The 72,089-nt window shown below is 40.4% G+C and overlaps 2 protein-coding genes and 1 long non-coding RNA gene across 3 annotated transcripts; 1 reads left to right on the top strand and 2 right to left on the bottom strand.

The window, feature by feature from the left end:
• Positions 1 to 27,613: 27,613 nt before the first annotated feature.
• On the bottom strand, positions 27,614 to 28,246 carry LOC140831514 (uncharacterized). Its single transcript, XM_073195268.1, has one exon. The coding sequence runs from the start codon at positions 28,244 to 28,246 to the stop codon at positions 27,614 to 27,616; it is 633 nt and encodes a 210-aa protein (XP_073051369.1).
• A 2,360-nt stretch (positions 28,247 to 30,606) lies between these two features.
• On the bottom strand, positions 30,607 to 31,894 carry LOC140831513 (uncharacterized). The gene is made up of 2 exons (XM_073195267.1): positions 31,558 to 31,894; positions 30,607 to 31,319 (listed from the first exon to the last, which is right to left on the bottom strand). Exons 1-2 carry the CDS (start codon positions 31,892 to 31,894, stop codon positions 30,607 to 30,609), a joined length of 1,050 nt encoding a protein of 349 aa, XP_073051368.1.
• Positions 31,895 to 48,632: 16,738 nt separating this feature from the next.
• Positions 48,633 to 63,063, top strand: LOC140831825 (uncharacterized). The gene is made up of 3 exons (XR_012117962.1): positions 48,633 to 48,921; positions 62,413 to 62,482; positions 62,863 to 63,063. It is a non-coding gene; the product is annotated as an uncharacterized lncRNA (long non-coding RNA).
• The last annotated feature ends 9,026 nt before the right edge of the window (positions 63,064 to 72,089 follow it).

Raw genomic sequence — 72,089 nt, 5'->3', positions numbered from 1 at the left:
TGGGAAGAGGCTTGATCAAGCCTGCTGGTCTCTGATTCTCTACCTTCACTAACTGACAAGTCAGACACTCAGATACAAAACGTCTGATGTCCTTCTTCATCCCAGGCCACCAATACAACAACAGCAGATCTTTGTACATCTTCGTACTCCCAGGGTGAATGGAGTACGGCGACATATGGGCCTCTGATAGAATATCTGCTCGGATAGTATCACTGCTAGGAACCCATATCCTGTCTCGGTATCTCACAATACCGTCGCTTACTGAATACAAGACACTGCCCTTGGCTTCATCTCTCTTCTTCCACTGTGCCAACTGCTCATCTGCTGCCTGACCACTGCGAATACGGCCCATAAGAGAGGATTGGATAGTCAAGGTAGATAAATGAGTAACTTTACTTCGAGGGTAAGTTTCAAGATCAAACCTCTGCATCTCAATCTGAAGAGGTTTCTGCATCGTCAAATGAGCCATCACTGCGAATTTTCTGCTCAAAGCATCCGCAACTACATTAGCTTTACCCGGGTGGTAGCTAATGTCACAATCGTAGTCTTTCACAAGCTCCAACCAACGCCTCTGACGCATGTTCAGCTCTTTCTGCGTAAAGAAATACTTGAGGCTCTTATGGTCGGTAAAGATTTGGCATTTCTCTCCATACAGATAGTGCCTCCAAATCTTCAAGGCAAAAACTACGGCTGCTAACTCCAGATCATGGGTAGGGTAGTTCTTCTCATGTACCTTCAGCTGTCGAGAAGCATACGCTATCACTCTCCCATGCTGCATCAATACTGCGCCAAGACCGAGCTTCGAAGCATCGGTATAAAGGACAAACTCACCAGATCCTGACGGTACGGCCAAAACGGGTGCTGAGATAAGAGCTTGCTTCAAAGTATCAAAGCTCTTCTGACACTCCTCGCTCCATACAAATTTCACATTCTTCTTGGTCAATGATGTGAGTGGAACGGCAATAGAGGAGAATCCCTTAATGAATTTCCGGTAATATCCTGCTAGGCCGAGAAAACTGCGGATTTCAGATGCATTCTGAGGCAAAACCCAATCTCTGACTGCTGTAACCTTTGCTGGGTCTACCTCAATACCACTGCTTGAAACGATGTGGCCTAAGAACGCCACCTTCTCCAACCAGAATTCGCATTTACTGAACTTCGCGAACAACTTATGCTTCTGCAAGGTCTGCAACACTGTGGTCAAATGTCGGCTGTGATCCTCTTGACTTTTGGAGTAGACGAGAATGTCGTCTATGAACACTATCACAAACTGGTCAAGATACGGCTGAAATACGCGATTCATGAGATCCATGAAGATTGCTGGTTCATTCGTCAGACCGAACGGCATCACAAGGAACTCATAGTAACCATAACGAGTCCTGAAAGCAGTCTTGGAAACATCAGCATCCTTCACCCTCAACTGGTGATAACCGGAACGCAGATCAATCTTGGAGAAAATCGAAGCTCCCTGCAACTGGTCAAACAAATCCTCGATCCTCGGAAGTGGGTATTTGTTCTTCACTGTAACCCTGTTCAATTCTCGGTAGTCAATGCAAAGTCTCATAGAGCCATCCTTCTTCTTAACAAACAAGACTGGCGCGCCCCAAGGTGAGAAACTAGGGCGAATGAACTCCTTGTCAAGAAGTTCCTGAATCTGCTTCTTAAGCTCTGCCATCTCTGTTGGTGCAAGTCGGTACGGCGCCTTTGAGATAGGAACCGTACCTGACATAAGCTCGATGGAAAACTCCACCTCTCTCTCGGGTGGCATACCAGAGACGTCTTCGGGAAAAACGTCTAAGAAATCTCTGACAATCGGAACATCTGAGGCTGACTGGATAGGTTCCTCGGGGACTGATAAAAAGGTTGCTAGAAACGCCCGACACCCTCTATGCATGAGCTTCCTAGCCTGAACATAAGGAATAATGCGCGGTAAGGGAAAGTACCTGTCCGGCTCAAATAAGAACTGCTCCATTCCTGGCGGTCGGACAAGAACAGATCTCCGCTGGAAGTCTATCAACACTCTATTCCTCAATATCCAGTCCATCCCTAGGATGATGTCAAATTCTGGCATCGGTAGCACGATCAGATCCGCATAAACAAGATTACCGTGCAGCTCAAGATCTATATCTCGGATAACATTGGTAGCTGCCATCTCCTCGCCTGACGGCAACACTACTGAAAAGGATGTGTCTAGCCCAATGGTCTTGATCTTGAGAAAGTTTGCAAAGACCTCCGAAATAAACGAGTGAGTGGCCCCTGAATCTATCAGGGCCTTGGTAGCGGAACCAGATATAAAAATTCTCCCTGAAAGATCGGAACTCTAATTTGAACCCAATAGCTACAAGAGTTAAACTTATAGGCATGCAAAGGTCAAAGTTCTTCTAACTTAAATCCCCAAACTAATATTGAGCAGAGCATGCAATCCTATCGCAGTTCTAAGTTCAAATCTAAATCCAGATTCCCAAAACACGGAAATTCAAATAATAACTTAAAGCTTAAAAGTACCTGTCAACAACATAGTCTCCGGGTTTGTTTCCGCGGCATGGAGAGCAAAAACTCTGCCTTGGGTAGGCAGATTCCTCTGAGGGCACTGCAGCAACATGTGGTCTGGACTGCCACATTTAAAACACTTTCCTGAGCCAGACATACATGCTCCAGGATGGCGGCGTGAGCACCTGGGACAGACTGGGTGCTCCTGAGTCCTCGGGGCTGGGCGTCCCCGCTGCTGCTGCTGCTGCTGCTGGCCTCGGTTCCTGGGCGGTCTATGAAAAGGCCTCTTATTCTGCTGCTGATGCTGATGAGGAGGAGGGCGGTGCGTTGCCTGGACTGGGCGCTTGCCCTGGAGATCCCTCTCAATATCCCGCAGGTCCTGCTCTGCGGCTAGAGCTTTGGAGACGGCAATCTCATAGTTAGCAGGGTCAGACACCCTAACATCCTGGCGCAAGATCGGCCTTAAACCCACCAGGAAATGCATCAACTTAGCTTTGGCATCATTCGCGATCAGGGGCACAAAGTGACAGCCCCTCTCAAACTTACGGATGAACTCCGTAACCGACAGATCCCCCTGTCTCAGACTCATGAACTCGGTGGTCAGCCTGGTGCGAACCTCCTCAGCAAAATACTTGGAGTAGAAAACCTCCGTAAAGTGTGCCCAAGAAAGTGTAGCCAAAGTCAAGGCTACCGACGCTCCTTCCCACCATAAGCGGACGTCTCCAGTGAACAGATAGGTGGCACATCGGACTCGGTCTGCGTCTCCCAGCTCCATAAACTCGAAGATGACCTCGAGGGATTTGATCCATCCCTCGGCAATCATGGGGTCAGACGTCCCCGAAAACTCCTTCGGACGCATCTTCATAAACCTCTCATAGACAGCCTCGGGCCCTGTCGGCCTTGCTGCGGCAGTGGCAACGACATTTTTCCCCGCAAACTGTGCGAAGAACTGTGTCATCCCAGCTAGCATCCGGGCATTCATATCAGGCGGAGGTGGTGGAGGTAAGTCTTCCTCCCGCCTACGATCCTCACCGTACTCATGACAGCGCTCCTCGCCACCTCTCGGGCGTCCAACCTGGCGTCTAGGGGGCATACTGTTCCATACATAACCCGTACGTAACTAACATGCATAATTCCATAATTTATTTTAAATGAATACTGAAATACTGAAAAGATCTGATTGTAAACTATTTCATGGAAGCATGCTGTCACAATAATTCGTGCTTTAAATAAAATGCTGAAATGTAAAACTTACAGACCGAAGACGTGGCTTCGTGAGTTTCTCGGAGTCAGTAGTAGTGTAACCCTTTACAAGAACATAGGCTCTGATACCAACTGTGAAGCCCTGAAAATCCTTACTTTGAAAATTTTCGGAAAATTAAAAATTTTCTTTTTAAAAGAACTTAAACGGCCTCATTCATAAAATCGCTGGTGAATCAAGTTCAATGTTTCCAATTATTGCAACGGAAGAAAAATAAAGTTGCCAACAATAACAATTTAAAATTTGTCCAATGACTGATAAAATTGTTAGCGGAAAAATAACAACTGCTGCGCTGAGGTCCTCGGGTGCCACTACTGCCGACCCAATATGGCTCACTGGTCCCCGTACTCGGCCCTGGCCTCATCAGTACCTACAACAATCAAGTCTAGTGAGCCTAAAGACTCAGCATGTGTAATGCCCTATATTTTATATCATGTTAAGCAAAGATTATAGAATTTGAATCGATATAATTATGGACGGGCTATTACGAGACCAGATTGGCCAAACAATTAAATTAGACAACCTTGGGACAGAATTTGTAGAACCCGATTTCAGTACACGTATAACCCATGCATTTATTTAAATTATTAAAGCATTTAAATAATTTTAAAGAAGTTTAGTCATGCATATTATTTAAATGCATTATTTTTAATTTAATTACGTTTATGCAATGCACGTTAAAATATATTTTTCGAGTTTCATGTTTCAGGCGATTATTCGAGGCGGGATTGAGGAAAAGACCCGGGGACGATTTTTGGCAATTTTAAAAGTGGTATTTTATTTTTAGTTGAGTTTGGGGGTATTTTAAATAATTTAGTGAGTTTTAGTATTTTGAGCCTAAACATTTAATTAGTGATTTTTTTAAACTTTTAAAGTCTAGTATGGTGTGTGAAATTTTAACTAAAGAGCTTTATTTAAAAGTTAAGTGTGAGTTAGTGTTTTGGATTAGTAGACTATTATTTTAATTAAACAAAAGTTAGTCTCCTAATATTTTAAAACACACGCTACACACACAAATTACACACTTTTACACACACCTGTAGCGCACAAAACACACACACAAGTCTCAATTCAAGTTTCATTATTTGAGAGAAAGAAAACCTAGGGTTCTTAGCCTAGAGCAGCCGCCCCCTTCCCCCTCAAATTCCAGCAGATTTCGGTCAATATTATTGCAAGAAAACGGTGCCACGTTCGTCCCGGATCAAGCCCCTCTCTATCTCCGCTTCGGTGACGCCGTTTCGGTAACGTTTGATATCATAAGGCACGTATATTCTGTTCTTGCTGTATCGATCAAGTCATATTATGTGTTGCGTTGATTTTTATGCGTAAAAGTTATGTATCATGTTAGTAGTTTGAGCGGATTATAGATCGGATCAATTTCGAGGGTAAAATTTTAGATCTAAAACTCGTTTTTGCTGTCTTTTCAAATACTGCGAATTTTCTGTTCATATTTTGGGAAAACTTTCAACGGCAAAAACGTAGAACTTTTTGATACCTTCGATTTGATATAAAGTACGAGATTTTTGGACGAAAAATGAGAGAGTTATGATATTTTTCGTGTGACTGCTCAAACTGTAATTTTAAGAAAAGTTTGGTATCATTGTATTTTTGAAGTTTTATGTTGCAGGCTTCGTTGGAAATCGACGGGCGATCGTTGCTGCATATAAGTATGTTAGTATTGAGGTTTGTTGTATTTTTCATGGTTTTCGTTGGACGTCGTTAGGCGTTTGAATCGGTTTAAAGTCGTAGGAAATCGATTGATGTCAATTGCATAATTGGTGTTGCATTGTGTTGTATAGTGGGCGTCGTATTTTTGAGGTGTTTGTATAAGTTTGATGCAATGTTATAGTGTCCTAAGAAGGGTCTTAAAGTGTTGAACCATTATATTCAAGTGTCAACTTGGGTGTGTAGACAGTGTATAAGATTTCTCGCAGGTTTCGACGTACAGTGGCCACACGGACCCGGACACGGACCTGAGCACGGGGTCCGTGCCGTTACTTTTCACTTAGTGCGTCTAGGCAGTACGTACACGGACCCCCACCCGGACCCTCTCACGGGGTCCGTGTCTTCATGTTTCAGTCGATGCCTTCTTCCAGAGCCTACACGGACCCCCATCCGGACCCAAGCACGGGGTCCGTGCCCCTTCTTGTTCACGGCACGTATGATACAGTAGGTAGACGGACCAGTACACGGACCCGGGCTAGGGGTCCGTGTACACACTGTTTGGGGAGAATATTATTTTTGGTTCCAAGGTTTGATGTCATGGGTTAGTGCAAGGATTGTTAAGGTCATGTCATGGGAGATTATAGAAGGTCCTAAGATATGATGGAGCTCGAGAGTAAGCATCATTTCTCTACGTTTAAGTTATGCAAGTTAAGATTGAAATTCATGTTAGTATGTCGCAGCGACGGCCCCAGTCGAAGTCCAACGAATCCCACAGCGCCAAGTAAGTATGTATGACGTGCAAGAAAGTATTTTAAGCTTTGAGGTATGCTAATTGTCTTGTGACCAACGAAAGTTAAGGATTGGAAAGCGTTAAATCATGAACGGGGACCAATCCGCCCGTTAAATTATGAACGGGTTAGATCGTGGTTGTGAAGCGTTAAATTATGAACGTGGATCAACTGGCCTGTTAAATCATGAACAGGGATCTTATGTATGCGACAGTGGATACGTCCCTGTCAGCCCAGTACTGTGGTGAGTCTGATCAGGCGTTTATCATGTTAAGGGTCACTTGCTTTGAAACATCCTCCACGTAAAATTATGCAGTTAAGTATGTTGAAGTATGAAAGCATGTTTAAGAAAAGTTTATGTTCATGGCACGTCGTAGTATGTATGTTCAAGTTCAAGCTTATTTCAAGTTGAAGTTTATGCAAGTCCAATTTAAAGTTATGTATGTCCTATTTTAAAGAAGCATGCGATTTTTATTATGTAGTACTCGTTACTTCCAGTTTATACGTGTTGAGTCTTTAGACTCGCTAGACTTGATCGATGCAGGTGAGTACGATGCGCAGGAGACAGGAGGTGGCGACCAAGGGGCAGGCTTGGGCTGAGTGGCAGGCTAAACCCGAGGACCGCGAGCTTATGTTTATGCAAACTTTTAAACTACTCTGATGTTTTGTTTTTTTTATGTGAGACGTTTTGAGACAGCATTCTTTTAGCAAACGTTTATTGGATGATGGAATATTTTAACGATATTTATGTGAATGTTGGGTGACGTCCGTACAAACGTTTTATTTGAATAAAATTTTTAATTTTTCCGCAAATTCCAAGTAGTTAAGTACGGTTCGTTACAGTTGGTATCAGAGCGGTGTTCTTGTAAAGGGTTACGCCTACTGCCAGTCGCAAGAAGCTCTCGAAGTCACACCTCAAGTCTGTAAGTTTTAAAAGTTTTGAGTTATGCTATGTACTATGCATTAAGTCATGATTTCAGCATGTATATGTTTTAAGTTCAAATTACGTGCATCTTTTGTCATTGGTATTATAATCATGCATGTTGGGTTTACGTGTTGGGTAAATTATGTTAAACAGTATGCCTCCTAGACGTGAGATTAACCGGGAAGATAGGGAGGAGGACAGAGAGCCTCGAGGCGAGGAGAGAGCCAATCCTCCACCACCTCCACCACCCGACATGCAGGCCCAGATGATGGCCGGAATGACTCAGTTCTTTGCCCAGTTTATGGGTAACCAGACAGTGGCTGATGCAGGGGCGAGACCCAGAGCTGAGGCTGTCTATGAGAGATTCAGCAGGATGCACCCAGACAAATTCTCAGGGACGACGGACCCATTGATAGCAGAGGGATGGGTTAAATCCATCGAAGTAATCTCCGATTTCATGGAGTTGCAGGATATTGATCGAGTGAGGTGCGCTATCTTTCTACTTCATGGGAGTGCAAGAGTTTGGTGGGAGAGCGCATCCGTGATAGTTAACCTACAGACTCTCACGTGGAATGGGTTCAAGGAGGTGTTCTACTCCAAGTACTTCACTGAGGAAGTGCGTACAAAACTGATTGGAGAGTTCATGACACTACGACAGGGAGATAGCAGCGTAGCTGATTATGTGCAGAAGTTTGAGAAGGGTTGCCAATTTATGCCCTTGATCGCCAATGATGCTCAGGCCAAGGTGAGACACTTTCTCCTTGGGATGCGGCCGATCTTGCGCCGTGACGTGAAGGTGGTAGGGCCTATGACCTATGAGGTCTCAGTAGCGAGGGCGTTGGAGGCAGAGCAGGACATGAGGGAGATTGAGAAGGACCGCCTGGGCAAGAGGCCCTTTCAGGCACCGCAACAGCAGCAACAGTATCAGCAGCGGCCACCATTTAAGAAACCTTACCAGGGGCAGCCTGGAAAGAAACCTCACCATGGCCCACAGAAGGGCAAGGGTCCGATGCAACAGCAGGGGGCGCCTCAGAAGCCCGCCGCTTACCCAGTGTGTCCTAAATGCAACCGCCAACATCCAGGACCATGCTTGTATGGATCAGGCAAGTGCTTCAAGTGTGGTGCAACCGACCACATGCTTAAGGAGTGTCCGCAGTGGAAGCAACCAACCCAAGGGAGGGTTTTTGCCATGCATGCTCAGGAGGCAGATCCAGACACGACTTTACTGACTGGTAAACTTTTCTACCTAAGCTCAGTAGTATTTTGCCTTGCATGTGGAATTTTACTTGGGATTATTAGGATGCTAGTGTTGTTAGGATATATTTGGGTCATTATCTTGTTAGCATTTTGGGAATGACATAGGACATTGAATTTTATTATGCGTAAGGTTAACGTTAGTATTTTGGATATAAGTCGTGTTGTGCTAACGTATCTCAGGGAACATTTTTATAAAGAGATTAGCTACCACTGCACTGATAGATTCAGGAGCCACTCACTCCTTTATATCAGAGACCTTTGCTAATCACCTGGACATCAAGTCCATCGGTCTAGACTTGAACTTCTCAGTGACAGTCCCATCAGGGGAAGAGTTGTTAGCTACCAGTGTGATCAGGGATATCGATCTAGAACTACAGGGCCACCTAGTGTATGCAGATTTGATCGTTTTGCCGATGCCAGAGTTCGATATCATTTTGGGTATGGACTGGCTGACTAAGAACAGAGTTCTAATCGATTTTCAGAAGAGGTCAGTGTTGGTCAGACCGCTCGGTATGGAGCAGTTTTTATTCGAGCCGGTTAGATGGAGAAGTTTTCCTCGTATGATTTCGTGCATGCAGGCGAGGAAATTACTTTCAAAGGGATGTCAGGCTTTCTTGGCCAGTGTTATAGCAGCGCCTGACGTGCCCACTCCTTCTATTTCGGAAGTGCCAGTAGTCAGTGAATTTCCAGGCGTCTTCTCAGACGACGTCGCAGGCCTTCCACCAGATCGAGAGGTGGAGTTTTCCATTGACCTCATGCCAGGTACAGTGCCCATCTCTAAGGCACCGTACAGATTAGCTCCAGCAGAGATGCTAGAACTCAAAAAGCAGGTTCAAGAACTCTTAGACAAGGAGTTTATCCGCCCGAGCTTCTCACCGTGGGGCGCACCAGTACTCTTTGTGAAAAATAAGGATGGGAGCATGAGACTGTGCATCGATTACCGTGAGTTGAACAAGGTAACGATCAAGAATAAGTACCCGTTGCCTAGGATCGAAGATTTGTTCGATCAGTTGCAGGGAGCTGTCGTGTTCTCCAAAATCGATCTTCGATCAGGGTATCACCAACTGAGAGTAAAGGATGCAGATGTGCATAAGACAGCTTTCAGGACCAGATACGGGCATTACGAGTTCTTAGTGATGCCGTTTGGATTGACCAATGCTCCAGCTATTTTCATGGATCTCATGAACCGAGTATTCCAGCCGTTCCTCGATCAGTTCGTCATAGTGTTCATTGACGATATCCTCATATACTCGAAGAGCCATGAGGAGCACGACCAGCACTTGAGGACAGTTTTGCAGACTTTGCAGAGCCGTAAGTTGTATGCAAAATTCAGTAAGTGCGAGTTCTGGTTGCAGAAAGTCGCGTTTTTGGGGCATATAGTGTCTAGTAGAGGGATTGAAGTGGATCCAGCCAAAGTGGCAGCTGTCAAGGAATGGGTAGAGCCAAAGAATGCATCAGAGATCCGCAGCTTTTTGGGTTTAGCGGGTTACTACCGTAAGTTTATTCGGGGATTTTCGTCTATAGCAGTGCCACTCACTTCACTAACCAAGAAAAATGCTAAATTTGTGTGGAGTGATGAATGTCAGAAGAGCTTCGACACCTTGAAGCAAGCTCTCATTTCAGCACCGGTGTTAGCCATGCCATCAGGGCAAGGGGACTATGTGTTATACACCGATGCATCTAAACTCGGTTTAGGAGCAGTGTTGATGCAGCAGGGTAGAGTTATAGCTTATGCTTCCAGACAGTTAAAGGTGCATGAGAAGAACTACCCGACTCACGATTTGGAATTAGCCGCAGTTGTCTTAGCATTGAAGATTTGGAGACATTACTTATACGGCGAGAAGTGTCAGATTTTCACCGATCACAAAAGTCTCAAATATTTCTTCACGCAGAAAGAGCTGAATATGAGACAGAGACGGTGGTTAGAACTTGTGAAAGACTATGATTGCGAGATTAGCTACCATCCGGGAAAAGCTAACGTCGTAGCAGACGCTTTGAGCAGAAAAGTGGCAGTCATAGCACAATTGTCAGTTCAGAGACCTCTTCAGTCTGAGATTCAGCGGTTTGGTCTAGAGGTTTATCATAAGGGCAGAGCTCCTAGACTGTCTAATCTGACAGTCAAATCTGACTTACTAGACCGCATCCGAGCAGGACAGTCTTCAGATGAGCAACTACAGAAATGGAGACTGAAGGACGAAGCTAAGGGCAGTGTTTTGTACACAGTGTCAGATGGCATCGTGAGATACAGAGGCAGGATGTGGGTGCCTAGTGTTGATTCGATCAGACATGATATTCTGACAGAGGCGCACGCATCTCCGTATTCTATTCACCCAGGAGGTACCAAGATGTACAAAGACCTGCAGATTCTGTATTGGTGGCCAGGGATGAAGAGAGACATCCGCAGATTTGTATCTGAGTGCCTCACATGTCAGCAGGTAAAGGCAGAGCATCAGAGGCCAGCAGGTTTGCTTAAGCCCCTCCCTATCCCAGAGTGGAAATGGGAGAACATCACTATGGATTTCGTCGTTGGGTTACCTAAGTCAGTCAGAGGTTTTAATTCTATTTGGGTTATAGTGGACCGACTCACTAAGTCAGCGCACTTTCTGCCAGTGAAGACGACTTTCTCCATAACGCAGTATGCGGAGCTTTATATTAAGGAGATAGTCCGTTTGCATGGTTTCCCAGTTTCGATTGTGTCCGACAGGGACCCAAGGTTTACATCGTCCTTCTGGAAGAGCTTGCATGCTGCCATGGGGACGAAGCTACGGTTTAGTACGGCTTTTCACCCGCAGACAGACGGTCAGTCTGAGCGAGTGATCCAGATTCTGGAGGATTTGCTAAGAGCCTGTATGATTGATTTTCAAGGAACTTGGGAGTCTAGACTACCTCTAGTGGAGTTCACATACAACAACAGCTTCCAAGCATCTATTGGTATGGCTCCCTATGAAGCGTTGTATGGTCGGAAGTGCAGATCGCCAGTTCATTGGGACGAAGTTGGTGAGAGAACAGATCTAGGCCCAGAGATAGTTCAGCAGACTGCAGAAGTGGTGGTCAAGATTCGTGACAGAATGAAGACCGCCCAAAGCCGTCAGAAGAGCTACGCCGATAAGAGGAGGAGAGATCTCGAGTTTGCCGTTGGGGACCACGTTTTCGTCAAGATAGCACCCATGAAGGCTGTTATGAGATTTGGGAAAAGAGGCAAGTTGAGTCCGAGGTTTATTGGACCGTTCGAGATTCTTGACAGAGTTGGGACATTAGCCTATCGTGTAGCCCTTCCGCCGAATCTGGCCGGGGTACACAATGTGTTCCACGTCTCGATGCTAAGGAAATATTTGGCTAACCCTTCGCACATTCTGAGTTATGAGCCTTTGCAGCTTGCTCCAGATTTGTCTTATGAGGAGAGACCGACTCAAATTCTCGACAGTCAGGAGCGCAGGCTCCGGAACAAAGTGACTAAGCTAGTCAAAGTTCAGTGGCTGAACCAATCAGTGGAAGAGGCCACTTGGGAGTCAGAGGCAGATATGAGACTTCGCTACCCGGAGTTGTTCGGTAAGACTTAATTTCGAGGACGAAATTTATATAAGTGGGGGAGGAACTGTAGAACCCGATTTCAGTACACGTATAACCCATGCATTTATTTAAATTATTAAATCATTTAATTAATTTTAAAGAAGTTTAGTCATGCATATTATTTAAATGCATTATTTTTAATTTAATTACGTTTATGCAATGCACGTTAAAATATATTTTTCGAGTTTCATGTTTCAGGCGATTATTCGAGGCGGGATTGAGGAAAAGACCCGGGGACGATTTTTGGCAATTTAAAAAGTGGTATTTTATTTTTAGTTGAGTTTGGGGGTATTTTAAATAATTTAGTGAGTTTTAGTATTTTGAGCCTAAACATTTAATTAGTGATTTTTTTAAACTTTTAAAGTCTAGTATGGTGTGTGAAATTTTAACTAAAGAGCTTTATTTAAAAGTTAAGTGTGAGTTAGTGTTTTGGATTAGTAGACTATTATTTTAATTAAACAAAAGTTAGTCTCCTAATATTTTAAAATACACGCTACACACACAAATTACACACTTTTACACACACCTGTAGCGCACAAAACACACACACAAGTCTCAATTCAAGTTTCATTATTTTGAGAGAAAGAAAACCTAGGGTTCTTAGCCTAGAGCAGCCGCCCCCTTCCCCCTCAAATTCCAGCAGATTTCGGTCAATATTATTGCAAGAAAACGGTGCCACGTTCGTCCCGGATCAAGCCCCTCTCTATCTCCGCTTCGGTGACGCCGTTTCGGTAACGTTTGATATCATAAGGCACGTATATTCTGTTCTTGCTGTATCGATCAAGTCATATTATGTGTTGCGTTGATTTTTATGCGTAAAAGTTATGTATCATGTTAGTAGTTTGAGCGGATTATAGATCGGATCAATTTCGAGGGTAAAATTTTAGATCTAAAACTCGTTTTTGCTGTCTTTTCAAATACTGCGAATTTTCTGTTCATATTTTGGGAAAACTTTCATCGGCAAAAACGTAGAACTTTTCGATACCTTCGATTTGATATAAAGTACGAGATTTTTGTACGAAAAATGAGAGAGTTATGATATTTTTCGTGTGACTGCTCAAACTGTAATTTTAAGAAAAGTTTGGTATCATTGTATTTTTGAAGTTTTATGTTGCAGGCTTCGTTGGAAATCGACGGGCGATCGTTGCTGCGTATAAGTATGTTAGTATTGAGGTTTGTTGTATTTTTCATGGTTTTCGTTGGACGTCGTTAGGCGTTTGAATCGGTTTAAAGTCGTAGGAAATCGATTGATGTCAATTGCATAATTGGTGTTGCATTGTGTTGTATAGTGGGCGTCGTATTTTTGAGGTGTTTGTATAAGTTTGATGCAATGTTATAGTGTCCTAAGAAGGGTCTTAAAGTGTTGAACCATTATATTCAAGTGTCAACTTGGGTGTGTAGACAGTGTATAAGATTTCTCGCAGGTTTCGACGTACAGTGGCCACACGGACCCGGACACGGACCTGAGCACGGGGTCCGTGCCGTTACTTTTCACTTAGTGCGTCTAGGCAGTACGTACACGGACCCCCACCCGGACCCTCTCACGGGGTCCGTGTCTTCATGTTTCAGTCGATGCCTTCTTCCAGAGCCTACACGGACCCCCATCCGGACCAAAGCACGGGGTCCGTGCCCCTTCTTGTTCACGGCACGTATGATACAGTAGGTAGACGGACCAGTACACGGACCCGGGCTAGGGGTCCGTGTACACACTGTTTGGGGAGAATATTATTTTTGGTTCCAAGGTTTGATGTCATGGGTTAGTGCAAGGATTGTTAAGGTCATGTCATGGGAGATTATAGAAGGTCCTAAGATATGATGGAGCTCGAGAGTAAGCATCATTTCTCTACGTTTAAGTTATGCAAGTTAAGATTGAAATTCATGTTAGTATGTCGCAGCGACGGCCCCAGTCGAAGTCCAACGAATCCCACAGCGCCAAGTAAGTATGTATGACGTGCAAGAAAGTATTTTAAGCTTTGAGGTATGCTAATTGTCTTGTGACCAACGAAAGTTAAGGATTGGAAAGCGTTAAATCATGAACGGGGACCAATCCGCCCGTTAAATTATGAACGGGTTAGATCGTGGTTGTGAAGCGTTAAATTATGAACGTGGATCAACTGGCCTGTTAAATCATGAACAGGGATCTTATGTATGCGACAGTGGATACGTCCCTGTCAGCCCAGTACTGTGGTGAGTCTGATCAGGCGTTTATCATGTTAAGGGTCACTTGCTTTGAAACATCCTCCACGTAAAATTATGCAGTTAAGTATGTTGAAGCATGAAAGCATGTTTAAGAAAAGTTTATGTTCATGGCACGTCGTAGTATGTATGTTCAAGTTCAAGCTTATTTCAAGTTGAAGTTTATGCAAGTCCAATTTAAAGTTATGTATGTCCTATTTTAAAGAAGCATGCGATTTTTATTATGTAGTACTCGTTACTTCCAGTTTATACGTGTTGAGTCTTTAGACTCGCTAGACTTGATCGATGCAGGTGAGTACGATGCGCAGGAGACAGGAGGTGGCGACCAAGGGGTAGGCTTGGGCTGAGTGGCAGGCTAAACCCGAGGACCGCGAGCTTATGTTTATGCAAACTTTTAAACTACTCTGATGTTTTGTTTTTTTTATGTGAGACGTTTTGAGACAGCATTCTTTTAGCAAACGTTTATTGGATGATGGAATATTTTAACGATATTTATGTGAATGTTGGGTGACGTCCGTACAAACGTTTTATTTGAATAAAATTTTTAATTTTTCCGCAAATTCCAAGTAGTTAAGTACGGTTCGTTACAGAATTGCTGGCGCCCGAGCGGTGAAGATCGACCGCCCGAGCGCCAGTGTCCCTGGAAAGTACGTTGCGGGCAGAAGACTTGGCGCCCGGGCGGTAGTTTGTGAACGCCCGAGCGCCAAAGAAGCAAATCTGTAGTGCTCGAGCCGAGAGGGCCGCGCTCGAGCGGTACATTATTGCCGCCCGAGCGCCGACCAGGATGCGAGAAAAGTGACACGTTTCAATACATGCAACGTGATATATATATATATATATATATTATATATATATATATATATATATATATATATATATATATATATATATATCAGATTAGTTTGAGGAGGAAATAAAGAAGCTAAAGAATCTCCGGGAAAATCCTTACGCCTTTATATTTCAATCCGTCCGTTAGATTTTAAATCCGACTTCGGTACTGTGTTCCTATCAACGCAGGGACGTAAGTTTTACTACGTTTTGACATGTTTTGAAATTATGATGTGGTTAGAATTGAATACACGTCATATATGTTGTTCTTGACATGTTAGACAGCGTAGAATCGAAGTCAGATTAATAAACGGACTGAATATGGAATTGTTATGAATTTCAGAATGAAATTGACTGAGAAGTGGTATCAGATTTGTATGGTGATTGATTGTAAATGATTGGAATTAATATAGACTGATATAATATTATCAGTATCGCAAGATGGTACTGTTATACTGTCAGAAATTGATAAAACAGAGATGTTGTGATTTGATTAGATTATTGATACAGAATATATTGATATTGTCATTGCCAGATTGAACAGTGACAGAATTTGAATCGAGACTTCGATTGTATCAGATCGACAACAAGAAAGGTATAAATAAATGTTGATTCGGGATTGCACAACTCGAGTTAGGTCTGACTTGAGTTTCCCTAAATCACATACTTTACTTTATTGCATTGATATTTGCAGATTATCAGATTGATATGTTAATGTATTGACTTAGAACAGAGTCAGAGTCCGAGTCTAGGGAAGACAGCCTAGCTAGGGCAGAACAGCCGAGTCTTTCTCAGAACCGATAAAACTCTAGACTTACGGTGTATCGAAGAGCCTTAGATGTAGATCGACGTCTATCTCAGACACTCGATACAGAATACCAAAGTCTAAATTAGATTGGGATCCCTAGATTTGAGATAAGATAAAATTAGATCACGAGTCATTAATTCATGTAATCAGATTAGATACATGTTTTGATGTTTGTTTATGCTTTTATATATGTTTTATATGATTGCATTTAATACATTGTTTATACTGGGATATTTATATCTCACCGGAGTTATCCGGCTGTTGTCTTGTTTGTATGTGTGCATGACAACAGGTGGGACAGGTACAGGGTCACAGAGATGAAAACAGATTAAGATTAGAGTGGTGATACCGGACTTGGATTGGAGCTAGGGTTTAAACACTTGATAGTAGTTGTTGAACCTGAGTATGTATGATTGTATATTTTATCAGATTTATACTTTTATACTGATATGTATAGGAGTTTGATTCTATTACCTTCCGCATTTTAAAAAAAAAAATTTAGACCCTGTTTACTATAAATGATTAATTAGTCCCAATGACGATTAAGAACATGATTAGCGTCCGGGTCCCCACAACAGGTGGTATCAGAGCGATAGATCCTTTAGATTGAGATAGAAGAGGCTAGTGAGCGGGGTAGATTGAGGTTTTCTTTCCTGCTTTTGAATGCTAGCATGTCTTACTGCTTTATTACATGTTACTTGTTTATCTGATTTGATATAGTAATATGTTTTATTGAGATTGGATCAGTATTGATTCTAGATCAGCAGTAAGATGATCAGAGGAGGATTGAAACAGAATTGTGGTATTTGTTGCTAATCTATTTGATTATTAGATATGCCTCCGAGACGAGTACCAGAACAGGGAAGTACATCAAATCCTCCAATGGATGTCACTCCGACTCCAATGGAAACGTTACTGAAACGATTTCAATCATTTCATCCGCCAACCTTGAAAGGCACAGAGAACGCTGTGGAGTGTGAGAGTTGGCTCGATGATATAGAGATGTTGTTCGAATCCTTGGAGTATATAGATGAGAAGAGGGTGAAATTAATTGGACACCATTTGCACGACGTTGCCAAAGACTGGTGGATTACGAGGAAGAGAGCCATGGAGCATAGAGGTACGATTATTACCTGGAATATATTTAGAACTGAATTTTATCAACGATTCTTTCCAGTATCGTATCGGAAGGATAAGGGGGCGGAGTTTGCCAATCTAAAGCAAGGACAGATGAACATAGAGGAGTACTTGTCAAAGTTCTACTCCTTGCTGAAATTTGCTCCACATGTGGCTGACAGCGAAGAAGCTACTGCTGACCAGTTCATCAATGGCCTGAACCCAGAAATTTTCACATTGGTGAACACAGGACGACTGGATAATTTTACTGATGCCCTGAACAGAGCCAAGGGAGCAGAAGCCGGTCTGATGAGACAGAAAGGGGCTTCATTTGTGCCTCCAGCACCGAGACCACAGCAACCACCTCCCAGATTTGAGAGCGGCAGTAGCAGTAGTGGAGGAAAGAAAGAATTTTTGAAAGCAAGGGGAAAGCAATTCAAGAAATCTGGCAGTAGTTCTTCCAGCTCCGGTGGTTCCAGACTGAGCCAGAGTTACACTGGAGTTTATTGCAAAACTTGCGGAGGAAGACATGCTACTGAGCAATGCCAGGGAGTGACTGGTAGTTGCAATTTCTGTAAACAGCCGGGACACTTTGCTAAAGTGTGTCCACAGAGAGGTTCACAGAGAACTCAGGGAGCCGAGTCATCGGGATCAGCAGCACAGACTGAGAGACGATCAGCTGCTGTTCATACATTTCAGCCAGCGCCAGCTCAGTCACAGCAGAGGCCAGGAGGAAGCCAGACAGTTGGTCAGCCTCCTAGACAGCAGGCCAGAGTCTTCGCTTTGACAGAGGAGCAGGCCCAGGAAGCACCAGAGACGTTGTGGCAGGTAACTGTTCTTTATGTGGTTATCCTGCTTACGTATTAATTGATACCGGTGCTTCACACACATTTATTTCTGAACGATTTGCATTGAGTCATGCATTGCCTGTAGAGTCTTTAGCTACTGTAGTGTCGGTATCTTCGCCTTCGGGGATAGGTTTGATATCTGTAAACTCTGTGAAGCGTTGTGTACTACAGTATGACGGGCATGAGATTGAATTAGATTGCATCGTACTTGGATTGTCTGACTTTGACTGTATTATCGGTATTGATATGCTGACCCAGTACAGAGCGATAGTTGATTGTTTCCACAAGATAGTGAGATTCAGACCAGATATGGCTGAAGAGTGGGAATTTTACGGTAAGGGTTCTAGATCGAAAATTCCTTTAGTATCCGTATTATCTATGACTCGATTGTTACAGAAAGGAGCAGAAGGGTTCCTTGTATATTCAGTAGATTTACTGAAGTCAAGTCCAGCATTGGCAGATCTGCCAGTGGTACGTGAGTTCGCTGACGTCTTCCCAGATGAGATCCCGGGATTACCTCCAGTTAGAGAAATAGACTTCAGCATTGAACTGATACCAGGTACAGTACCGATTTCTAGAGCTCCGTACAGAATGGCACTAGTTGAATTGAAAGAATTGAAGGATCAGTTGGAAGATTTACTGGCCAAGGGGTACATCAGACCGAGTGTTTTTCCTTGGGGTGCTCCAGTATTATTCGTAAGAAAGAAAGATGGTTCGATGAGACTCTGCATCGACTATCGGCAACTGAACAAGGCAACGATAAAGAATAAATATCCTTTGCCTCGTATAGATGATTTATTCGATCAGTTGCAGGGTTCTTCAGTATATTCCTAGATTGATTTGAGATCGGGATATCATCAGCTGAGAGTCAGAGATTCTGATATCTCAAAGACAGCATTCAGAACCAGGTATGGACACTATGAATTTATTGTCATGCCGTTGGGTTTAACGAATGCTCCAGCTGTATTCATGGGATTGATGAACCGTATCTTCCAGAAATATCTCGATGATTTTGTGATTATTTTCATTGATGACATTTTGATTTATTCAAAGAATATGGGTGAGCATTCTGAGCATCTAAGAACTGTGTTGCGAATTTTAAGAGCTGAGAAATTATATGCTAAACTGTCGAAATGTGAGTTTTGGCTAAGACAGGTCGTATTTCTGGGTCATATTATATCTGGAGATGGTATATCAGTTGATCTCAGTAAAGTGGAAGCCGTGATTTCTTGGCCAAGACTGACATCAGTACCTGAAATTCGCAGTTTCATGGGTTTAGCGGGATATTACCGTCGTTTCATTAAAGATTTCTCGAGTATAGCTAAACCAATTACTCAGCTGACTCAAAAGAATGCTCCATTTGTTTGGTCTGAAGAATGTGAGACCAGTTTTCTGGAGTTAAAGAAGAGACTGACCAGTGCACCGGTGTTGACTATTCCCTCCGGTACTGGTAATTTTGTGGTTTATTGCGACGCTTCTCACAGAGAGTTGGGATGTGTGCTGATGCAACGAGGGCATGTTATCGCTTATGCCTCAAGACAGCTTAAACCACATGAGACCAGTTATCCAATTCATGATCTAGAATTGGCAGCCATTGTCTTTGCATTAAAGATATGGCGACATTATCTTTACGGGGAGAAGTTTGAGATATATTCTGATCATAAGAGTTTGAAATATCTGTTTTCGCAATCTGAATTGAATATGAGGCAACAAAGATGGCTTGATTTGCTTAAAGATTTTGATTGTGAAATCAAATACTATCCAGGAAAGTCTAATGCAGCAGCTGATGCACTAAGTCGAAAGGTATGTTCTTTATCCTTATCGACGATTGGTGTTTCAAATTTGATAGAAGACTGCTGTTTGTCTGGACTAGAATTTGAAACAGATTATAGACCGTTGAGACTCTATACGGTGCAAGTAGAACCAGAGCTGATTATGAGAATTAAGGCAGCTCAGAAAGTTGATCAGAATGTACAGAAATCAGTATCGATGGTTAGAGCAGGACATCAATCAGAGTATCAGGTACGTGATAACGTTTTATACGTGAATAATCGTTTGGTTGTGCCAAATGTTTCAGATTTGAGACGACAGATATTGTCAGAAGCGCACAACAGTCGATTCAGTATTCATCCTGGTGGCAGAAAGATGTACAATGATTTGAAAAGACAGTTCTGGTGGAAACAAATGAAGAATGATATTGCGGAATTTGTTTCCAAATGTCTGAATTACCAACAGGTGAAAGCAGAAAGAAAGAAACCAGGAGGATTATTACAGAGTTTGTCCATTCCTGAATGGAAATGAGATCACATTTCCATGGACTTTGTGACACAGTTGCCGCGTTCCTCCGAAGGTTGTGATGCGATTTGGGTCGTAATTGACAGATTGACCAAATCCGCATGTTTTATACCGTACAAGATGACATACAGATTTGGCCAAATGGCAGAGATCTATGTCAGAGAAGTGGTCAGATTGCATGGAGTGCCGAAGTCGATTGTATCAGATCGTGATCCTCGATTTACTTCGCACTTCTGGCAAAGTTTGCAGCAGGCTCTCGGTACGAAGTTACATCTGAGTACCGCATATCATCCACAGACCGACGGACAGTCAGAGCGGACTATCCAGACACTGGAGTATATGCTGAGAGCAGTAGTGCTAGATTTCAGCACTAATTGGCAAGATGCATTGCCTCTTTGTGAGTTTTCGTACAACAACAGCTATCAGACTAGTATTGAGATGGCACCATTTGAAGCGTTGTACGGAAAGAAGTGCAGATCCCCTCTATATTGGGATGATATCTCTGAAGTGCCTGAGATTGGACCTGATATGATCAGAGATATGACAAAAAAAGTGAAGCTAATTCGAAAGAAAATGAAGGCAGCGCAAGACAGACAGGCCAAATATGCCAATGTTCGACGTAGACCGTTGGTATTTGAGGTTGGAGACCGAGTATTTTTAAAGATTTCACCTTTCAGAGGAGTTGTCAGATTTGGCAAGAAAGGAAAACTGTCTCCAAGATACATTGGGCCTTATGAGATTCTTGAAAAGGTAGGACATCGTGCCTATCTACTCGCTTTACCGCCTTCATTATCTGGGATACATGATGTCTTTCATGTATCATTATTAAGGAAGTACCTTCCTGATGCTTCACATGCTATACAACCAGACGAGGCCGAGCTTGATGAATCTCTGAGCTGTGTTGAAAAACCGATTCAGATTATTGATCGCAAAGAAAAGCAGCTCAGAACGAAGACCATTCCACTTGTGAAAGTGCAATGGACTCATCATGGTGTAGAAGAAGCAACTTGGGAGACTGAATCAGATATGAGACAAGAGTTCCCAGAGTTATTTAGATGATGTAAACTTCTTGTACATTTTTGTATATATACTCCTTGTTGATACGAATGAAATGCCTGTGATTTCGAGGACGAAATCGTTTCTTAGGGGGGAAGAAATGTAATGCCCTAGATTTTATATCATGTTAAGCAAAGATTATAGAATTTGAATTGATATAATTATGGACGGGCTATTACGAGACCAGATTGGCCAAACAATTAAATTAGACAACCTTGGGACAGAATTGCTGGCGCCCGAGCGGTGAAGATCGACCGCCAGAGCGCCAGTGTCCCTGGAAAGTACGTTGCGGGCAAAAGACTTGGCGCCCGGGCGGTAGTTTGTGACCGCCCGAGCGCCAACGAAGCAAATCTGTAGTGCTCGAGCCGAGAGGGCCGCGCTCGAGCGGTACATTATTACCGCCCGAGCGCCGACCAGGATGCGAGAAAAGTGACACGTTTCAATACATGCAACGTGATATATATATATAAACGTTGATCCTTCAGATTAGTTTGAGGAGGAAATAAAGAAGCTAAAGAATCTTCGGGAAAATCCTTACGCCTTTATATTTCAATCCGTCTGTTAGATTTTAAATCCGACTTCGGTACTGTGTTCCTATCAACGCAGACTACAACTGGACGTAAGTTTTACTACGTTTTGACATGTTTTGAAATTATGATGTTGTTAGAATTGAATACACGTCATATATGTTGTTCTTGACATGTTAGACAGCGTAGAATCGAAGTCAGATTAATAAACGGACTGAATATGGAATTGTTATGAATTTCAGAATGAAATTGACTGAGAAGTGGTATCAGATTTGTATGGTGATTGATTGTAAATGATTGGAATTAATATAGATTGATATAGTATTATCAGTATCGCAAGATTGTACTGTTATACTGTCAGAAATTGATAAAACAGAGATGTTGTGATTTGATTAGATTATTGATACAGAATATATTGATATTGTCATTGCCAGATTGAACAGTGACAGACTTTGAATCGAGACTTCGATTGTATCAGATCGAGAACAAGAAATGTATAAATAAATGTTGATTCGGGATTGCACAACTCGAGTTAGGTCTGACTTGAGTTTCCCTAAATCACATACTTTACTTTATTGCATTGATATTTGCAGATTATCAGATTGATATGTTAATGTATTGACTTAGAACAGAGTCAGAGTCCGAGTCTAGGGCAGACAGCCTAGCTAGGGCAGAACCGCCGAGTCTTTCTCAAAACCGATAAGACTCTAGACTTACGGTGTATCGAAGAGCCTTAGATGTAGATCGACGTCTATCTCAGACACTCGATACAGAATACCAAAGTCTAAATTAGATTGGGATCCCTAGATTTGAGATAAGATAAGATTAGATCACGAGTCATTAATTCATGTAATCAGATTAGATACAAGTTTTGATGTTTGTTTATGCTTTTATATATGTTTTATATGATTGCATTTAATACATTGTTTATACTGGGATATTTATATCTCACTGGAGTTATCCGGCTGTTGTCTTGTTTGTATGTGTGCATGACAACAGATGGGACAGGTACAGGGTCACAAAGATGAAGACAGACTGAGATTAGAGTGGTGATACCGGACTTGGATTAGAGCTAGGGTTTAAACACTTGATAGTAGTTGTTGAACCTGAGTATGTATGATTGTATGTTTTATCAGATTTATACTTTTATACTGATATGTATAGGAGTTTGATTCCATTACCTTCCGCATTTTAAAAAAAAAATTTAGACCCTGTTTACTATAAATGATTAATTAGTCCCAATGACGATTAAGAACATGATTAGCGTCCGGGTCCCCACAGCATGCATATATCGCAGGTAACGAGTAAAATCTGAAGTAAAATATGCATGGGATAAAATATCATGTCATGAGGTATAATGAAAATAATCTGTACTCATGCTGAAAATAATCTGTACTGTACAATTATAATACGTGCATAACTGGACTGATAATCACAGTAAAAATGTTTGCTCCTTGGAGCCCTGTACTGAAATAACTGGTAAAATTTTCTGTTGAGAATATGTTTTACTCCTGTGGCCACTGCACTAAGCTGAACTGATCGGTAACTGACTACCGTGGAGTCTGAAACTGAACTGAGCTGGCCGGTCACTGGCGACCGGGTGGTACCAAACTGAACTGAGCGGTCACTGGCGACCGTATAAAATAATACTCCCACATAGTGAATGAACCACAAGCCATATCGCATAAATCTAAAAAACAATCATTTTCTATTTTTCATGCACGTAATATAATTAACTGGCATAATGAAAAATCCTGTAATTTTTCCGACTGGATTGGATTGGATCGTCCCCCAGGCTCGCTGCAACCTAACTGTGCCATGAAAAATATGCAATAGCTTAAACTTGACCAACTATGCAATTTAGTTCAAAAGATGCGACTATGACGCCTAATGACTTCGTATTTAATCATGACTCCGAACCAACCCGAACCAACACTGAACCGACGTATAGTCATGATTAAAATACACTGAAAATAATGAAATAATGCTCCTAAAATTATGATAGTCGAAATCTAGGTGGAATGGAGGCCAAAACAAGAAACGCTCTTTCGAGAGTCAATTTGACACATCGCACCGTAAATTCTCGTACGACCTCAAAAATGATCCGAATGACAAACGGCCAAAACCATGACCTTCCTAACTCAATGAGGCACTGTCCAGTCCAAGGCCATGGGCTAAAAGCCAACCAAGAACTCAAACAAGCCTTCTAAACGACACAGTAACTTGCTGTAAATTTCCAGCAGCTGCGCAACTACAAGACTTGCGTTGGTTTTGAGACTATCGGCCATTAGGGGCGTGAACCACCGACCAGAGACTCTTACCAACATCCCAAGGAATGATTTGAACCATGGCTAAGGGCACAAGGCCAGCCACAATTTGCACCACACCAGAAACGAGACTACACACCTAGCCGAGAAGGAAATTCTGCGCGCGTAGGGAGTTTGGCTTCGCTTCTAGTCTCGTGTCGTTCCAAAGGCCATTTTATTGACCATGGCACGATCTAGACATCTAGGGGCAAGGTGTAAACCGTGGCTAAGGGCCCTAGGCCAACCAAGATCCACATCAAACCACACAATTCGAAATGCATGTTGCTGTCAAAAGAAGGGAATCCGAGAGGGGAGGGGCTGTTCTTGCTTCGTTGGTTGTCTAGCGTCGTTCCAGTGGCCATTTCATTGACCATGGCACGATCTAGACATCTAGGGGCATGGTATGAACCGTGGCTAAGGGCCATAGGCCAACCAAGATCCATACCAAGCAACAAAAGAAACGAACCGCAAGCTGTCCAACTGAAGTAGCCGAAGGGGTATAGGGGCTGTTCTTGTTGTTTATTTAAAAACCGATGAGCCATAGACCAAGCCACAAAAAGGGCGACTTAGTCACGTCTTAGACATGCTAGGGGAGTGATCCAACCATGGCTAAGAGCCCTTAGGGCAGCCAAGATCAGATCCAACCCCTTGACTAAAAACTGAAATTTCGAACATCATTTTCTGCACCTATGGGACTTGCTGTCAATTCGGTTCATACAGCAAGCATGGGACTGAAACCAACATTCTAACATGACCCTAACATGTCCTAGTACATGTCCATAATCAGCTTTGAGCCCCTGGAACGATCCATCCCTGAAAACGAAACAAAACATACCAATCGTGAAGCATAGAAGTCGATAGAAAAATCTGTGCAGAATTTTTGTTACGTGTCTACTGAAAATTTCGGTTTTTAGCATGATGAAATCTGATCATGTACTGAAAAATACTTGCTAATATGACTTGATTGAGGTTTAGAAAAATTATATACATGCCTTGGATTCGTTTCGAAAGAAAACGAAAAGAACGAAACGATACGGCGCGGAGGAGGTGGAGCGCTTTCTTTTCTTGCTACCTTTCCTTCTCTCGATTTTTCTTGCCTTCTTCCCTAGCTAAGACTCACGAAATTTACACTCAAAATGATCTGAATTTCAGTCATGGGGGAGGAGAATGATGGTTGGAATGGTGAGGGGCAAGATCCACAAATATAGGATCTCAACTCAAGACCAAGTCCCACACTCATTAAATTGGAATAAGATGGTTGTTTGACAAGTCTTCTTGGGGGCAAATGACCGATGGATTACAAGCCCATCTAGATTAGGATAATGCTTATTAGTTAATTAATTAAGGTTGCTCAATAATTAAAAGGTTTACATGCTAGCTTAACAAAGAATGGGTCAAAAGGTTGATGAGTTGGCAAATGATAGGCTATCATCTTAAGGGGGCCGAAATTTTGCATCTAAAAATGAATGGGGAGTGTTGTTTATTTACTAAATTAATAATTCTTAAAAGTCTCACTAATCTTTTAATTAATTTAGTGAGCTAACCCCTTAATTATTCAACTTAAATGGGCTTATTTCTTAATCACCTCAAGTAACTTAAATAATTCCTTAAACTTCTTTTTAACTTAAATGAACTTACTTGCTAGCTAAATTAACTCCCGGAAATATTTCTCGAAATCTTAAACCCTATCTCAAAACTCCAACTCCGGTCCGGCCTCACTGAAATAACTGAAATGCTAAAAATCAACTACTGAACTGAAATAATAAAATAATTAACTTCAAAGAAATGCATTTAAAATAATCATGCAATGAAGTCAATTAAATTTTAAAAATCTAGAATTATGCATGGCTTATACGTAGACTGATTTACGGGTTCTACAATCACTAGCTCAACTGGTACCAGGATTGCTGCCAAGATCTATATAAGTCCAGGAGGTCTTGGGTTCTAATCCTGGGGAAGGCAAAAGCTCCAGTTCCTGGGCTGGAGAAGTTCTATGAGTAATGGGTAATGGGACAACCGAGAGGGATACAGCCCAATCGGGAACATCCCATGTGCATTACACCCAGGACTTTTGACTCGTTGTTCATTGGACTCATTTTCCAGGCCGAAGCCACGTTGTCCAGTGGACTCAATTTTCGGACCGAAATCCGTTGTCCATGACTCCATTCATTCATGATATATCAATCCATTCATAAATATTCAAGAAAATATATCAATAATTGAAATGAATTGTGGATGATATTTTAACATTAAATAAATGCTATTGAAATTTCCAGGCCAAATGCAAAGGGCTTTAATAGAAGAATGAATAGTAATTTCCTCACCTGATAACTTACAATTTAGGCTTGATTAATACTCCGAGTTTCTGGAGCAAGTCCTAAAAATATATTATGAATGATATTTATGTGTTAGAGTTTTTAAGTAACTAGCTGATCATTTTCAGATTATTTTTTGTTCAAAATCTAATCCGGTTGATTTTAATTAAATTTAAAAAATTCATATTAATTAGAAGGTATATCCAAACATTACGAAAGTTGGCCAAAAAGTCGGAAATAACCTCAGGAACGTTCGGCCGCCGGAAGATCGCCGTTGCGGCGGCGCGTGGGGTACACGCGCCTATGGTGCCGACGCGTGGCTGGCCGTCCGGCGGCCATGCGCGGCCCGTTTTTTTCCAGCATGTGTAACTTTTTAGGATCTAGAATTCTCTTATTGAAAGTTTTGCCAAATTCCTAACCGAACGATACCAGATTTAAATATCGTCCTATGGTGAACTAGGGTACTCCGGCATTCCGAAAATGTTAGTTCCGGCAATATTTTGGGATGACGAGCGGTATGTACCTCATCTATGCAACAAGAGGTACAACTTTGTTATCCAAATCGACCTCTAGTTTGGTATGTAGCTATAAGAAAAATGAGCGAAAAGTACATAGCTTGAATACGGTATATCGTTGCCGTTTTGCGGAATGTCTTTGTTTGATTTTCTGGTTTTTGAGCGATCCTTTTGCATCACCTCCAGTGCTATATTGCTTTATGATATGAGGTGATTAGTTGGTGATTTATCGGAATTTTTCGGAAAGGGTATAGCTTTTTCCTTCTATTTTTTTCTTCCTCTCCTCTTCCTTCTTCCTTCTCTCTCGGTTGCTTTCTTCTTTTCCTACTGTCTCTCGGCTGGTTTTGATTTTAGAATGAAAGAGCGCACATATATATATATAGCCGATGATTCTATGTTTATCCCTTTATTATTATTTTTTAAATTTTTATTTATTTATGTATTTATTAAATAGAAAAAATCTCATGTTTATCCAAACTTAATATTATTATATTAGTGTATCTAATTATTAAACCTAATTATCTTATATTGATCATAATAATTATTATACTTAATTATTTAACATATATATTGAACTCAATTATAATATTTTATTATATTTTATTATATTTTGGGTATTTGATTTTGGTATGGGAACCTCATAGTGCTTGATGAATTTTTAAGTGTATTGTGATGTATTTTAATGTATTTCTAGATACTTTGGACAAATAAAATTTGTACCGATATGATAAAATTTTAAAAGTGAAAATAATAAAATTTATACTAATAAAAATGCATTTATGCACCTTTGTTTTTAGGGTGTCACAATATCCCCTCCTTTTAAAAATCTGGTCCCCAGATTTAAAAGTTATTGGAATAAATGAGGATATTGACATCTCATATCTTTCTCTGTTTCCCACGTTGCTTCTTCAATGTTGTGGTTTTTCCATAAGACTTTTATCAACTGAATTGGTCGACCACGAAGTTCCTTTATTCTTTGGTCCAAAATCTTCACAGGTTGTTCTTCATATGTTAGATTTTCTTCCAGATCTATCTGCTGGTGGTCAACTAATTGAGCTTTGCATTTCCTTAATTGTGATACGTGGAATACGTTATGTATACCAGAGATATTTTCAGGTAGAGATAGACGATAAGCCACAGTGTCTATTTGTTCTATCACTTCAAAGGGTCCAACAAATCGAGGATGGAACTTTACCTTCTTTTCAGTACGCTTGATTCTTTTTCTTGGTGATACATTTAGTAATACGAAATCTCCGACTTCAAATTCCAAATCTTTCCGCCTTTTATCTGCATAATTCTTCTGTCGACTTTGGGCTGTTTGTATTCGTTGCCTGATAAGTTGTATTTTGTCCATAGCTTCTTGTATAATGTCAGGTCTGATTGCTCTTTCTTGTCCATTCTTTGTGCCTCTCCATTCATCCATATCCCAGTTAAGAGGAGAGCGACATTTTCTTCCATATAATGCTTCATATGGCGCCATTTTTATTGAGGATTGATAACTATTGTTGATGAAAATTCAACTAGAGGCAAATGTTTTCCCCAGTTTTCCCCAAAATCCAGCACACATGCACGAAGCATGTCTTCCAATATTTGAATGGTTCGTTCAGACTGACCATCGGTTTGTGGATGTGCTGTTGTGCTAAAATTTAATTTGGTACCAAGGCATTCCTGAAGTTTTTTCCATAATCTTGACGTAAACTTCGGATCTCTATCAGATACTATGGTAGTGGGGATACCATGTAATCGTATAATTTCCTTCTGATAGAGTTTAGCCAGTTTTTCCACCCCATATTTGTGACTTATGGGTATGAAATGTGCTGACTTGGTCAAGCGATCAACGATTACCCATATACTATTAAAACCACCTGGGATCTGGGGTAATCCGATCACAAAATCCATAGTTATTTGATCCCATTTCCAATCTGGTATAGGAAGTGGTTGCAAAAGACCTGCTGGTCTTTGATGTTCAGCCTTTATCATTTGGCAAGATAGGCATTGTGAAATGAAATCTGCAATATCTCATTTCATTACTTTCCACCAGAAGTGTTTTTTAATCTCTTGGTACATCTTAGATCCTCCTGGATGAATGCTGATCCGAGATTAATGTGATTTTTCCATTATTTCTTTTTTCATTGAGCTAGGTACACAAATACGGTCATGATAGCATAGTATTCCTTGTGAATTGGTGAAGAAATTGGTATCAGTACGGAGTTTTGAAACTTCTTGGTCCAATTCTTGATTTTGCTTAATACTGGTATGAAATTCAGGTTCAATTCTCAATCCGACCAAATGCCCACGAGAATGGATGTGTACGCATTCTCTTTCTTCTTTCATTCCCAAACAAGCCATGCAAATCTTTCTACTTAAAGCATCAGCCACTACATTAGTTTTACCTGATTGATAAAGAATGGAACAATCGTAGTCTTCCAAAAATTCAATCCATCATCTTTGCCTCATGTTCAGCTCTTTTTGAGTAAATAAATACTTCAGGCTTTTGTGGTCTGTATAAATATCAAAAGTGGAACCGTACAAGTAGTGTCTCCATTTTGCTAATGCAAACACTATTGATCCTAATTCCAGATCATGAGTGAGATAATTTAACTCGTGATTCTTTAATTTTCTAGATGCATATGCAATAACTTTATCGTTTTGCATCAGTACACATCCAAAGCCTTCTTTTGAGGCATCTGTGTAAACCACAAATCCTTATGTTCCTTCTGGTAAAGCTAATACAGGTGCACTGGTAATCATTTCTTTTAATTTGCAAAAACTTTTCTCACACTCATCATTCCACAAGAAAGGGTTGTCTTTGCGAGTTAGCTATGTCAGGGGAACAGCAATTTTCGCAAAATCTTTAATGAATCTTCGGTAGTATCCTGCTAAGCCGAGAAAACTTCTGATTTCTGTGATGTTGATTGGTTGTTTCCAACGAGATATGGCTTCTATTTTTGCAGGATCTACTTCCAGTCCTTTCTTAGAGATAAAGTGGCCAAGAAATGACACTTTTTCTAGCCAAAATTCACACTTACTGAATTTGGCATACAATTGATGCTCTTTCAATGTTTTGAGAATCAATCGTAGATGTTGAGCATGTTCATCATGACTTTTTGAAAATATCAAAATGTCATCTATGAATATGACAACGAATTTTTCCAAGAATGGTTGAAATATTCGATGCATCATATCCATGAAAGCTGCGGGAGCGTTGGTTAATCCGAATGGCATTGCCACAAACTGATAGTGTCCATAACGGGTATTAAAAGCAGTTTTGGAGATGTCATCCTCCTTAATTCTCAATTGGTAATATCCTTGTCGCAAATCAAGTTTTGAATATACTTGAGACCCTTGTAAAACATCAAACAATTCTTCGATATGCGGGAGAGGATATTTGTTTTTGATGGTAACATTGTTAAGTTCTCGATAATCAATGCACATCCTTAGAGTTCCATCTTTCTTTTTGACAAATAATACAGGAGCACCCCATGGAGATGTACTAGGCCGGACGTACTTCTTGTCCATGAGCTCTTGTAATTGAAGTTTTAATTCTTTTAACTCTGAAGGTGCCATTCTGTATGGAGTTTTAGATCTGGGTTGTGCTCCAGGTATTAGATCAATGGAAAACTCTACGTCTCTCTGAGGAGGTAAAGTATTGATCTCTTCAGGAAAAACCTCTGGAAATTCTTGCACAACTGAGATTTCTGAGATCTTGAGTTGATCTTTTGGTTTATTTATCAAATAAGCTAGAAATCCTTGTCCGTTGTCTTTTAGTATAGCTCTAGCTTCTATGGTTGATACTATTCCCATGGTATGGTTAGCTTTGGAAATGATTGGATGAGAAGTTTAAAGATAAACTTCTTTTGTGTAGCAATTGAGCTGGGCTTGGTGTCTATACAACCAGTCCATTCCAAGAATAATATCATAGTTTTTGATAGGTAATTCAATCAAATCTGCTAGATATTCTTTTTCTTGGAATTTTAAGGGACAGTTTCTGTAAATGATGTCAGTAATCATCGTTGTCCCTAAAGGTGAGCAAATTTCGAAGCTATATGGTAGCTGCTCAAATAACAGTGGTAATTTATGTACAAAAACTTTTGAGATAAAAGAATGAGTAGCTCCTGGATCAAATAAAGTTTTTGCAGCACTGGATAATATGGTAACAATACCTTCTACGACTACAGTGGGGTCAACTTCCTCCTCTTGGTTTCCTAAGAGGGCATAGGCTCGAGCAGGTATCTTTGGCTTTGTTGTGGGTTGAGTCTTTTGCGATTTTTTTGGACAATCTTGAATACGATGTTGCTCACTTCCGCAAATAAGACATTTCCCACCTTTTCTCCAGCACTTTTCTTCTTTGTGATTTGGTAATCCACAATATCCACACTTTTTATTGTTGTTTCTTGGAACTTTTCCTTTAACAACTTCTCCTTGCTTGACTGGTTGTGTTCTCTTTTCAAATTTTCTTTTCCGGTTATCCTCAAAAAGGCTGGACTTCCCAATTTTCTTTTCTTCTTCCTCTTTTTTAAGAAGTGTCTTGATGTCTTCTTCCACTCGTAGGGCTTAATTAACAGCAGAAACATAACTGGTAACTTCTGTGGACAGTGTTGCCCAACGAATATCGAGCTTTAACCCTTGAACAATTTTTTAATTTTTCTTACTTATCTTCCATGTAGCGTGGTGCATAATGTATAAGACGGTGGAATTCTGCCTCATATTGAGCTACGGTCATGTCACCTTGGACTAAATCCATAAATTCACGTTCTCGGGTATTTAATATAACTTGAGTTATATATTTACCTTCGAACTCTTGCAGAAAATTTTCCCATGTTTTTGGGGTGTGATTCTTTGTCCACTTATGTTCCACTGTACGCCACCAGTTATGAGCTGCTTCCTCAAATAAGTAATTGGAAAAATTTACCTTTTGTTCTTCAGGATAATTGAGAATAGAGAATATTTTGTTGATTTTGCTTAGCCAAGATTCTGCTTGACAAGCATCTGGTTTTCCTTCAAAATTTGGCGGTTTGAATCTAAAAAATCTCTCAAGAGCTCTATCATTCGCCTCAAGGTGATGTCCTTGAGCTTGATCATGAGGTCGTTGTTGATTTTGCTGACAAAACTGCACAAATTGATGCATTATTTTAAACATATTTTGTATGTTTTGTTCTTGGGGGGGATTGTGTTGAGCGTTTCTGAAATTTCCACCAATTGCCGAGTTGTGGTCATCTTGAGGGGGGATGTCTTGTCCGATTCTGGCTTGAGTACTATTTTGTGAAGATGTCATTCTAAACACATAAATATAAAATATGAACATATCTTGTAATGAATGTACATAGTTATGTCAGAGGGTAAACAGTCAGTTTTATTTATAAACAAGACATGTTTCAAATATTTACAATACCCAAGCAAAATACAATCAAAACAAGCAAACTGAGTCATCATGCCTACAAAAAATGATGACCATGATGATCATCATGCCTACAAAATATGATGATTATTAATACTAGTTATATACTAGTGCCAAACAGTCATTGTCTTCAGTCGTCGTCGGAGAGATCTATAAACGTTGTGTGGCTCGAACCTTCATTTGTGCTTGTGGTTTCCATTGTAATATTTTGATCCGTATTCGGCTGTGATGTATGTGGTTCAATTGGGTCCGGTTCATAACTAAGCTCATTTTCATTTTCACTTTCAGGTAGGAGAGTCATTGGAATAAGTTCATCTACTCCAAATACAAAGTCTTCCCACATGGGGTCAGGAAGAAATTCAACTTCTGGTGACTGCAACAGATAATCTTTTATCATAAAGGGGTCTTGATCTATTGTTGTGTTCATGATTCCAGAATATTCTGCAAAGGGGCTGGTACATACTCTGGAATACTACTACCTCCGGTTTTAAATGTGCTAGTGATGGGAGGAGTTGTGGTATGATTTGTGTAAGATGGACCAATAACACCAGGTTCCATTCCGTGGATAGATTGATAAACTAGTTCACGCCCATGCATGATTAAGTGATCAATGTGGATCGAAGGGTGTGATACTCCCTTTAAGAAACTAATCAAACCTCGGTCATAAATTCATGCATGTCTAGTAAGTATATCAGAGTGCGGTCTCTTTCATACAGTACATGACCTAATTCTCCCTAATATGCTAGATTATCAGCCCTCATCCGCTCCTCGATAAATCCATGAAAAGTTTCAGTTGTTCCAAATGTTTCAAAATGCTCCCGATACATATTCACTAGACATTTCAAACCTGAGTTTTCTTTGCTTAATTTTTCTATTTCTTCCTCCATTTGTTTGATGATTATAGTTTGTTTTTCTTTGATGTCCCACTAGATTCCGTCATCCTGAAAGGAAAACATTTCAGTTATGAAGACAACATAAGGATTAACGTATGACATTATAATAAACCTTAGGCTCCTGTCTCTAGGCTCTAAGAAACCTAGGCTCTGATACCACATCTGTGGTGCCCGGTTTAGGAATTCATAATTATTCCCTTACTAGGTGCCACATTTACCTTCAATCTTTCTTTATTGAACTTCTATTTTTATTTTTACCATTATTATTATTAGAAAGATATTGTAGATAAAAATTTGAACATTTTCTACAATAATTTAAGGATTATCTACAAATATTTACATTCTTATTTCAAATATGTACAATTATTTTACAGCGGAAGTCTAACATTCATATGTACAATTATGTTACAGCGGAAGTTTAACATTCATTTATAAACAGATCATCTCCACTTTCAAATGCTCTTATTTCAGCTTCAGTTATTTTCCTCTTGTTCCAATTCGGGGGTTCCTTTGTCTGGAAATTACAATAGACGAAGAGAAACAGATGGTTAAGTCTTTGAGGACTTAGTGAGTTTAAATCAATATATGGTTTTTAAAGAACACTTCGTCATAATTATACATGAAATAATAGGAATAAAAATTTAGATATTATGAATGATATGCAATGAAATAATAGATAAATGAAAATTCCATAAAATAACATTGGTGGCTCTAATTGAGCACTTTTTACGAGCCGGGTGAACCATTCTCTGGACCGAAAATATTCGGTGAGCGTTGTTCAGCTGAACCATATACCCGGGACTTTTGACCCGTTGTTCATTGGACTCATTTTCCGGGCCGAAGCAACGTTGTCTAGTGGACTCAATTTCCGGACGAAATCCGTTGTCCACGACTCCATTAATTCATGATATATCAATCCATTCATAAATATTCAAGAAAATATATCAGTAATTGAAATGAATTGTGGATGATATTTGAACATTAAATAAATGCTATTGAAATTTTCAGGCCAAATGCCAAGGGCTTTAATAGAAGAATGAATAGTAATTTCCTCACCTGATAACTTACAATTTAGGCTTGATTAATACTCCGAGTTCCTGGAGCAAGTCCTAAAAATATATTATTAATGATATTTATGTGTTAGAGTTTTTAAGTAACTAGCTGATCATTTCCAGATTATTTTTTGTTCAAAATCTAATCCGGTTGATTTTAATTAAATTTCAAAAATTCATATTAATTAGAAGGTATATCCAAACATTACGAAAGTTGGCCAAAAAGTCGGAAATAACCTCAGGAACGTTCGGCCGCCGGAAGATCGTCGTTCCGACGGCGCGTGGGGTACACACGCCGATGGTGCCGGCGCGTGGCTGGCCGTCCGGCGGCCACGCGCGGCCCGTTTTTTTCCAGCATGTGTAACTTTTTATGATCTTGAATTCTCTTATTGAAAGTTTTGCCAAATTCCTAACCGAACGATACCAGATTTAAATATTGTCCTATGGTGAACTAGGATACTCCGGCATTCCGAAAATGTTAGTTCCGACAATATTTTAGGATGACGGGCGGTATGTACCTCATATATGCAACAAGAGGTACAACTTTGTTATTCAAATCGACCTCTAGTTTGGTATGTAGCTATAAGAAAAATGAGCGAAAAATACCTAGCTTGAATACGGTATACCGTTGCCGTTTTGCGGAATGTCTTTGTTTGATTTTCTGGTTTTTGAGCGATCCTTTTGCGTCACCTCCAGTGCTATATTGCTTTATGATATGAGGTGAATAGTTGGTGATTTATCGGAATTTTTCGGAAAGGGTATAGCTTTTTCCTTCTATTTTTTTCTTCCTCTCCTCTTCCTTCTTCCTTCTCTCTCGGTTGCTTTCTTCTTTTCCTACTGTCTCTCGGCTGGTTTTGATTTTAGAATGAAAGAGTGCACACATATATATATATAGTCGAGGATTCTATGTTTATCCATTTATTATTATTATTATTATTATTATTATTTTTATTTTTATTTATTTATTTATTAAATAGAAAAAATCTCATGTTTATCAAAACTTAATATTATTATATTCGTGTATCTAATTATTGAACCTAATTATCTTATATTGATCATAATAATTATTGTACTTAATTATTTAACATATATATTGAACTCAATTATAATATTTTATTATATTTTGGGTATTTGATTTTGGTATGGGAACCTCATAGTGCTTGATGAATTTTTAAGTGTATTGTGATGTATTTTAATGTATTTCTAGATACTTTGGACAAATAAAATTTGTACCGAAAAATAATATGATAAAGTTTTAAAAGTGAAAATAATAAAATTTATATTAATAAAAATGTATTTATGCACCTTTGTTTTTAGGGTGTCACACATCATATGTCCGGTGGAAGTCACAGCTTTCCGGCGTACAGGTCTCCCCAATAATATGAGCCAGACACTGTCGCGGGTAGCGATCAACATGCAACCACGGTTGATGGAAGGCAATGAAAAATTAAACTCCTTTAATTTTTACTTTTTCGGTTTGATATAAATTTTGAATTTTATTCAAAATGAGGGATTTTAATTTTAAAATTGTCTCATCATTTTAATTTAAAAATCTTGTGCCACGAGTATGTATGTTTGCCGGATTCATGCAACTATATTATATAATAATATACATACATGCATACTACTATATATCACATATATCATAATATGACATTCAACAATAAATAAAGAAGATCGATTGCCAACACTATTAGATCCATGTGAGCCAAACATGGATCCAGGTCCAAAACTTAGGTGAATGCAGGGATGCAAATGAAACTATTACAAGAGCTTCCAATATTTTACATGTCTTCATCTCGTTCATCGAGCACACCATCTTCCAGTCTTGATCTCCCACTATTTCTAATAATAACATTTAAATAGCCATGGCACATAAGGGATACATCTCATGGGGTGGGAACGAGCCATAAACCAGACCCACTTTAATAATATCAAATATTAAAAACGAATAAAACAATAAAATATACTAACATACACCTAACACATTTGTCAAGCCTCTCGATCATCCTTCTTGTATTTAATATCAAATATTAACATCAATTTAATTAATCGATAAATCATATATATAATAATTTTATACCTAACCACCACAATTATTAAAAGATTTAATAAATTAAATAAACCCCTTTAATTAATTTCCAATTAATCAATAATAACTGATTTCTCGTAAAACTTATCTTTATCATAAATAATTAAAATCATATTTTAATTATTTATTTCACAAGAAAATTATTAATTTTCCAAAACTTAATTTTCAAAAAAAAAAATTGAACCAATTTTCAAAAATATCAATTTTACCCAAAAATTTGAAAAATCAGAAAATTGCACCCTAGGCCCAAATAATTCAAGCCCATCATCCAGCACGCATCCCGAGACGATCCCGGGCAGCCGCCCGCGCTGCCTGCCCGCTGCCCGAAAGATTCAGGCAAATGCGGCACTCCTGTGCGCGCGGCGCGGTGTGCCGGGCGCGCGGACGCTCTGCGTTGCACGGACGCCGCACGGATGTTCCGCGTAGGCGCTGTGCGCAGGGTGCTGCGCTCGTAGCCCTGCGCATGGGAGCTGCCCAGAACAGTTCCGGGTAAATCCGAATTTTTTTTTTAAATTTTTGGGGAAAAAAATAATTTTTATGGTTCTATAATTTTATGAAAAATTTTCTTGTGTGGTTAGAAACAAATTATTCAATATCAAAAAACCATACGATTTAGAAAAACATGGCTCTGATACCACTGTTGGATCTGGATTTTCTACACGCCCAAACACAGCGGAAATTTAAAATTTTTATTTTATTTTTAAAAACAAATATATTTTGCTTTGGGCGCTCGTATGATTTGTCATAAACATTCATACAGTGTTTAAAAATATACTTTTAGTGAATTTAATCACTTGGCTCCAACTAATCCGGGTTCAGCGGAGATAGCTCTTTATGAAAATCCCTACGAACTTTCTTCAATTCTCTTTTCTTCAATCTTCGAATCAGGTCCACGATTAGAAGATTTGTCCTTTTTCTAAATTGCACTAGAAATTTAGAAGATATTTTTTGTAGAGATAAAACACAAAATTGGTTCAAAACTTTTGAGAGCAACAACAATTGCCGAGATTTTTTTTGCGAAAAATTCCTTGAAACTCACAAAGGAATCACGATGCAATAAAGAAATCTTAATATTTCTTTAATCATCATCATTTACTTAATTAATCTAATTAATTAAGTAAACTAAATTAATCTAATTAATTAAGCAAACTAAAAATAATGGAGGAATAATTATTGTGATTCTCGAAAATCACCATGACATTAGTGGAGGCTAGGTTTTCAGAATTTTATGAATCTTTTCTTGTTAACCCTAAGCCTAATATATATAATTAACATTAATGGACTTGATTTAATTAATTGAGCTAGTCCAACTAGTTTAATTAATTTAATAAAAGCCCATTAAAACTTTAATTATTTAGGGAGAATTGTAGAAAAATCCACATTCAGAAACTCAAATTTGCGCTCAGTCCCTAGGTCAGAAGTTTTTGATCTGCACTCCCTCACACATCAAAAGCTTTATTTTGCAGTCAATGGGAGTAAAAAAAATTCGTATGTAGCGACGGTTTAATAAAATCCGTCGCTAAATAAATATAGCGACGGATAAATAAAATACCGTCGCTAAGTTTAAACGTGCGACGGTTTGTATTTTACGTCGGTAATAGCGATGGTTTAAGCACAAACCGTCGCTATGTTATCAATTTTTTTAGATTTTTCTCTTACACGATTGGATACATAAATTGATAATTTTAGCATATATTCTGAGAGAAACTACTAACAAAAAATGCAAACTCATGTCTCGATTTAATGAAGTAAGAGTTGAGAAATCAATTTTTAACCATGGTTTTAATCCACCTAACACAAGTCAGTAGCATAATAATTTCCAGCACAAAATAGGTTAATTCAAGAAGAATTTGAGCACTTAAATTGGGATTTTGAGCATATATTTCAAAGAGAACTACTGTCATAAAAAATCAAACTCATATATCAATTTATTGAGTAAGAGTTAGGAAATCAACTACTTACCATGATTTTAAAATAACTGACCAAAGTTGATATCATAATAATACTCAGCACAAAATAGGTTAATTTCATCACAAAAACACAACAATTTTAGTATATATCGTACTCTATTACATACATAAATTGAGAATTTGATTGCGAGGGGACCACTAGCATAAAAAAATATATATCAATTTATTGAGTAAGAGTTGGGAAACCAACTCCTTACCATGATTTTAATCTACATAACAAAAGTCAATATCATAATAATATTCAGCACAAAATAGGGTAATTTCACCATACAACCAAAACAATTTCAGTATATTTCATATTATATTAGGTACACAAACTGAGAATTTGAGCATAAATTTTGAAGGAAACCACTAACATAAAAATGCAAACTCGTGTCTCAATTTAATGAGTAAGAGTTGAGAAACAACTCATTACCTTGAATTTAAGCTATTTAACAAAAGTAAATATCATAATAATATTCAGAACAAAATATGTTGATTCAAGTATACAACCACAACAATTTCAGTATATTTCGTACTCTATTGGGTACATAAATTGAAAATTTAAGCATATATTACAAGGGGAACCAGTAGCATAAAAAAGCAAACTCGTGTCTCGGTCTATTGATTAAGATTGGGGAAGTCAACTCATTACCATGATTTTAATCTACCGAACAAAAGTCAATATCATAATAATATTTAGCACAAAATAGGGTAATTCCACCATACAACCACAACAATTTCAATTATGTATTATATTGGGTACATGAATTGAGAATATGAGCATAAATTTTTAGAGAAATCACTGGCATAAAAATGCAAATTCATGCCTCAATTTTAATGGGTAAGAGTTGAGAAACCAACTTTTTACCATGATTTTAGTCCACCTAACACAACAATTTCAGTATACAACCACAACAATTTAAGCATATTTCGTACTCTATTGTGTACATAAATTGAGAATTTGAGCATATATTCTGAGAGGAACTACTAACAAAAAAATGCAAACTCATGTCTCGATTTAATGAAGTAAGAGTTGGGAAATAAACTCTTTACCATGGTTTTAATCCATCTAACACAAGTCAGTAGCATAATAATTTTCAGCACAAAATAGGTTAATTCAAGCATACAATCACAATAATTTCAGTATATTTCATACACTATTGAGCACATAAATTGGGAATTTGAGCATATATTCAAATAAGCTCAAATTGTGAGTTGAGTAACTAAGAGTTTCAGTAGGCCGAGGTGTAAGTCCTTCTGAAGTGGGTGTGTACAAGAATTGTACTGTAATTTTCAAAGTCTTTTAGTTATACCTTCTGGAAACAGGAGAAGGGGAGACGTAGAAGATTTTATCTTCGAACTTCCATAGACAACTGCTGCCTGCTGTTTTTATTGTCTTTCAATTACTTCATCAGATTGTTTCTGCACATTTTATTGTAATCCAGGTGAAAGTATACGCACAAGATAAACTACTATCCCTAACAGGATTTTAGTACCTCATCAGAAAGAAATAAAACGAGTAGAATTTATTCACCCCCCCCTCTAAACTCAACTTCTGTAATGCCCAAGAATTTGATTAACGTAATCTGAGATGATTAACGTAATCTGAGATGAATTATCGACAATGAACGGATGTGAGTATAGTTGGACCACTCCGAGACCAGATTGGTTAACACATATGAATTATGTGATTTTCGGGCAGAATTGTTGGCGCCCGAGCGGTAGAAAGAGACCGCCCGAGCGCCAATGTCCAGCAAGAGTGAGTCTCGGGCAGAAGGTGTGGCGCCCGAGCGGTAGAATACTACCGCTCGAGCGCCAATGGAGGAGCATCCGGACAGAGAGTCTCGCGCCCGGGCGGCAGATTTTCACCGCCCGAGCGCCGAGCTCGCGCCCGAGCGGTACTTTCTTACCGCTCGAGCGCGAGACGTGGCATAACCAAGTTGAGCCACTCGGCCTCTTGCATGTGCGGGGATGTATATATATATATATATATATATATATATAAATATATATATATATATATATATATACATGCACGAATTCATTTAGAATTCAGAGAAGAAATCCGAAAAAGGGTCGAGACTTTGGGAAAGAAAATCCTTACGCCTTTTCTGAGAAATCCGCCCGTCCGATTTTGAATCCGACTTCGGTATTGAGTTCCTATCGACGTAGGCTACGACTGGACACTGAGTATTGACAGGCTTGGGGTTCGAGATTTCGACAGAGCCAGAGTATCAGAAAGAAAGGTATAAATTAATGTTGAGTTGGGATTGCACAACTCGAGTACGGTTTGACTCGAGTCTCCCTAAATCACATACTTAGTTATTACATTGATATTTGTAATTGTTGGGATTGATGGTTGTAGTCTATTGATTTATAGCAACTGCATGTATGGACTGCTGAATTGGTTAGTCATTGGCTGAGTCGCCTAGTCACCGACTGATTCGTCTAGCTATCGGCTGTTTCGCCTAGCTATTGGCTGATTCGCTTATTTATTGACTGATTCGTCTATTTATTGACTGATTAGTCTATCTATTGACTGATTCGTCTAGCTATCGGCTGTTTTGCCTAGCTATTGGCTGATTCTCTTAAATCTTGACTGAGTCGTCAATTCTGTGGCTGTTTCGCCTAGACATCGGGATCCCTAGGTTAGAGTTGAGTCGAGTCTGAGACGACGCGTTATTTGAGTCGAGTTGGAGTCTGAGTATGATTCATTGTTTGATATTGATTTATGTTCTGATTTGATACATGTTATGAATATTTGTTATTATGCTTTTATATATGTTTTTATATGATTGCATGTATACATTGTTTATACTGGGATATTCATATCTCACCGGAGTTATCCGGCTGTTGTCTTGTTTGTATGTGTGCATGACAACAGGTGGGGGCAGGTTCAGGGTCACAAAGGTGAAGAAAGATCGAGATTAGCGTGGTGATTTCGGACTTGGACATAGATAGGTTTTATTACTTGATTGTAGTAGTTGAACCTAGTTGAATACTTGTAAATCATACAGGATGTGTATGTTTATGTTTAATATGTAATTTGACTTGAATTACATTACGTTTCCGCTTTGTATATTAAAAGAAAAAAAAATTTTAGACCCTGTTTTATAATTGATTAATTAGTCCCAATGATGATTAAGAACTTGATTAGCGTCCGGGTCCCCACAACTTCGATCCTCAACAAGTTGTTTCTCCACTCTTACTCATTAAATTGAGACACGAGTTTGCATTTTTATGTTTGTGGTTTCACTCGAAATTTATGCTCAAATTCTCAATTTGTGTACCTAATATAATATGAAATATACTGAAATTGTTTTGGTTGTATGGTGAAATTACCCTATTTTGTGCTGAATATTATTATGATATTGACTTTTGTTATGTAGATTAAAATCATGGTAAGAAGTTGGTTTCCCAATTCTTACTCAATAAATTGATATATGAGTTTACTTTTTTATGCTAGTGGTCCCCCTCGGAATCAAATTCTCAATTTATGTATGTAATAGAGTACGATATATACTAAAATTGTTGTGTTTGTGTGATGAAATTAACCTATTTTGCGCTGAGTATTATTATGATATCAACTTTTGTTAGGTATATTAAAATCATGATAAGTAGTTGATTTCCTAACTCTTACTCAATATGAGATATGAGTTTGATTTTTTATGCTAGTAGTTCTACTTTGAATATATGCTCAAATTCCCAATTTATGTGCTCAATAGTGTATGAAATATACTGAAATTATTGTGATTGTATGCTTGAATTAACCTATTTTGTGCTGGAAATTATTATGCTACTGACTTTTGTTAGTTGGATTAAAACCATGGTAAAGAGTTTATTTCCCAACTCTTACTTCATTAAATCGAAAAATGAGTTTGCATTTTTTTGTTAGTAGTTCCTCTCAGAATATATGCTCAAATTCTCAATCTATATACACAATAGAGTACGGAATATGCTTAAATTGTTGTGGTTGTATACTGAAATTATTGTGTTAGGTGGACTAAAATCATGGTAAAAAGTTGGTTTCTCAACTCTTGCCCATTAAAATTGAGGCATGAATTTGCATTTTTATGCCAGTGGTTTCTCTAAAAATTTATGTTCATATTCTCAATTCATGTACCCAATATAATACATAATTGAAATTGTTGTAGTTGTATGGTGGAATTACCCTATTTTGTGCTAAATATTATTATGATATTGACTTTTGTTCGGTAGATTAAAATCATGGTAATGAGTTGACTTCCCCAATCTTAATCAATAGACCGAGACACGAGTTTGCTTTTTTATGCTACTGGTTCCCCTTGTAATATATGCATAAATTTTCAATTTATGTACCCAATAGAGTACGAAATATACTGAAATTGTTGTGATTGTATACTTAAATCAACTTATTTTGTTCTGAATATTATTATGATATTTACTTTTGTTAAGTAGCTTAAATTCAAGGTAATGAGTTGTTTCTCAACTCTTACTCATTAAATTGAGACACGAGTTTGCATTTTTATGTTAGTGGTTTCCTTCAAAATTTATGCTCAAATTCCCAGTTTGTGTACCTAATATAATATGAAATATACTGAAATTGTTTTGGTTGTATGGTGAAATTACCCTATTTTGTGCTGAATATTATTATGATATTGACTTTTGTTATGTAGATTAAAATCATAGTAAGGATTTGGTTTCCCAACTCTTACTCAATAAATTGATATATGAGTTTATTTTTTTATGCTAGTGGTCCCCTCGCAATCAAATTCTCAATTTATGTATGTAATAGAGTACGATATATACTAAAATTGTTGTGTTTTTGTGATGAAATTAACCTATTTTGTGCTGAGTATTATTATGATATCAACTTTGGTCAGTTATTTTAAAATCATGGTAAGTAGTTGATTTCCTAACTCTTACTCAATAAATTGATATATGAGTTTGATTTTTTATGACAGTAGTTCTCTTTGAAATATATGCTCAAAATCCCAATTTAAGTGCTCAAATTCTCCTTGAATTAACCTATTTTGTGCTGGAAATTATTATGCTACTGACTTGTGTTAGGTGGATTAAAACCATGGTTAAAAATTGATTTCTCAACTCTTACTTCATTAAATCGAGACATGAGTTTGCATTTTTTGTTAGTAGTTTCTCTCAGAATATATGCTAAAATTATCAATTTATATATCCAATCGTGTAAGAGAAAAATCTAAAAAATTGATAACATAGCGACGGTTTTTTCTTAAACCGTCGCTATTACCGACGTAAAATACAAACCGTCGCACGTTTAAACTTAGCGACGGTATTTTATTTATCCGTCGCTATATTTATTTAGCGACGGATTTTATTAAACCGTCGCTAAATACGAATTTTTTTTACGCCCAGGCACTACAAAATAAAGCTTTTGATGTGTGAGGGAGTGCAGATCAAAAACTTCTGACCTAGGGACTGAGCGCAAATTTGAGTTTCTGAATGTGGATTTTTCTACAATTCTCCCAATTATTTAATATGTTAAACTTGTATCCCTACAAACCCATTAAACATATTATTCACCATATTTAATTTATTAATTAATCAACTCAACTTTTGAGCTTAATATATTAAATAAATTATAAATTCAACATTTGAATTTATTATATAAATTATAAATTCAACTCCTTGAATTTTTATCACCTCCAAAATTTAATATTTAATAAACCCAACATTTGAGTTTAATAAATTAAATTCTCAAATTTTATAAATTCAACTCCTTGAATTTATTCTCTCAAAATTTAATTTTCATAAATTCAACTCCTTGAATTTACTATATAATATAAATTCAACTTCTTGAATTTATTCTCTCAACGGGAACAAATGATCCAGTGCTTGTGTGACCCTCAATGGTTCAGGGATACAGCTAGCCGTGGATTCACAATTCTTTGTAATTCAAAACATAATCCTTTATTCAGGCTTACCCTAGTTAGCCCCATTCTTTTCATCAACACCTTGATCAAGAATATCAGAGCTCATTTCTGATTGAACCCATCGGATCATGGTAAGAGCGTCTAGTAACATCGCCCCATGATCCCCTAGGTATCACTGATAGTGCCTGCAAGAACCAGTCGATTATGATTAACGTACAGTATGGTCCCTTCATCTCATATATCCCGATCGAATCTGCAACCATTGGTTCATCGAGGGTTGCATAATAATTCGATAACTATGTGATAACTATATTAGTGCCATCGCGTGTAGTATTGGAGAACTCCTTCTCCAACGTACATCTCGTACTCTGGCCAGAGATTCCATGCACTATTATTTCATCATATCACATAGGATATCCACACCCGCGGGTGAGCGGTGAATCCCCGACTACAATACACTGACTCCTATATGTGTCGCAACTGTACCCAACCTCGCCACCTGATGACTCTCCTGGAGCCGGTAAACGAGTCAAAGCACAGCCCTAGCATATAGAGCCTCAGTGTTGTCCCGGGTCGTAAGGACTAATGATGTACAATCATAACCACGGACTTATCCTCTCGATGAATAATAACCACTTGTAAAGTCCGAGGGAGGGTTGTTTGGTATAATCATCATATGACTACCCATCTGTATGTTTGGACATGTAACTTACCATAATTTTACAAATAAAAAAAATTTGCGGAAAAATTTAAAAATTTTCTTAAACATAAAATAATTTTCAACGTTTGCTATAAAATAACACAACCAAGTCTCCCATAAGATATGGTTGTTCAAAACATCAACTAGTAAAATTTGCTTCACAAAATAATTGCTCAAAGTAATTCCCATCAAACATAAAAATCCGAGTAATTTCACATTTACATTAAAACGTAAACATGGCGGTCCTCGGGTTTAGCCTCTTTCTCAGTCCAAGCCTGTCCCTCGGTCGGCACCTCTTGTCTCCTCATAAACGTCCTCACCTGTATCGATCAAGTCTAGTGAGTCTAAAGACTCAACACGTAAAATCTGGGAGTAACAAGTACTACATAAATAAAATCGCATGCAACTTTAAAATAAAACGTACATACTTAAACTTGAACTTGCATACTTGAACATCATGAACTTAAATTAGACGTGCCATCAACATAAAGCTTTTCTTAAACATACTTGCATCATAAACTTGAGCTTACGTAACGTAATTTTGCGTAGAGGCATGTTTCAAAGCGAGTGACCCATAACATAATAAAGCCTGATCTGACACACCACAGTACTGGGCTGACAGGGACGTATCCACTGTCGCATACATAAGATCCCCGTTCATAAGTTTAACGGGTGGATTGGTCCCTGGTCATAAGTTTACCGCTTTCCAATCCTAATCTGAACCCGTTCATAAGTTTAACGGGGCGGAGAGGTCCTCGGCCACGTTCACCGACTTCCAAACCCATTCATACATTTGGTCACAAGACAATTAACATACCTCAAAATTGAAATATTTTCTTTTGTACGTCGTCATACTTATTTGGCGTTGAGGGATTCGTTGGACTTCGATTGGGGCCGTTGCTGCACAAACTAACATGAATTTTAAATACTTAACTTGCATGTCTTAGACGTAGGTACTTGAGCTCACCACCAAAGTGAATAAGTAGCTTATGACATTCTAGTTCGCTCCAGACTTGACCTCGTATAATCATCGTACTAAACCATGACATAAAACCAAAAAAAAAATCCTATATTTTTACATAAATAAATTTTAACCATGGTGTTAAACCATGATATAGAACCCCGAAGCAAATCCTAAAAACAAAATTTGTTTTTTTTTAAAAAAAAATTTCAAAAGGGGTACACGTACCCCGTCCGTGTATGGGTCCGGGTAGGCTCTGGAATTTCTTATTTTTGAAGGAAAACGGACACGGACTCCGTGTAGGGGTCCGGGAAGGCACTGGACTTGCAAACTCACGAAAATTCACTAACTTATTTATTCACCATTTCAATCCAAGCCTAAGGACCATGAACCAACACCTCAAGACTCATCCTAGGATGTTATTACATTGATTCAAACTCATAGAAACACCCCGAATGTTCCCAAACATCGACAAGTAACTTCAATTCAACAATAACCCGTAATTCGGCATCGTTTCACTTCCTACGACTTTTTTTACATCTCAAGCCAATTCCGACCCAAACGAACCACCAATTAACACCTAGATACATCCCATAACATATCTAGACGCAGCAACGATCACCCGTTGATTCCCAACAAAGCCTGCAACAATAAAATCTCAAAAACACATCAACACATAATTTTCTGAAAAAGAAGTTTGAGCAGTCCCACGAAAAACATAATAACTCACCCAATTTTTATCCAAATATTTCGAATTTTATATCGAATCGAAGGTATAAAAAATTTCTACAATTTTTGTATTAAAAGTTTTCTCAGAATCCCGACCGAAAAATTGCAGTTTTCCAAAGAACAGAGAAAAAGGGATTTGAGATCTAACACTTACTTCAAAACTGATCCAAATCGTTTTCTGCTCAAGCGACGAACATCATACATAAAATTTTACGCATAAAAATAACACGACACATAATATGACGAGATCGATGCAGAAATAACAGAATATACGTGCCTTGGATAATTTGAAATACCGTAACGGCGATACCGAAGCGGAGACGGAGTGAGGGTCGATCCAGGACGAGCGTGGCACGATTTTGTTTGAATAAAATCCAACAAAATCTTGCTGGAACCGAAAGGGAGGGGCGGCTGCACACTTGGGAAGGAGACCCTAGGTTTTGCTCTTTTTTTAAAAAATAAAAGAAGTGGAAATCTGAATGTGTGTGTGTTTAGGCGTTTATTAGTGTGTGTAAAAGTGTGTGTGTGTGTGTGTGATTAGTAAATTAGGAAAAATTTCTTAATTAAGTAATAAATAAAAATATTTAAAATATTAACACTCTTTAAACTTTAATAAAATCCCTCAATTAAAATAATGCACACAAAAATACTAATTTTAAAAGTTTTAAACTCTTAAATAACTAAACACCTAAATAAGGCTTTAAAATTCTAAACTAAATAATATATTTAAAATGCCCCTTCCTAACTTTTAAAATAAAATACCGCATTTTAAATTGCCAAGAACCGTCCCCGGTCTTTTCCTCGATCCTGCCTCGAATAATCGCCTGAAACATGAAACTCGAAAAACATTTTAACGTGCACCGTATAAACATAATTAATTTAAAATAATGCATTTAAATAAATCATGCACTACTAAGACTCGTTTTAAAATTAAATAAATGCTTTAATAATTAAATAAATGCATGGGTTATAGTGTACTGAATTTGGGCCCTACAGGACATCTCTATGCCCTTACCAAGAAACGCAGTACACAACATCACAGATGATAGTCTCGAGCTCAAGCGACCTTTATCCCTGTTTTAGGCGGCTGAATCGACTAGGAACGAATTTAGAATATGCAGTGTTTACAAATGAGTTTCAACATCGAATTACGATTCATTTGTATTAAAGCATAATCAAGGACTTTATCTATGATGTTTGCATTGGTATACAGATAAAGTATAACAAGATCATAAAAAGTTAAATTATATTAAAATAAAGATTGTTTATTTCACTTGAGTCAATAAATTCCCTAGCCAACCGTTGGCTTGCAGGGCATCTACTCTAACATAGCATTGGTTTGAATGATGAGATTGATTTTTGGGATGATATCGGAAACCAAGGGGAGTTTTTTATACTGAAATTGAAGATTAATTGATGGGCTTTTCGAAAGAATCGAGGTAAAGATTAATATGGCTTGTAATTGGCCGTTTCTAATTGATGGATCATCCTATCGAATGGAAAATGGGCTGAAATGTCGAACATTACAATTGGGATTCTGGTGCAAGTTCTAGTTTTGGTTTCAGATTTAAAAGATTCAGATAGTACTGTAACCTTGTTATACTGGTTGGAAACCCAAGACCCTCAATAATCTGTTTGTTGTAGGATTCTTGTTTATAAATTCAAGAGATATATCGATGCCTGAATATTACCTGGAGCGGGAAACTTTCTAGAGCATCGATTTGATGCAAAGAATTTGTTTGGTTCAGAATGTTGGTTATTTTAATAGAGAAGTAATTAAACTCTTTATTTTTTTCCAAGAGGGTAAAGAATTGAAATTAAGGACAATGGTCCTTGCATTATCTAGATCTTATTCTTAACGGTTAAGGGTTGAAGGACATGGTTCTTGTTACTCAGTTTATTCAGTAAATGATCTGAATCAATCCCTCTCTACCCAACATTTTGCTTTCATTTTTTGATAAAGGGAACCCCCCCCCCCCCTCCCGCGGGTCTTCAATGTACTTACATGGAAAGTTTTGACTTCTTTCCCTTGGATTTGTTACCTATGATGGTTTTTATAATTTTTTTTCTTATTTTTAGCTTCCACATTTTACGTGTGTTTTATTTCATTATGAGAATTCAAACATTGTGGTTTAGGTGGTACTGTGATAGTTGTTATGAAGGTACTTCGTTTATTTTGTGTATCTTTAGGAATATGCATATATTCATGTGGATTCTACTGCATTTCATTTGTAGGGATTGTGGAGAGTATCAACATTCTGATAAGAGTTTCAAAGGGGCTAAGATTTGGGCCTACTTATTGAGAAATGACTGTTGGAGTATCAATTTTTGGGGGCCGCGTCACGTCAACACACGAGTGGTGTGAACCTAATTATGCTTACTCTTCCTATATCGCTGAGTATTTCAACACCATCTCTAATGTTCCGTGCATCATTTTAGCACTCATTGGTCTCGTGAATGCATTGAGACAACGTTTTGAGAAAAGATTTAGTGTCCTTCATGATACCCCAGGAATGGGCCCACTACCTCTATCCCATCCCCTGGCTCATCCCAAGACCATCAAGGGCCCAGTTAATCTCTTATAAATACCAGGTTTGAGCATTAAGTTGATTATTCAATATGGTTTTTAGCAGCACCCTTAGCTGCTCCCCCCATATATCCTCAGTCACTGACTTGAGCATCGGAGGGGCTACGCCAGGACACCTTCCTGGCCCCCTCCTAACGATCTTATTTGTGGTTTCAGGCTCAGGGTAATTTCAGAACCTGCGTCTAGACTAGTGACACTTGCCGGATCGGACCCTAAATTTCCCGTGAGTATCACTTGGCACCGTCTGTGGGAACATTTGAGTTGAGACGTAGAGATGGTAGGTAAGAGAGGGAGTAGAAGAGCTACCTCAGCCACATCGCGTCCTCAGAGGGGACCCTAACAGTCTCATGCTGAGGTAAGGCAGGAACAACCCCATCAGGAGGAGAGAACAGAACAACCTCGTCAAGAGAATAGGGTCGAGCAACCTCGTCCTAATGAAAATGTGGGGAACTTGACCCTGGAGCAGTTGGGCCACTTTATCACTCGGACAGTGGATTAGGCTATGAAAAGGAACCAAGAATCTATGTATGCTGAAGAGCAAGCCACTCGCCAAGAGCAAGAGGAAAATGCTGAGGGCCACCAGAGCAGGGTTGAAGAGACACAGGCCCACCAAAGTGGGGAGATTGGTGAGATGGGAGAAATGTGGAAGGAAATACAGATGTTGAGACAGCAGTTGGGAAGTAGAGCGTCGGCACCCAAGAGAGGAAGTCCCTTTTCACTAGCCAGTTTAGAAGAAGGACTTCCTCCAAATTTTCGACAGTTGAAAGTTGGAGAATATGATGGACATACCGACCCCGAAGAGCATTTGGGGAGATTTGAGAATTCGGCTCTGTTGCACCAATATTCAGATGGAGTCAGGTGTAGGGTTTTTCTGGGCACGTTAGTGAGGTCAGCCCAGCAGTGGTTTAACACTTTGCAGCCCAACTCTATACGTTCTTTTGAAGACTTCTCAGCTGCCTTCTTGCACCGATTTGCTAGCAGCAAGAGGCGCCAGAAAAATTATTTGAGCTTGTTCGTGATGAAACGGCAAGAGAATGAAACTTTACGAGAATTTGTCCAGCGTTTCAACAGTGCAGCGCTGGAAATACCAGCTGCTACTCCTAACATCATGATAAGTGCCTTCACACAAGGAATGAGGGGAGGGGAGTTTTTCAAGTCGCTGGTCAAGAAGCCCCCGTCAAGCTATGATGAACTGTTGGCTCGAGCTGAGAAATATGTAAACTTGGAAGATGCCCAACGGTACAGAAGGATGGAGAACCATCACGGAAGAAGTAGAGTTGAGGGAGTGGAGAAAGGAGGAAGGAAGAGGGGTGCGAGGGAAAGAGAGGAAGACAGAACTAGTAGTAGAAGACAATTCTCATCCCATGTTCCCCTAGATAGGAGTCGGGACGAGGTGATGGAGGTGAGGGAGCCCGCGGGGAGGTGGGAGAAGTCGCGCAGGGTTGGGTGAAGTGCTAGATTGCCTTCACGGGATAGACGAGAAGGATCCTCATTCAGGAGTCGACAAAGGTCTCGCTTGCCCCCTAGGCGTTGTCAAGGCCCTCCATGGATAAATCATAGGATGGGTGAGCAGAGAGGGGAAGGTCGATGTCAAGATGTCCCTCAGGAGCTCGTGGAACCTAGGAGGGGATTGAATGAGGATAACCACCCTACGAGAGGAATGATTCATATGATCTCGGGGGGTGCTACTGATGGAGACTTTGGGCGAGCTCGGAAGGCACATGGGAGAAGGTTGGAGAACTTTGAGATATCTAGGGGTGCAGACTTACCACAAGACCCCGTCATCAGCTTTGGGCCGGAAGACCTCCGAGGCGTTGTAACTCCACATAATGATGCCTTGGTGGTAACGACCACCATTGCCAATTATGATGTGGCAAGAATATTTATTGATAATAGAAGCTCCGTGAACGTCTTGTTCAAGAGCACGTTGGATCAAATGAAGATGAGAGGATTTGAGTTTGAGCCGGTATCCACCCCGCTGTATCGGTTTGCAGAACACGTCATCTTGCCTTTGGGTGAGATTGTTCTTCCCCTATCCTTGGGGGCTGATCCTCGGCGGGTAACAGAGATGATAGCCTTCACTGTAGTTGTGGAGACCCGGGCTCTAACTCAGTTCTTTACGGGATTAATCGGATCGTTGTTAGAAAACGTGGGTCAAATTTTTTTTGCTTTTAACATTAAATCAAATGTTTATAACTCAAGCAAAAGATAGTTCTATATTTATTTCATTAAAACACACATAATATACTTGTCTTGTTTTATCCATATTCTACAAACCAGTATTCAAATACAGTACATGTCAAAAGTACAACTACTAGTTCATCTGCTACGCCCGTGATCACCACGCTATGTCCATCTCTCATCTCGATCGTGACCCTGATCATGCCCCACCTGTTGTTATGCACACATACAAACATAACAACAGCCGGAAATTCCGGTGAAAACAAATCCCAGTATAAAACATGGTATGCATACATAAAAAGCATATGAATCATGAAACAACTATCATGAATAAAATAAAAAACAATAGGTTCCATAGTCTATGAAACCAATCCAATATAAGCATGCAATATCAATCAAATAATGTCATGACTCAAGTCGACTCTACTCTAGGGATCCCGGTATGAATAAGACGTCGCTGTCTGTTACCTACCCTCCCAATCGGGGTAACTGTACGTCTTATTCCTAGACTTCGGTCATGTCTGTATCGAGTGTCTACATACGGAGTCGAACTGCTCCAATGCGACGATACTACCGAACATCTAGTTTGACAAATCTGTCAATGACTCCTATCTCAAGGCTTGAATATGAATCTATAAACAAGGCATTACATTCAAAATATAAACATAATCTAGTATGTGATTTTTTTGGGAAAACTCAAATTGAATCTCATTTGAGTTGTGTCTTCCCCAAACAAAACATGATTTATACCTTTCGTCGAACAATCTGTCGTAGTCGAAGTCTTGCTATCAAAGTTGCCAATACAAATCTGAAATGGCATGATCAAAGTACATTCTATCAATTTCTAGTCCCCAACACTACATATAGGATTCAATATTCAATCTGAATACAATTTGACGGCATAACGACGTAACTTCTCGATACCGGTCAATTCAAGACAATATAATCAATGTACACAATTCACCATTCTCTTCATAACACACTCTAAACTCTGAAATCTGAACATGTTCAATCATATACATGTTGGAATTTCATACCAATCACATACGACATCCGATAATCAATCCGTTTACGATTCTACAACATTTATAATTTCAAGAGCATATTCTAGAACTCAAATCATAATTCCTCTCATATCTGAATTTCGAAACATGTTGAAAATGAATCATACTTACATCCTTTCGAAGTCCTTGAGGAGAGGAACTCAAAACCGAAATTGGATTTAAGTTTGGATGGCTAAATCTTGCACAAATCAAATTCTAAGCTATGAAGAAGCTTGTGCCTTTCCTGGAAATTAGTCTCGGTTCTTGCTTCTGAAACACAAGGATGGAGAGACAACACATTAAGTATGCATGGCCTAGGACACATGGTTTATTTTTCAGTAAACACGTAAGACCGCGGGTGCGGTGGCTTCACCAGTGCGGGTGCGCTAAACTCACGGCATGTCTTTTGATTTATCGGACCGCGGGTGCGGTCATGGTTCGTACTAAAAATCCTACCCTACTGGCCATCAACCGCGGGGGCGGTATTGTTTCGGCATCCCCTTCACAAATTCAGGATTAATGACCGCGAGTGCAGTCCTTTTCTAGGCGCGGGTGCGATCTTCCTTTATTCAAAAATTCTCATTACATGTCATGCATACTCATATCTTCCGAGTCTCAACTCAATGAAGACTAATAAAGAAATCTCAAGCCTTACATTTCTCCCCCTCTAAGAAATGATTTCCTCCTCGAAATCGCCAGTAATTCTATCAATGCAAGTATGATAGGCAATATAATCAAAACTGAATAAATACTTACATCATCGAAATAACTCGGGATATCGCTTTCTCATATCTGCTTTTGTCTCCCAAGTCGCTTCCTTGATGTCATGACGACTCCACTGGACTTTCACTAGCGGAATAGTCTTCGTTCTGAGCTGCTTTTCCTTCCGATCAAGAATCTGTATCGGTTGCTCAACATAGCTCAAAGTCTGATCAAGCTCAGCTTCATCAGGCTGAATGACATGAGAAATATCTGGCATGTATCTATGCAGCATTGATACATGAAAAACGCCATGTATCCCGGATAGAGAAGGAGGAAGAGCTAGTCGATATGCTCGATCGCCAATCTTCTCAAGAATCTCGAATGGATCGATGTATCTCGGAGACAACTTCCCGCGTTTTCCAAATCTGACAACGCCTCTGAAAGGGGAAATATTCAAAAATACTCTGTCTCCTGATTCAAATACTATTGGTCTACGTCTGATGTTAGCATATTTGGCTTGCCTATCCTGTGCCGTCTTCATCCTTTTCTGAATGATCTTAACCTTCTCAGTCATTTCACGAATCATATCAGGCCCAAGTTCTGGTACCTCAGATATATCATCCTAGTATAACGGAGATCTGCACTTCTTGCCATACAAAGCTTCAAACAGTGCCATCTCGATACTCGTCTGATAGCTGTTGTGTTGTACGAGAATTCACACAAAGGTAGTGAATCTTGCCAACTAGTACCAAAGTCTAGTACTACAGCTCTCAGCATATCCTCTAAAGTCTGGATAGTCCGCTCTGACTGTCCGTCTATCTGGGGATGATAAGCAGTACTCAGGTGTAATGTCCTACTTAGAGCCTGCTGCAAACTGTGCCAGAAGTGTGAAGTGAATCGTGGATCACGATCTGATACGATAGACTTCGGCACACCATGCAATCTGACTACCTCTCGGACATATATCTCTGCCATCTGATCATGCCGATACGTCATTCTGTACGGAATAAAACATGCAGATTTGGTCAATCTGTCAATAATTACCCAAATCGCGTCACAGACCGTGGACGATCGAGGTAACTTCGTCACGAAATCCATGGAAATTTTATCCCATTTCCATTCTGGAACAGACAAACTCTGAAGTAAACCTCCGGGCTTCTTTCTCTCAGCCTTCAGCTGTTGGCAATTTAAGCACTTAGACACAAATTCTGCAATATCTGTCTTCATCTGTTTCCACCAGAATTGTGTCTTCAAATCGTTGTACATTTTTTGGCCTCCAGGATGAATGCTAAACCGACTACAGTGCGCTTCTGATAAGATCTGTTGTTTTAACTCTGAAACATCTGGCACCACAAGACGGTTATTCACATACAGAACAAAATCATGTACCCGATATTCAGATTGATGTCCTGATCTGACCAACTGAATTGACTTCTGAACATTCTGATCTGTTCTTTGGGCTTCTTTGATTCTCATAATCAAGTCTGGCTCAACTTGAATCAAAGCAAGTCGCAATGGTCTACTACCTGTATCAAATGCTAATCTAGACAAACAACAGTTTTCAATCATATTCGTAACACCTATCATCGACAAGGATAGAGCACAAACCTTTCGACTCAAGGCATCCGCTGCTACATTTGATTTCCCTGGATAGTATTTGATTTCGCAATCAAAGTCCTTCAACAAATCGAGCCATCTGCGGTGTCTCATGTTCAATTCTGATTGAGAAAATAGATACTTCAGGCTTTTATGATCAGAGTAGATCTCAAATTTCTCGCCATAAAGATAATGACGTCAAATCTTTAGTGCAAATACGATAGCAGCCAATTCAATGTCATGAATTGGGTATCGAATATCGTTTGGCTTCAGCTGTCTAGAGGCATATGCAATCACATGACCTCGCTGCATAACAACACATCCTAGCCCTCTGTGGGATGCATCACAATATACCACGAAATCGCCAGTACCTGAAGGAATCATGAAGACAGGTGCAGTGGTCAGCCTCTTCTTCAACTCTAGGAAGCTAGGCTCTCAATCCTCGGACCATACAAATGGCGCGTTCTTCTGTGTCAACTAGGTAATCGGTTTCGCAATGCTGGAGAAATCTTTGATGAATCGTCTATAGTACCCTGCTAAACCCATGAAACTGCGTATTTCAGGCACCGAAGTCGGTCTCGGCCAACTAATCACAGCTTCGACTTTACTCGGATCCACAGAAAAACCATCTCCAGATATGATATGACCCAAGAAGACAACCTGTCTCAACCAGAATTCACACTCGGACAGTTTGGCATACAATCTCTCTTTTCTCAATGTCTGTAATACAATCCTCAAATGATCTGCATGCTCGCTCATACTCTTAGAATATACCAGAATGTCATCAATAAAAACAATCACAAACTCATCTAAATATCTCTGAAAGACACGGTTCATCAACCCCATAAACACCGCTGGAGCATTCGTTAAACCAAAAGGCATAACAATAAATTCATAATGTCCATACCTGGTTCGGAATACTATCTTTGGTATATCAATATCTCGTACTCGCAGCTGGTGATATCCAGATCTCAGATCAATCTTGGAATAAACAGAGGATCCCTGCAACTGATCAAATAAATCATCAATGCGAGGCAATGGGTACTTATTCTTTACCGTCGCCTTGTTCAGTTGCCGGTAGTCAATACACAATCGCATAGAACCATCTATCTTCCGCACAAATAGCACTGGTGCGCCCCAAGGAGACACACTCGGTCTAATGTATCCCTTGGTCAAAAGATCTTCTAACTGTGCTTTCAATTCTTTCAACTCTATCGGCGCCATCCTATACGGAGCTCGAGATGTAGGAACGGTACCAGGAATAAGATCAATATTAAAATCTACCTCTCGAGCTGGAGGTAACCCTGGAATCTCCTCTGGGAATACATCTGCAAATTCGCAAACCACTGGCAAATCTGCCAATGTCAAGCTCGGCTTCAGTAAATCTACTGAATAAATAAGGAACCCTTCTGCTCCTTGTTGCAACAATCTGGTCATAGTCAAAACAGACACTAAGGGAATCCGAGATCTGGAACCCTTCTCGTAGAATTTTCACTCGTCAGTCATCTCTGGTCTGAACCTGACAATCTTCTGGAAATAGTCTACAGTGGCTCGGTACTTGGTTAACATATCAATGCCAGCAATACAATCAAAATCAGCTATCCCAAGTAAAATACAATCTAAATCAATTTCATGTCCCTCAAACTGTAGTGTACAATGTCTAACTGAAGTCATAGATATAAGACCACTTCCCAACGGAGAAGAAATAGACACTACAGTAGCTAAGGACTCGACAGGCAAAGCATGCAACAATGCAAAGCACTCAGAAATGAATGTATGAGATGCACCTGTGTCTATCAAAACATAGGCAGGATAACCGCAAAGAAAACATTTACCTGCGATCACATTGTCCGGTGCATCTTGGGCTTGCTCCTCTGTCAATCCAAACACCTGAGCCTGTTGTCTGGGAGGCTGGCTCCCTGTCTGGCTACCTCTGGCTCTTGGCTGTGTCTGTGTAGAAGTGGACTGAAAGGAATGGACAGACGAAGCTTGCCTCTCAGGCTGAGCTACTGACGCAGAAGACCCTGCACCCTGAGATCTCCGTGAACCCATCTGCGGACAGACCTTGGCGAAATGTCCCTGTTGCCTACATATGTTACATCTGCCCATCACACCCTGACAGTGCTCAGTGGCATGTCTACCTCCACAAGAACTGCAATACACACCTGTGTACTCGGTACTCTGGCCAGGACCTCTCTGTCGTGACCCGCTGGAGCTCGACGAACTGCTCCCTGATCTTTTGAACTGTTTCCCTTCGCTTTCAACTGATCTTTTCTTCCACTGCTGCTACCACTGCTCTCAAATCGATGACGGGGTTGAACTGAAGGTAGTGGCGGTCTAGGAGTCGGCGCAACATAAGGAATGCTTCGTTGCCTAAGTAATCCAGCTTCCGCTCTCTTGGCGCGATTCAACGCATCAGTAAAGTTATTGGGTTTACCGGTGTTCACCAAGGTAAAGATGTCTGGATTCAAGCCGTTTATAAACTGATCCGCAACGGCCTCTTCATTCTCGGCAACATGAGGAGCGAATCTGAGTAATGACGAAAACTTAGCAACATACTCCTCGATGTTCAATTGTCCCTGCCTCAGGTTGGCGAACTCGGCACCCTTATCCTTTCGGTATGACACCGGAAAGAATCGCTGATAGAACTCAGTCTTGAACACTTTCCAGGTGATCTGTGTGCCACGGTGCTCCAATGCTCTCTTCATAGTGATCCACCAACTCTTTGCTACGTCTTGAAATTGGTGCCCCACTAATTTCACTCGTCGATCATCAGTGTACTCAAGGGATTCGAATAGCATCTCGATATCCTCTTACCAACTCTCACATTCGACTGCATTTTCTGTGCCTTTCAGTGTCGGTGGTCGGAAACACTGAAACCATTTAAGCAAAGTCTCCATCGGTGTGGCAGTCACGTCCATCGGATCACTGGATGTACTGCCCTGTTCTGGTGCCCGGCCTGCTGCTGGTTGCGGTACTCGTCGAGGCGGCATATCTGAATATCAAACAGATTAATACACAATCTATACAATCTGTCTCAGCCCTCCTCTGATCATATGCCTCTGATCCAGAATCGGTTCTGATTCAGTCTTTACGAGTACATGCTGTAAGTCAATTCAGATAACAATACAACATGTAATAGGGAAAGCAATAAACCATGCTAGCACATCATAAAGCAAGGAAGATGACTCGATCTACCCCGCTCACTCAATTCTATCTCAGTCTACAGAACCTACTGCTCTGATGCCACCTGTTGTGGGGACCCGGGCTCTAACTCAGTTCTTTACGGGATTAATCGAATCGTTGCTAGAAAACGTGGGTCAAATTTTTTTTTTTGCTTTTAACATTAAATCAAATGTTTATAACTCAAGCAAAAGATATTTCTATATTTATTTCATTATAACACACATAATATACATGTCTTGTTTTATCCATATTCTACAAACCAGTATTCAAATACAGTACATGTCAAAAGTACAACTACTAGTTCATCTTCTACGCCCGTGATCACCACGCTATGTCCATCTCTCATCTCGGTCGTGACCCTGATCCTTCCCCACCTGTTGTTATGCACATATACAGACATAACAATAGCCGGAAATTCCGGTGAAAACAAATCCCAGTATAAAACATGGTATGCATGCATAAACAGCGTATGAATCATGAAACAACTATCATCAATAAATCAAAAACAATAGGTTCCATAGTCTATGAAACCAATTCAATATAAGCATGCAATAACAATCAAATCATGTCATGACTCAAGTCGACTCTACTCTAGGGATCCCAGTATGAATAAGAAGTCGCTGTCTGTTACCTACCCTCCCAATCGGGTTAACTGTACGTCTTATTCCTAGACTTCGGTCATGTCTTTATCGAGTGTCTACATACGGAGTCGAACTGCTCCAATGCGACGATACTACCGAACATCTAGTTTGGGAAAACTTAAATTGCATCTCATTTGAGTTGTGTCTTCCCCAAACAAAACATGAATTATACCTTTCGTCGAACAATCTGTCGTAGTCGAAGTCTTGCTACCAAAGTTGCCAATACAAATATGAAATGGCATGATCAAAGTACATTCTATCAATTTCTAGTCCCCAACACTACATATAGGATTCCATATTCAATCTGAATACAATTTGACGGCATAACGACGTAATTTCTAGATACCGGTCAATTCAACACAATATAATCAATATCCACAATTCACCATTCTCTTCATAACACACTCTAAACTCTGAAATATGAACATTTTCAATCATATACATGCTGGAATTTCATACCAATCGCATACGACATCCGATAATCAATCTGTTTACGATTCTGCAACATTTATAATTTCAAGAACATATTCTAGAACTTAAATCATAATTCCTCTCATATCTGAATTTCGAAACATGTTGAAAATGAATCATACTTACATCCTTTCGAAGTCCTTGAAGAGAGGAACTCAAAACCGAAATTGGATTTATGTTTGGATGGCTAAATCTTGCACAAATCAAATTCTAAGCTATGAAGAAGCTTGTGGCTTTCCTGGAAATATTCTCGGTTCTTGCTTCTGAAACACAAGGATGGAGAGACAACACATTAAGTATTCATGGCCTAGGACACATGGTTTATTTTTCAATAAACACGTAAGATCGCGGGTGCAGTGGCTTCACCAGCGTGGGTGCGCTCAACTCACGGCATGTCTTTTAATTTCCCAACATTCGACGACCGCAGGTGCGGTCATGGTTCGTACTAAAACTCCTACCCTACAGGCCATCAACCGCGGGTGCGGTCATATCTCTACCGCGGGTGCGGTATTGTTTCGGCATCCCCTTCACAAATTCAGGATTAATGACCGCGGGTGCAGTCCTTTTCTAGGCGCGGGTGCAATATTCCTTTATTCAAAAATTCTCATTACATGTCATGCATACTCATATCTTCCGAGTCTCACCTCAATGAAGACTAATAAAGAAATCTCAAGCCTTACAGTAGTAGATACCACGTCAGCGTATAGTGGAATTCTAGGACGACCAAACCTGAAGGATTTTAGAGCAGTAGCTTCAAGTTATCATCAGAAGCTTAAGTTTCCTGTGGGAAAAGGAGTCGGAGTCCTGTGCGTCGTTGTTATGAAAGAATCGTGAAGGAAAAAGAAAAGAGAGGTCACGAGCATTCGCATGGAAGCTTGAGCTCACTCTTGCAGTTGTAGAGTCATTCGGAGAAGCTTCTAAATGGGTAACTTTGTCCTGTGGAGGTTCAAGGGGAGCTGAGAGGAAAGTTGGAGAATGCGCTAGGTAAGGCTCTAAAGAGGCATGGGAACGCTTACCACCTTAGAGAATATCTTTACTTCATTTTTGATGTATTTCGTTCCTGAATTTGTCTTACGTTATCAGTTGATATTTAATAAAGCCAAGTTCTTATATTAAGTTCATGGTTGTTCTTGTATTATGAGGATTATATGAATTTTGTTTTACCTACTTAGGCTGCGCCTAGAAGAGGGGGGAGAAAAGTTAAATTTTTCCTGCTAAGGCATCCCCTAACAGAGGAGTAGAGGGTGGAGGTGTTGATTTTATTTTCCTGCTAAGGCCCGGCTTAGCAGAGGAGTTAGAGGGTGGAGGTGTTGATTTTATTTTCGTGCTAAGGCATCGCCTAGGAGAGGAGTTAGAGGGTGGGCGCGTTGAATTTTATTTTCCTGCTAAGGCCCGGCTTAGCAGAGGAGTTAGAGGGTGGAGGTGTTGATTTTATTTTCGTGCTAAGGCATCACCTAGCAGAGGAGATAGAGGGTGGGCGCGTTGAATTTTATTTTCCTGCTAAGGCCTAGCTTAGCAGAGGAGTTAGAGGGTGGAGGTGTTGATTTTATTTCCTGCTAAGGCATCGCCTAGCAGAGGAGTTAGAGGGTGGGCGCGTTGAATTTTATTTTCGTGCTAAGGAATCGTTTAGCAGAGGAGTTAGAGGGTGGGCGCGTTGAATTTTATTTTCCTGCTAAGGCCCGGCTTAGCAGAGGAGTTAGAGGGTGGAGATGTTGATTTTATTTTCCTTCTAAGGCCCGGCTTAGCCGGCTTAGCAGAGGAGTCAGAGGGTGGAGGTGTTGATTTTATTTTCCTGCTAAGGCCCGGCTTAGCAGAGGAGTTATGAGATGATGAGGTGAGAATTTGATTTTTCCTGCTAAGGCCCGGCTTAGCAGAGGAGTTAGAGGGTGGAGGAGGTGTTGATTTTATTTTCCTGCTAAGGCCCGGCTTAGCAGAGGAGTTAGATGGTGGAGGTGTTGATTTTATTTTCCTGCTAAGGCATCGCCTAGCAGAGTAGTTAGAGGGTGGGCGCGTTGAATTTTATCTTCATGCTATGACGTCACCTAGCAGAGGAGTTAGATGGTGGAGGTGTTGAATTTTATTTTCCTGCTATGAACTATTTTAGCAGAGGAGTCAAGGGCATGGGGAAGTGGAAACTATTTCCCTTCAAAAGCTTAGTAGAGGATCTTGAAGATGGGGGCGACGAGGGCATACTGTGTTAGAAAAATTTATTTCGTTTGTCGTTACCGAACAATGTTTGCCGCTGCGAAAATTACGGGGATCGACCTGACCGGGAATGTATCAAAATTCTCAACGTACGGGAAGAATGGGCGGCCGGACGAGGGGTTCCTAGGCGAGGCTGGCAGGGCAAGCGCACAGAGCTGTTGGGCGAGTGCGTGCGGGAGCTGGCAGCCGGGCTAGCGTGCGGGGAGTCCGGGCGAGCAGGTGGGGGCGAGCGTGCGGGGAATCCGGGCGAAGGCAAGCGGCTGGGCGAGCAGGTGGGGGCGAGCGTGCGGGGAGTTCGGGCGAGCAGGTGAGGGCGAGCGTACGGGGAGTCTGGGCTAAGGCAGGCGGCTGGGCGAGCAGGTGGGGGCGAGCGTGCGGGGAGTCCGGGCGAGCGTGCGGGGCGTCCGGGCGAAGGCAGGCGGCTAGGCGAGCAGGTAGGGGCAAGCGTGGCACGTGCTGGGGCGACCAGGCGAGCGTGCAGGCGCGGAAGGCAAGGGGCGAGGGGCGAGCGTGCAGGTGTCTTGGACGAGCGTGTGTGAGGGCGAGTAGGAGGATGTGCGAGCAAGGGCGAGCAGGCGTGAGGGTGTGAGCGTGCGGGCGCGCAAGGCGAGGGGTGAGTCACTCGGGCGCTGGGGTTTGAGCTCTAGGCGAGCACCGAGGGGGCGAGGTCTAGGCGGCGTAGGGCGAGGGCTTGGTTGTGTTGGGCGGGCGGTGATGGAAAAGTGACGAGGGGCGAGGGTAGAAAGGGCGAGGGCAGGGCTGCAGGGGGCAAGAGGCGAAGCTGGTGTGCAGGGCGAGAGGTCGAGGGTTCGGCGGTGTCGGGCGAGTGACAAAGCTGGTGCAGGGCGAGGGCGAGGTTGGCGAGGTTCAAGCCAGCGTACGGGCGATTCGATGTATGAGAGAGGGCGACGAATTGTGGGGGAGAAAAGAGAATGAAAGGGGAAGAATGCACAACTCGTGCCCGGTACCCCGAGGACAGCACAGCTAATCGAACTTCGAACCTGTGATTCAGTTCGACTCGGGAGGGGGAGACTGGTGATACCCCAGGAATGGGCCCACTACCTCTAGCCCATCCCCTGGCTCATCCCAAGCCCAAGAGGAAGACAGGCCCATCAAGGGCCCAGGTATTCTCTTATAAATACCAGTTTTGAGCATTAAGTTGATTATTCAATATTGTTTTCAGCAGCACCCTTAGCTGCTCCCCACATATATCCTCAGTCACTGACTTGAGCGTCGGAGGGGCTACGCCAGGACACCCTCCTGGCCCCCTCTTAATGATCTTATTTGTGATTTCTGGCTCAGGGTAATTTCAGAACCTGCGTCTGGACTAGTGACACATGCCGGAATCGGACCCTAAATTTCCCGTGAGTATCACTTCAAATATCAAATATGATACTTTCCATTGGCAGCATGTTGTATCATGCCACACTGCAGCGGCTGTAAGTTCCGATTTTGTGTTATTGACTTCTTTTTTACTCTATAGTATGTATGAATGATCATTTTTCTTTGTTCTTTCTTTAATACATGTGAAGCTTTTACCTCAAAATTATATTATATTTGAGGGTCAGAAATATGAGTAAAATTTGTTTTTTCGTTTGGGTCTGAAGCTGCCATCCTTTACATCACTTTCATACTAAGTGTATTACATTGGGGTGTGACGAGATGATATGCTTTAGATCCTACCTTGTTCTTAGGTAGATAAAAGCACTCGATGTGAAAAATATCGCATATGGTGAAACTAGTTCCCTGTTTGAGCTAGCCACAATTTTCGCAATGACATTAATTCCTTTGTTGACGAGAACTTGGATTTCAATTAAAGGCAACAGCAAGGAGATGAAACACCTATGGTGTGGGAAATGCTCCTTTATATTTACATCCTAAACTCTCCAGATTGGCATTATCGGAGCACAATGCCCACTTTCTTGTTTCTCTATGGTGCGGTCTTTGTTGTAGCACATGCACTCATTAATTTCGACATCGCTTTTAAGCTGCACTATGCCCTGCTTTGCTTTCTTTGCATCCTAGGATGTACATGTTAGAGTAGATGCCTTGCAAGCCAACGGTTGGCTAGGGAATTTATTGACTCAAGTGAAATAAACAATCTTTATTTTAATATAATTTAACTTTTTATGGTGTTGTTATACTTTATCTGTATACCCATACAAACAACATAGATAAAGTCCTTGACTATGCTTTAATACAAATGAATCGTAATTCGATGTTGAAACTCATTTGTAAACACTGCATCTTCTAAATTCGTTCCTAGTCGATTGTGTACTGCGTTCCTATGCTTTATAGTGTTGTTATACTTTATCTGTATACCCATGCATCTGTGATGTTGTGTACAGCGTTTTTTGGTAAGGGCATAGAGATGTCCAAACATGCAGATGGGTAGTCATATGATGATTATACCGAACAACCCTCCCTCGGACATTGTAAGTGGTTATCATTCATCGAGAGGATAAGTCCGTGGTTATGATTGTACACCATTTGTAATGCCCGAGAATTAATTCCTGTAATCAGACGGTGATTAATTGATATGATTGAGATTATACGAAAGTGAATGATGTAGCCGGGCCATTGCGAGACCAGATTGGGGCAAAGTATACTAATTACACGAGTGTTGGACAGAAGTAGTGGCGCCCGAGCGGTAGATGACGACCGCCCGAGCGCCAATGTTCAACAAGAACAAGTTCGGGCAGAGAAGGTGGCGCCCGGGCGGTAGTTTTTGACCGCCCGAGCGCCAAGGGTACATTTCGAAAGGCTTGGGCAGAAAGGGTCGCGCCCGAGCGGTAAATTATTACCGCCCGAGCGCCGACCAAGATGTAAGAAAAGATGCCACGTTTCTTTTACATGCAAGTTTGTATATATATATATATATATATATATATATATATATATATATATATATACATGTACGATTCTTGCTTCAGAGGTAAGAAAGAAAAGAGAATTTCATCCGAAAATCCTTACGCCTTTTGTGAGAAATCCGTCCGTCTGTCTTTGAATCCGATTATAGTACTGTGTTCCTATCGACGCAGGCTACAACTGGACGTAAGTTTTGTTACGTTTAGACAAGATTTGAATTTATGATATTGTCAGAATTGAATATGATTCAGATATGGTGTTCCTGCTACAGTAGATATTATAGAATTGAAGTCAAATTGAAGAACAGATTGTTTCTGTATTTGTTATGATTTTCGAAAGATATGGACAGAGATTCGATATCAGATTTGTGTTATCGTTGAGATTAGGAGTTATGTCAGTATTGATTATGAGTTTTGGTATTATATCTGTGATGTTTGGATTGACGGGATTATCGAGACAATATTATTATACCGTCGAAAACATCAGTTGATCGATATTGATCAGAGTCGGTATTGATTTAGATTGTATTATGATACCGTATGTCGATTGACATTGATCAGAGTATATTTTGATTTAAATATTGATCAGAGCATGTTCCGGATTGGGTTATTTATTGATATTGTGACTGTTCAATATTGTGATTACCAGATTTGGGAATGGACCGAGATAGAGTCGGGAATTCTTCTTCATCTTCTGAACGAGAAGAGAAAGGTATAAGTCAATGTGGTATTGGGAGATGGACTTGAGTCGGTTTAGACTTGGGTTTCCCTAAATCACATACTTTACTTTATTGCATTGATATTTGCATTGATTGATTGTTATACTTGTTTTCTTGAGTTATAGATTTTAGGTATTAGAAGAGTAATCTTATGACAGAAGTGCCGTTAGTGGGGGATCGCCACGGGCACATTGCACGATGTCATAAGATGGTGTATTGGCGGTTGTGCCAAAGACTGTCACTGGATGTTTGGCTATCGATGTGGATAGGATTGTGGCTTTTTCTATTACTGTTAATCTGTAGTAGCCCGAATTCCAAATTGGGTAATTAACGGATTAATGGTGATTAAGAAGGTTTAATGTGTAATTTTGACCGTGGTCATGATCGGACGGACCGAAGATGGTTCGGTAGCACCGACGCGTTCGGACGATCCGAAGTGAGTTCGGTGGATCCGATCATGAGGTGTCAAGAGCCTATGGACACGTGGGAGTTCGGACGTTCCGAAGTGAGTTCGGTGGATCCGATCATGAGGTGTCAAGAGCTGATGGACACGTGGTAGTTCGGACGTTCCGAAGTGTAGGTTCGGTGGATCCGATCGTGAGGTGTCAAGAGCTGATGGACACGTAGGAGTTCGGACGTTCCGAAGTGAGTTCGGTGGATCCGAACATAGCCTATAAATAGTGCTCGGATTTCCTCATTTTGTATTGACAATCCTTGAGTTGTGTCTCATATTTGAGAGATTTGGAAGGTTTCTAAGGTTAGTTTCCGGTCGAGCGATAGCCAAGAGCTGCCAGGATTGGTAGTGTAGCGACGCCTGAGTTACGAGGCAATCGACATCAAAGGGCTGTCGACGGACGAAGGTAAACCCTAAACCTTTGGTAGTACTAGGGAGTACTGGTTTTGCTAGTTGAGCATGGTAGTATTGTTCATTGGGTGCTTTTGATGCATAGGCTTGTTCTAGACCTGATTAGCGGTGTTGCGTAAGGCTAGGCTTGCTGTGATAGAGGTACGAAAGTACTATCCGAGATATCCTGGTTGAGTATACATTCTTATATGTGTTGCATGATTTTGTGGTGCATTGATATATGTCATATGATGCATGCTATTATGTCACGTTTATTACTGCACGTTGCATTTCATGTTGAGCCGTATCTTCTTCGAGATAGCCTTTACTGTTGAGCTGTATCTCTTTCGAGATAAGCTATATCTTGTGGGGCCGCTCAGCCCTGTCTTGTCTTGTGGACGCATGGACACCGAGAGTACACAGTGGCCGACGGGTCGGGAGGGCTTCGGTGATCCGGGACATTTTAGGTCCACGTCTGTTCTTGCAGTGGATGCAGTGACCCAGAGGTTGGACCGCGCGGCACTATCCACTTGGCGCCTCTAGACTGAGCATTTTGAGATCTTTTGTGACTCCTGTTTCTTGACTACCCTGGTATCATATCATAGCATGTGCATTTCATATAGGTTTGTATACTCATGCTTTTGTACTGGGCGTTCTTATCGCTCACGTCCTCGGTTTTTGTTTATCTTGGACACCCCATTCCCTCGGGGCAGGCCTCAGGTTGGACAGCTCGGGAAGAGCAGGAGGAGGACAGTGAGTATCTGGTTGGTTTAGTTTTCAGTACTATTCTATTTCGTTATGGTTGTACCGAATATATTTTGAGTTCTTCTGATTTCGATTGGGTTGTATAACTATCATTTGTTGGTATTTCCGCTGTTATCTCTGATTTTTATTAATTAAGTTAAGTTGCATGCTTAGTTCTTGACTAGTAGGTGATTCTGGAACGGGTCACTACATTTATGGTATCAGAGCATGCTTACGATTTTGGGATATAGATTCTGTTTTGGGATTTTTCGTGGACCATTTTACCATTTCCCCTATTCTATCTTGTAGCGATGGCTGACCACTTTGGTGATGAGAGTAGTCAGGGGAGTGTAGGTCGTTGGGGTGACCAGGACGATCGTAGACGTCATTCTTTCCGTTTCTACTCCGATGGATCATTCGGTGTTAGCTAAGCGTCTAGTGATGGGTTGTCCCTTAGATTTTGAGGGTAACGATGTTGTTATTTCGTTTTGTTCATCCTCTAAGCTTGATTTCGTAAGGGGGGGAGAATGTAGTAGCCCGAATTCCAAATTGGGTAATTAACGGATTAATGGTGATTAAGAAGGTTTAATGTGTAATTTTGACCGTGGTCATGATCGGACGGACCGAAGATGGTTCGGTAGCACCGACGCGTTCGGACGATCCGAAGTGAGTTCGGTGGATCCGATCATGAGGTGTCAAGAGCCTATGGACACGTGGGAGTTCGGACGTTCCGAAGTGAGTTCGGTGGATCCGATCATGAGGTGTCAAGAGCTGATGGACACGTGGTAGTTCGGACGTTCCGAAGTGTAGGTTCGGTGGATCCGATCGTGAGGTGTCAAGAGCTGATGGACACGTAGGAGTTCGGACGTTCCGAAGTGGGTTCGGTGGATCCGAACATAGCCTATAAATAGTGCTCGGATTTCCTCATTTTGTATTGATAATCCTTGAGTTGTGTCTCATATTTGAGAGATTTGGAAGGTTTCTAAGGTTAGTTTCCGGTCGAGCGATAGCCAAGAGCTGCCAGGATTGGTAGTGTAGCGACGCCTGAGTTACGAGGCAATCGACATCAAAGGGCTGTCGACGGACGAAGGTAAACCCTAAACCTTTGGTAGTACTAGGGAGTACTGGTTTTGCTAGTTGAGCATGGTAGTATTGTTCATTGGGTGCTTTTGATGCATAGGCTTGTTCTAGACCTGATTAGCGGTGTTGCGTAAGGCTAGGCTTGCTGTGATAGAGGTACGAAAGTACTATCCGAGATATCCTGGTTGAGTATACATTCTTATATGTGTTGCATGATTTTGTGGTGCATTGATATATGTCATATGATGCATGCTATTATGTCACGTTTATTACTGCACGTTGCATTTCATGTTGAGCCGTATCTTCTTCGAGATAGCCTTTACTGTTGAGCTGTATCTCTTTCGAGATAAGCTATATCTTGTGGGGCCGCTCAGCCCTGTCTTGTCTTGTGGACGCATGGACACCGAGAGTACACAGTGGCCGACGGGTCGGGAGGGCTTCGGTGATCCGGGACATTTTAGGTCCACGTCTGTTCTTGCAGTGGATGCAGTGACCCAGAGGTTGGACCGCGCGGCACTATCCACTTGGCGCCTCTAGACTGAGCATTTTGAGATCTTTTGTGACTCCTGTTTCTTGACTACCCTGGTATCATATCATAGCATGTGCATTTCATATAGGTTTGTATACTCATGCTTTTGTACTGGGCGTTCTTATCGCTCACGTCCTCGGTTTTTGTTTATCTTGGACACCCCATTCCCTCGGGGCAGGCCTCAGGTTGGACAGCTCGGGAAGAGCAGGAGGAGGACAGTGAGTATCTGGTTGGTTTAGTTTTCAGTACTATTCTATTTCGTTATGGTTGTACCGAATATATTTTGAGTTCTTCTGATTTCGATTGGGTTGTATAACTATCATTTGTTGGTATTTCCGCTGTTATCTCTGATTTTTATTAATTAAGTTAAGTTGCATGCTTAGTTCTTGACTAGTAGGTGATTCTGGAACGGGTCACTACATTTATGGTATCAGAGCATGCTTACGATTTTGGGATATAGATTCTATTTTGGGATTTTTCGTGGACCATTTTACCATTTCCCCTATTCTATCTTGTAGCGATGGCTGACCACTTTGGTGATGAGAGTAGTCAGGGGAGTGTAGGTCGTTGGGGTGACCAGGACGATCGTAGACGTCATTCTTTCCGTTTCTACTCCGATGGATCATTCGGTGTTAGCTAAGCGTCTAGTGATGGGTTGTCCCTTAGATTTTGAGGGTAACGATGTTGTTATTTCGTTTTGTTCATCCTCTAAGCTTGATTTCGAGGACGAAATCGTTTTAAGGTGGGGAGAATGTAGTAGCCCGAATTCCAAATTGGGTAATTAACGGATTAATGGTGATTAAGAAGGTTTAATGTGTAATTTTGACCGTGGTCATGATCGGACGGACCGAAGATGGTTCGGTAGCACCGACGCGTTCGGACGATCCGAAGTGAGTTCGGTGGATCCGATCATGAGGTGTCAAGAGCCTATGGACACGTGGGAGTTCGGACGTTCCGAAGTGAGTTCGGTGGATCCGATCATGAGGTGTCAAGAGCTGATGGACACGTGGTAGTTCGGACGTTCCGAAGTGTAGGTTCGGTGGATCCGATCGTGAGGTGTCAAGAGCTGATGGACACGTAGGAGTTCGGACGTTCCGAAGTGGGTTCGGTGGATCCGAACATAGCCTATAAATAGTGCTCGGATTTCCTCATTTTGTATTGACAATCCTTGAGTTGTGTCTCATATTTGAGAGATTTGGAAGGTTTCTAAGGTTAGTTTCCGGTCGAGCGATAGCCAAGAGCTGCCAGGATTGGTAGTGTAGCGACGCCTGAGTTACGAGGCAATCGACATCAAAGGGCTGTCGACGGACGAAGGTAAACCCTAAACCTTTGGTAGTACTAGGGAGTACTGGTTTTGCTAGTTGAGCATGGTAGTATTGTTCATTGGGTGCTTTTGATGCATAGGCTTGTTCTAGACCTGATTAGCGGTGTTGCGTAAGGCTAGGCTTGCTGTGATAGAGGTACGAAAGTACTATCCGAGATATCCTGGTTGAGTATACATTCTTATATGTGTTGCATGATTTTGTGGTGCATTGATATATGTCATATGATGCATGCTATTATGTCACGTTTATTACTGCACGTTGCATTTCATGTTGAGCCGTATCTTCTTCGAGATAGCCTTTACTGTTGAGCTGTATCTCTTTCGAGATAAGCTATATCTTGTGGGGCCGCTCAGCCCTGTCTTGTCTTGTGGACGCATGGACACCGAGAGTACACAGTGGCCGACGGGTCGGGAGGGCTTCGGTGATCCGGGACATTTTAGGTCCACGTCTGTTCTTGCAGTGGATGCAGTGACCCAGAGGTTGGACCGCGCGGCACTATCCACTTGGCGCCTCTAGACTGAGCATTTTGAGATCTTTTGTGACTCCTGTTTCTTGACTACCCTGGTATCATATCATAGCATGTGCATTTCATATAGGTTTGTATACTCATGCTTTTGTACTGGGCGTTCTTATCGCTCACGTCCTCGGTTTTTGTTTATCTTGGACACCCCATTCCCTCGGGGCAGGCCTCAGGTTGGACAGCTCGGGAAGAGCAGGAGGAGGACAGTGAGTATCTGGTTGGTTTAGTTTTCAGTACTATTCTATTTCGTTATGGTTGTACCGAATATATTTTGAGTTCTTATGATTTCGATTGGGTTGTATAACTATCATTTGTTGGTATTTCCGCTGTTATCTCTGATTTTTATTAATTAAGTTAAGTTGCATGCTTAGTTCTTGACTAGTAGGTGATTCTGGAACGGGTCACTACATAATCAGTATTGTATCGATGTGGATAGATTAGTAGCTCTTCTATTACTGTTAATCGATGTCATATCGATGTGGATAGAATTAGAGTTGCTTTTATTACTGTTAATCGGTACTATATTGATGTGGATAGAATAATAGCTTCCTCTATTACTGGTAATCGATACCGTATCGATGTGAATAGAACTGGAGTCTTTTCTATTACTGTTGATCGATACCATATCGGCGTGGATAGAACTGGAGTCTTTTCTATTACTGCTAGTCGATATACGCATGCCAACTTCTGGAACCGGGATCCCTAGACTAGGATTGAGTCTAGTCTGAATTTTGTAGCTACGAGTATAGTTGACAGTGTGTTATTGATAATGTTTCAGATTCGTTACATATTGTTGATACCTGATTACATGCTTTATATTTGTTATATGATTGCATGTTTCATTGATTTATGCTGGGAGTTATTCTCACCGGTTTATCCGGCTGTTGTCTTGTCTGTATGTGTACTTGACAACAGGTGGGACAGGTTCAAGGTCGAGGAGATGAGGAGAGATCGAGTTAGAGTGGAGACTTCGGACTTTGATCTGAGATAGGGTTTGAACAATTGATATTAGATGTTAAACTCTAGTTTGAATAAATGTTTTGTAATACAGGATTTGTATTTTATATACTGAGATGTATATATGTTTTATTTCATTACGTTCCGCAATTTAAAAAGAAAAATTTTTAGACCCTGTTTTATAATTGATTAATTAGTCCCAATGATGATTAAGAACTTGATTAGCGTCCGGGTCCCCACAACAGGTCCTTCTGTATTCAGTAGATCCACTGAAATCGAGTTTAGTCTTGACAGATTGGTCAGTATTATACAAGTTGGCTGATGTTTGCCTAGATAAGATTTCAGAATTGAGTTATATCAGAAAGATAAATTTCAGAAATTGAATGGAGATCAGACATTGATTGTATGCTAGATTCAGTACAGAATGATATTGAATATAAAGAATAATACATACCGAATTGAAAGAATTGAATATTTGAAGATTATAGTGAATATTCTGAGAATTAGAATTCTTGTATACATAAATTGTTCAGATAGGTATTTTGTTTGAAACAGATTGTATTCAGAATAGATGGTATCTGATTTTAGTATACCGATTGATTTTGAGACAGTTGATATTGTGATCAGTGACTGATCTGATACCGATATCAGAAAGATCAGAACGTCAGAAAGGTCAGAATTGTCAGAAATTGATATTATATGAGTTGACAGATTATCTGATATGATTGTGTTTTGAACTGCTTGAGAATGATTGCTTCTAGATCAGTATTTTATACAGATTGTATTGTGTGGGGAGCATATTGTATTTGCAGATGATATATATAGCAGTGGATCAGAATGGCATGAAGATCTGATTGATTTGTCAGAATTGATAGTATTGTTAGAATTTACAATCCTATATATTTACTAGATTAGTATAGATTATTGTTATTCTGAATCAGTATTGATACAGATTTTATGAACCGTTGAGAGTATATACAGTTCAACTTGTATCAGAAATGAATTCAAGAATTTCAGCCGTTCAGAAACGTGATCAGAGTGGTCAGAACAGTATTTCGATAATCAGAGCAGAGTATCGGTCAGAGAAACAGATATGTGATTGTGTGTTTTGTATTAGACTGATTGTGTTATGATATCAAAAGGTTTCAGAGTTGTATAACATAATTGATATTTATAATCAGAGCCGAATACCAGGTAGGTATTTTTCTTTAAATTTTATTATTAATTGATTTGTTTATACCGAATAGTTTGAATCTGAAATTACAGACACTGTCAGAAATGCATTGTAGTGGATTCAATGTTCATTTTGCTGACTGAGAATGTATGAGATTCGAACAGACATGTATGATATAGATAGATTAAATCAGTTATAACAGAATTTGTACTGAAATGCTAGCAGAAATTGTACAGATATGTCTGAATCGCTAACAGAAGAAGACAGAAAGATAGAAATCAGAAGAT

This window comes from Primulina eburnea, chromosome 5, assembly GCF_022965805.1.
Source record: "Primulina eburnea isolate SZY01 chromosome 5, ASM2296580v1, whole genome shotgun sequence".
Lineage (NCBI taxonomy): Eukaryota > Viridiplantae > Streptophyta > Magnoliopsida > Lamiales > Gesneriaceae > Primulina > Primulina eburnea.
The sequence above is the reverse complement of the archived record's forward strand: the minus strand, read 5'-3'. Positions and strand labels throughout refer to the sequence as shown.

What these genes read in the sequence shown, in the direction of transcription:
- LOC140831513 (XM_073195267.1), bottom strand. Translation starts at nt 31,894, where the DNA reads ATGCATCAATTTGTGCAGTTTTGTCAGCAAAATCAACAACGACCTCAT. An exon ending in TTTTCTGCAAGAGTTCGAAG is followed by an intron (nt 31,320 to 31,557) that starts GTAAATATATAA and finishes CTGTTAATTAAG; the next exon opens with CCCTACGAGTGGAAGAAGAC.
- LOC140831514 (XM_073195268.1), bottom strand. Translation starts at nt 28,246, where the DNA reads ATGGCGCCATATGAAGCATTATATGGAAGAAAATGTCGCTCTCCTCTT.